This window comes from Pinus tabuliformis, chromosome 4_2 (genome assembly GCF_031772625.1).
Source record: "Pinus tabuliformis cultivar Carrire ecotype Pingquan chromosome 4_2, CPIR1, whole genome shotgun sequence".
Classification (NCBI taxonomy): domain Eukaryota; kingdom Viridiplantae; phylum Streptophyta; class Pinopsida; order Pinales; family Pinaceae; genus Pinus; species Pinus tabuliformis.
Window position 1 is genome coordinate 766,639,380 of NC_142304.1, and position 72,089 is coordinate 766,711,468.

The 72,089-nt window shown below is 35.3% G+C and overlaps 1 long non-coding RNA gene across 1 annotated transcript; it reads left to right on the top strand.

Annotated features, from left to right (window-relative positions):
- Positions 1 to 12,140: 12,140 nt before the first annotated feature.
- On the top strand, positions 12,141 to 23,759 carry LOC149171858 (uncharacterized). Its single transcript, XR_016259583.1, has 2 exons — positions 12,141 to 12,275; positions 22,813 to 23,759. It is a non-coding gene; the product is annotated as an uncharacterized LOC149171858 (long non-coding RNA).
- Positions 23,760 to 72,089: the final 48,330 nt, after the last annotated feature.

The following is a 72,089-nucleotide window of genomic DNA, read 5'->3' on the forward strand; positions in this document are numbered from 1 at the left end:
GTCTTCAAGGCAAGCGCAAAGCATTACGTATGGATGTGCTTTATGAATAGAAACCCTGAAAACATAAGCAGAATCATAATATGTATTGAATCTGTTAGATGCGAATGAGTTGTAGCAAAAGAAGCTTCATTTAATTGGAGCAGTGGTAACCATAATTCAATGCTTGTGTAAAATATTTGTATGGTTATTGTATTTTAGGTATATCGTTTTGTACATATTTCTAATGTCTCTCTTCAAAGATGTACTATTTTATCACTGATGTAACATATAAACTCGTTAATATGCTGCTATGGTATGTTGGATGCTATTTTTCTTGAAGTTTTTGGCAGAGGATGTTGTTTTTAATATATTGTCCTGTGCACACCACTTGTTGTGGGTTGCAGAGCACTTGTTTATTGGTGTGGCACTTGTTTATATATAATATGAGGATGGCAAAGAAAGTTATATACCAGTATTTTAACAGAGAACAGGGAATCGAAGAAACCACTAACAGAACCTAAAGAGGGAACTGAAAAACCAGTCTGCAAAATTAGCATAGTGGTTGGGTTTTAAAACCTTGTTTCAAAATGGAAAAGAGGGGCAAGGGTAATTGAGTTGAAGGGCCTGGAGATATATATTAAAATGGCACACGGATGGGGGCACTAAAATTTCAACCTGCGAACAATATCTTTTCATTCAGTTAACAAGTAAACAAATCATTAAAAAGTCATGTGCCCTGTGATGTTGTCGTAACTTGTAAAACTGTCCTTCAATATATGTGTTATATCAATATATGAGAACAGGGTATAGTCTTGGTTGATTTATATATATAATGTTCTGGCCAAACTGAAAAGGAAAAATATTCACACAAAAAAGATTGTAAGTGAAATAAGCCGTTAAGAAATCATATATGTAGCTGAATAAATTCGGTTGTAAGTAATATTGAATCAAATTTACAAGAGGGGTGAGTGTTAGCTCTGCAGCTAATGTCCAATTGCCCTTTTATCATACATTTGTCACAAAGTTGTGCAGTAAACATGCTACTACAATAGGGACAGCAAGCTGCTCCTGCCTTAGTAGAAGTCTACTTATCATCAAAAGATGTAAAATGTTTCTCAAGTACTGATCTATTAAAAAGTCATGTGCCCTGTGATGTTGTCGTAACTTGTAAAACTGTCCTTCAATATATGTGCTATATCAATATATGAGAACAGGGTATAGTCCTGGTTGATATATATATATAATGTTCTGGCCAAACTGAAAAGGAAAAATATTCACACAAACAAGATTGTAAATGAAATAAGCCGTTAAGAAATCATATATGTAGCTGAATAAATTCGGTTGTAAGTAATATTGAATCAAATTTACAAGAGGGGTGACTGTTAGCTCTGCAGCTAATGTCCAATTGCCCTTTTATCATACATTTGTCACAAAGTTGTGCAGTAAACATACTACTACAACAGGGACAGCAAGCTGCACCTGCCTTAGTAGAAGTCTACTTATCATCAAAGATGTAAAATGTTTCTCAAGTACTAATCTATTATGAATCCTGGATCACCACCAGCAATGTTCTGAAATGAATCTCTGTAGATGTATCAAGCTTCATCAATCAAATGGATGCTGCCACCATTGGAGCAAAGTGCTGGAAGATGATTGATTTTCAAGCTGAGCTGCAGAGGCTGCAGTGCCCAACCATTCATCTAGTTCACCTCTTGGCTGCACCTCTTCCCAACTGGCAGTTTGCAAGCTGGCAATGCATTTTTCTTCTCTGAATGGAATCTCCTTGATGGAGTCTAAGTTTGACAGAGGTTCCCCAGTAGATGAAACAGAGCCTTTCATGGATGCAGAAAGTACAAATGAGCCAGGCTGGTCCAAATAATTCTTTTCAGCTAAATTTGGAAAACAGCTATAGGGATCTGTTAACTTGACTTATTGAGACCTTATCATTCTTGTGGCATGCACCATTTCTGTGGGAGCCTTTTCAAAAGGTATTGCAGTAATTTCTCGTGGCTTATCAAAAATGGATTTATCCTTGTCGTCCACTCCCTTTTCCAAAGAAAGCTCAAATAAACTTTCAGCAACCATTGGTGTTTGTACAGAGTTGCATTGTTCAGACGCTGGAATTTCCATTTTATTTGTTTCCCCCCGGTGGCTCTTTGGTACACTGACATATCTCTTTGTCCATTGTATTTTTGTCATTTTGTTTGCATGTTTCTTCCATCTATCTTCAATTTGACCATTAGAAACCACTGCACTGCAAAGACATCAGATATATTCAACAATTATTTACCTGCTCCAAAAAATATAGAAATTTCTTTAGATAAATGAAAAACTCGACTGACTGAAGCCTCCATTTTTCTATAAATTACGCAGGCTAGTATAATGACGAATCAAAGCAGGAGTGTTAATAGTAATAAATGTTATGGGTGGTGTATTTGAGTGTATCTATGTATCATTTCAGTGCAGAAGAGAGCAGGTAAAAGATGGATATCAAACTTAAATGGCTGTTGGAATGAGTAGATTTTATGTTATGCTCAGTTTGGAACTTGAATGCCTCAGATTAGAAGATCCAGGACATCCTTTAGATTTTAGTTTCTAAGAGGGTCTATCACCATGCAAATAATAATAATATAAACTAGAAACTGTGTAATCAATGGTTTTCCATCCCATGCATTAACCTCTGAATGTGTCACTAGAAAAAAACATTGATTGCATCCAATGGACATTTTTGTCCTAATAGCTGAAGAGATGAAAACGACCTTGAATGAATAGCATAACCAGAGTTTTTTAGAACGTGGTTAGACCTTCAAAGGGCTAACCAGAAGAATATTTGCTGAGATTATGAAATTTGTAAATATAATGTTAACACTGAACAGTAGACCTAGCTTATGTGAACTAGAAATTGGTACATGTACAACTCTTTTACAGCATAATGGGTCCTTTCTTAGGAAACCCCATCTCTGTAGTCTGTTTAAACCTTGGAAATGTACAGAGATTGAAAATGGAGATACATGCTTATAACCAGAAAATCAATGAATCTTGTGATAAATGCTCAATAAATCAAAGCTGGAGGGCCAAATCAGGATGTGAATCAACCAGCATTCCAGAAGACTGCCTAACTAGAGACCTTGGAGACTGTTTTTCTACATTCAAATCTGGTGGAATCGAATTTGAAAATTCAGATGTCTGTTGAGAAGGCTGTTTTGAAGGTAAAGACTTCCATAGTTGTTTTTGAGATTGGGATGTATCAGCTCCCATTGGTATATGCCTGCAATTAAAAGGACTCTGTGTGGTTGAATTTGGCAATTCTAACATCGAGTTTACACCTCCCTGAGAAGTGGCATGAGATGACAGATTCTGAGGATGCTTCCAGCTCAGCTGTGAACGCATATACAGAGGCATGTCCATGGGTGCATGCTGTTGAATAAATTGAGGAACACTACTAGAAATGCCTGATAGTTTTGTATCACCATATGGTTCCCTGGCCACACAATTGGAATTACCATCCAACCTTCTATCAAAACCAGTGCTGCGAGAAGTTGTCGTCTGGACACTTGAAACAGGTTGCACATGTTCAGCTGGTTTGGCAGATGCCCATTGCATAAGTCGGTTACTTCTGGAGACAATCTCAAGCAATTTTGACTGGGATACATCTGAGGTAAATTTTGCACCTGCCAGATTGACTTCACTGGATTTAGCAATTGATGAAGCTGATTTCAACTCACTCTGTTTGACTCCTTGCAAAGGCGTTTGAAAATTTATATTGTTGGCTGACTGTGAACTCATAGATAGAGGAACAGGTAACCCAGTAGATTGAGACAGAGATACTAGTCCTGTAGATTGAGCAACTGTTGCCACACTCGACAGTGCAGAGGCTTGATCATTTGTTGCTTGATTAGCTGCACAAAGATTTAATTTAGCCTTGGTTGCAGTAAAGTCACTTGAAACTGTACTTGTCTGAGCCAAGGTCTGTTGATCCTTGATCTCCTCACGCAATAACAAAGCACCAGGAGGAGCTTCAGCTGTAACAAAAAAGAAAAAAACACGTTGTTATGCAATCGCATTGAAGGCAATGAAGATAATAATATTTTGAATTTCACATTAAATGGTAGATCAATTAATATTTCCATACCAGTATTTTGCAAAATAGAACCTTGTACCCTTCTAGATGTGTGGTCCAGATTGATTTCTTTTGTAGAAGAAATCTCCAATTGTTCATTCAGGCTTCTTTTCCTTCCACGACACCGTCCAACCTTTAGAAACTGTGGTCCACATTTTCTTGATTTCAACGCAGGAACACTTTGCCCCGCTTTTTTTGTTGGGCTCAAGAAACTATGTCGCCTCTTGGTAGTGACCTTGGATGGAGTTAGAACATCAAATTTATTATTATTGTACTCTTCGCTGACATTTTTTACCAATTCATTTAGTGCATATGCCTGCTCCAAAGATTTGGGTGTTATTTGTAATAAACCTCTCAATATCTTATGAGTTGATGACATCACAAGTTCAATTTCCTCATCGATTGTTAGGGCGCTATCTTGCCTTACCATGGTTGGATCAGTGGAAGGAGAAGCCGGAAGGCTCATTTCAATTTCTTGGCTCATTGCAAACGATTCATTTAAATCAAGTAAATATCCAGGTCTTTCTGTAATAGACCTATAGACATTAGGCAATTCATTGCCACTTGAAACCTTGCTAGTCACTACCATCTCAACTTTTAGAATATGCTTGCAAATATTGCCATTTAGGGCCCATTTGCAATTACAAAAGTGTAGTTTCTTCCCTTTATAGATCACATGATACCATGTATCACAAGTTGTCGTAGTTTGGCTACGAACCAAATACTCACTTTCCCTGTTTCCATCAGCCATACAATCTTCATCTGGGATATTCTTTGCTTTGCACTTACTTAAATTTATTTGTTGCTCAATTTTTGAAGCTCGGACAAAACCAACATTTTTTAGACGTTGCATGTGAATTTAATACAACTCAACCTTTTTTAATAAAAGGTGCAACAGCCAATCCACCCTTCTATGGGACGCATTATTCTTCTCACAGAGGTACCTTTGCTTTAGATACCGGTGATAAGATTCGATAGCATTATTAGTATCCTGGTTGGAATGTGGGAAGTCCCTATATGCTTTTACCCACATATCTGGAAAAAAAACATATATTAGATGCGAAAAAACAATAGAAAATGGTGAATTACAAAATAAATTGATAAAATGCAACCTTAGGAAACTTACATAGCTTGTTGTTGTTTAACCAGTTGGTTGCAAAATAATCCAAAAACACTGTTTCTTCTTTGAATTCATCAAAGAAACTTTGAATTTCATGTTGCACAGATGCATCATCTTCACACGAATGCATGATTAATCCCAGAGCACGGAAGATACAGACTTTATTTTCCTTTCCCCTGATTTTCGTTCCAACATTTTTCAACCAGGCTCTACGGACATGCCATACACACAACAATAGTGTACAGTTTGTGCAAGTCCTGAAATAATATAACATTATAAGAGAATATCCTTGAACATTATTGCTTTTTAACTATTCTAAAAAGAAAAAACTGGTTCACCTTAATGCCTCGATTTCCGCTGCTGCATCATCTGTGATGACAGCTCGGACATGCCAATCTGGGTTTTCCTTTTTCCCATTTGCAAATAATTGCGACATCCATTTACAAATATCAGGAGTACCATTCCGTGATGATATTACCCATGCCACTGGAATCCAATTGTGATGATCATCAAAAGCCATTTTGGTGTACAGTTGATACTGCATTACAATAAGAAAACAAGATTATAAGCATATAAGAGGACGACATTGAAATAAAGTAGAATAAATGAAGTTTTGGTAAATATGTTTACCCCATATTTGTTAGTGCTAAAAGTGGAGTCCATTGATAACATGTTGTTGTGTGAGTATCTCACCATCATTGAAAGCATCCACTTAGTTTGTATGCCTATAATGAAAGGAATGTTTTTAACAACATCTTGTTGTTGGTAGAAGAAAAAGCTCTCTGGGCACTCACTAACCCAACAATCCACACTCATTGGATCATTTTCATGCTTCACATACTCTAGCCTCTTGATATTATTGTACATGTTTGACACATCCTTTCTTGTCATGAAAGAATCTCGAGGTGCCCCTGTGAAAAGCTCACCAGATCCATACCTTAAATCAAAGATAAATTTTTCCCAGATCATCGTAGCATTAAAACCATCACGAACCAAATCTTCAACAATAGTTCGTATATGCTCTGTTAAATGCGGCGCAAAATTGAATTTCTTGGGCATGTCATTTGCCTCATTTCCATGACAAACCACATTTTTGTCATCAATATGTCTGCATGCTGTATATATTAGAACGGCATCATTTGGTCTAATAGCAAGTTGTCGCATAATAAAGTGACACTGACAACCAACTTTGATGCTGTGACGTGGAAGACGTTTCATAGTTGTGGATCCAGGTTTAGCCACATTGCTGGATTGTACACGATTTGGACCATAGGGACACCTATATCTGTGATCAGCAATTCACCAAAAATTAAATAAAATATTTATGCATGTTTGACATAGTGAACTTAAAATCAAAATGATATATATATATATATATATATATATAGCGAGAGAGAGAGAGAGAGAGAGAGAGAGAGACTCACACAACATATTCTAGATATGTTGAATAATTTGTTCTCTTGATATCCTTCACATCTTTAATTTTTCGAATTTTAGCAACAAATTGAGTAGGTGCGGGTTCCCTCATTTGCTCTCCCCTTATAAAATCCTCAAGTCGACAATATGGAATAATTGCGACTTGGTCTCTTGCTATTTCTGTCCATGTCAAATCTTCCACTGAAAACTCTATCATCCCTTCTGGGTCCTCAACCTCCAACTCATTGATCAATTCCCACTTCCTCATTCTTCAAATCCCTATACAAATGAGGGAACACGAATATTGACTAAAGATATGAGCAACATTTCATACTATGAATATTGAACACCACTTGAAATGCAATTTTTTGTAGTGTGTAGAATTTACACTGAAGACCCCACCAGATATAAACACAATTACAGCATAATTCCCTATCTCCCCTTCAATATTTCCTACCCATGCACAAAACAATATTATAGACTTTCAAATGCTTCATCTTGGTATAATCAATACATTGCTGAAAGAAACATAATAACATGCAAAATCTGTTGCAAAGAAAAAACTGTTATACAACTTTAATCAGTTTGTTCCACTTTGTTATGCTCAGATGAATTCCGGTGATGTGTTCAGTGCATGAAAACAGTTTGATCTTTAATTTAAAGACGACTGAAGAAGGCTCTTCCAGTAGTTCTGGTCTGTATGCCAAACCCACACAAACCCAAAATGCGAGTGATAAAGGCTAGAAAAATGAAAAAGGAAGGGTTTTATTTTATTATGAAAGTAAGATGCTTTGATTTTGTAAGATTCGAGTGCACCTTGACTACCTACAGAAATCTAGTTTTACTATATTGTAGATGCTGGCAAAAGAGTTCAGTGACTCAAAGATCTGGAAACCATTTTTTATGCAATTTTCTTATCCACTGTGCTACGGTATTTTATCATGCATCATACACATCTATAAAAATCTGATCTTTCTTTTCGAATGTAGATGCAAACAGACCAGCACCTGGTTGGGCTAAACTGCATAGAATTGCACTAGGTGCTGCAAGGGGTCTAGCGTACCTTCACACTTGCCTGGAAACGCCTATCATACATGGCAATCTCAAGTCCAAGAACATACTCATAGATGATAATTATGAGGCCCATCTTTCTGACTTTGGTCTTCACTTAGTTATGAATCCGGGTACAAAACTGGCAATGCTAGAAGCTTCTGCTTGTCAAGGTTATAAAGCACCTGAACTGCTCAAGATGAACAAGGCAAACACAAAAACAGATATTTATAGTTTTGGTATTATATTACTTGAAATTCTCACTGGCAGAAGACCAATTGAAAGGGACTCATCCAATCAAATTATTGATCTACCAACAGTTGTGAAGAATGCAGTGCTTGAAGAAAGGATTTCAGATCTCTTTGACCTTTCCATTCTGGGAGGAGGAATGAGAAGCCCGATGGAATAAGGGCTCTTGCATTAGCTGCCAACATGTCAATGAGCACCCAAACATTCCACCACAGACTGCAGCTTCTTGAAGCTCTCACACCATGTGGGAGGTGCAGGCTGCAATCTTCAGGCATAATTTTCAGCACTTGGCCTCTCAATGACCCTATTTAGGCACCCACTCAACCAAGCTAACCCCTAGCTTGCCAATAAAAATCGTAAACACCATTTATAATTTTAAAAGACAATGCAAGACAAGAAAATTAGGTGAGTTAAAAGTATCAAGGGAAAAGTATGGCTGACTGGCTCGTTTGGTAGCCTACTGCTATTATCTAATAACAAATAATGTACATTATAGAATATAGAGTGCAAAATCCAACATCATTGCTGCAAATGGCATGGATAATAAAGCAATTGGATTGGGCTACATAGATCCAACATCCACTTAGCTAGTCAAGAAGGGTCCTATTTTTACACCAAAGGACTTGGATTTCCTTGATGTTGAGACAGCCTAAGGCATATGCACATCAAAAGTTTTTCATTCTTCATGAACATGTCATGAATCATATTGTATATATGAATTTTCTTCAAGAACATGGCATGATTCATATTGTATATGTGAATTTTTGACTCTATAACACAGGATTGCTCCCAGGAATGGGAGCACCTGTTTCAAGGTCCCCCCATATACACGAGCTTTGAAGCTAGAACTAAACACTTTCAAGTGCTCAAAAGCATTCCAGGAGCCCCAATCCTGGATCTGGCCTCCTCTCTGGGACACTCCCAGGGCATTCCAAACAACCAGCAGCTTTAGCTGCCAACATGTCAACGAGCACCCAAACACTCCACCACAGACTGCAGCTTCTTGAAGCCCTCTCACCATGTGGGAGGTGCAGGCTGGGATCTTGAGGCATAATTTTCAGTACTTAGCCCCTCAATGACCCTATTTAAGCACCCACTCAACCAAGCTAACCCCTAGCTTGGCAATAAAAATCGTAAACACCATTTATAACTTTAGAAGACAATGCGAGACAAAAGAAAATCTCAAACCCTATCCTCTGCACACAATGTTGGTATGGCTGAAACTCAAGATAATATTTGATAACATATAACCAACTAAGAAGATAATTGGAAATTGAAATTATCCAATGCGATTGAAATAAAGTGAAAAATAAACTTTCAAGGGTAATTTTGTGGTCCCACCATTATCAAGTAAAATCATCATAACTTTCCACTGGCACAATATTCTTCATCTGTAGAGCTACTGTAAATTAATCGTGTTGAATGCATAAAATAGCTTGTGTAGAGTAATTGAAGAAAAGTTTGTCTAGATCTTGGTACTGAATGATTTATCATTTCACCTAACCATCCCTGCCAGAGAATACAAAAATCTGCCCATCACTCACCAGTCATCTACTTTATTCGTTCGTCCTTTCTCCAGTTTATAATAGTTGGTTTCAGGAGTTGGAACCATATTGAGCTTGTCACCTTTGAGAAGAAATAGACAAATGAAAAACCTATTTGATTTTCTAATCCATGGATGTCAAGATCTTTTGCATTGTGCTAGTCTGATAGTTGAACATGCTACAAGCACTAGACTGATCGAGTACACTTTCTGTTTGTTTATTCTAACTTCAAGAAAAGCTTTTGAATCCCTCCCATATTCTCTCTTCTAGCAATTACTTGAGTCCACCCAATGTAAAACTATATTCATCCAAAGTTTCACACCTACAATCCAAAGCCTTCAGATTTTATTCTGATAGCATTCTCACCATGGCAAAAGGCTTTTGATTTTTCCTTGACTTTTGTTTGTGCCATCTTCTTTCATCCTTCGTGTACTTTCAAATGAGCCCAATGTTCAAAACGAGTCTTCGCCTCTTTCCCTTTTTTGGAGGGGGCTAGAGGCAAGGTGCCTTGGTTATCCCTTATCCTGTGGCAATATTTTGTTTTCTATAGCATGATAGTTGTAAGAACATTTGATTTGTGGAGTTCCATGTTAATCTTAACAATGTGTCTGTGTGAGTGTGCACATGTTTCTTCTACTATGTAAATTTTACATTAGAAAAAAACCAACAGATAAAGATAACATAATGGATAGAATGATTTGTAACTTAAATGTTTCAAATTCAACGGTTTTGCTAATAAAATAGAAATTTCACGACTGCAAATCATTTAGTATTTCTCAAACAACACCTTCATCAGCTTGGGGAATAGTAAGCAGAACGAACAAGCTTTCAACTAACCATTCTGCACTGAACAGATACCTAACATGTCTATCATTGGACTTCATAACTAGTTATTTGTTTCCAGGTTAAGGAACGATATCTTTATTACAAATTGCAGAGACCTTGGTGGATCTTTATAATCCTCAAAATGTTAACTGTAAAGATTTAGTAAAAAAATTGCAAAATCTTTTAAATTTTACAGAAGTATTTGACCATTTCAACCTATATACAATAATTCCACATTACAGAAGCATAAATGTAGAAATTTAGCCCACAGGGTTAGCTCAACCGTTGTCAGTCCCCTTTACCCTCTTCCATTGAGAAGATTTACCCTCTTCCTCAGTCCCCTACATATTCTCTTTCTTCACATTACACTTCGGATGATAGAAGCAGCAGAGAATTTGTGTTGTAATGGAGAGAGGCAAAATGGCATTGGTTTAGATGTAGATTGTGATTTCTTAGAAATCCATACTGTTGAATATAGATGTAGATTGTGATTTCTTAGAAATCCATACTGTTGATTATGGGCAAATCCTTGAAATATTACATCTTGTTGATTGACAAGAAGATTACACCAAAATTCAAAGTTAGTATACAGAAAAATTAATCTTTAGAACTACTCCTCCATATGGAAGGATCATATGCCCTTCTGAAAGAGGCCTATATTCTTTTTTTCTGTTTCGTATAGAGTGGATAAACCCCATATGGTGATGGGATTCATTCATGTCATTCATAGAGTGGATATTCTTTTATCTGTTTCATATTCTTTTATAGACTTCAGAGAGTGGATAAACCCCATATTCGTTGACCATTCTTCTTATTCTTTATCTCCTTCAGCTACAAGTTTGGCTCTGCATGATTATAATCTATGGTTTTGTGCTCAATTTTAATGCGGATCATTCACATAAACTACTCGATAGCAGCGGAGCTTTCATTACCCTTTTGTTTCAACGATTTTCCATTCACGATGTGAAGATTTTCCTGTAGATTAATAGAGCAATAATTGTGTATGGGTTTCTACACAGTCGATCAATCCAGCCAAACCGTTGGTTAATATGAAATGCAAAACCCTATAAATGAGGCCTTTACGTTATTTAAAACGTTACCAAATAAAAAATGCAAACACTGGATACCAAATAAAGTACGGATCGGCATATCCTTTGGAACCCTAACAAATTACGGATGGGCACATCGTGATTATAAAAAATGCGAATCGAACTCCTTAAGCAAACAAAGAGATTTATAATTACAGAATGTTGAGAGAATGCGAGGGTTTTAGCAGTCTTTAAAACAGATTTAAAACTAAATGAATGTTTAAAACCACGATTTGTCATTTGCAGAGACGGTGCAGGAATATACCTCGCGGTAACAGAGCTCAGTCCGGCGGGCACTGGGTTGCAGAGCACAGTGGTTCTGGTTGCAGAGTTTCGGTGGCGCGCAGCGCTTCAGTCCTGCGGGCACTGGGTTGCAGAGCACAGTGGTTCTGGTTGCAGAGTTATGGTAGCGCGCGAAAATAGTTCTCGGAATTATGTTATTGAACGAGACGGGGTGGGTCCCGCGTGGGTCATCGGAAACGCGAGGTGGCCGCCGGAGTCCGATGCCTATGGATATGTATGCGCCCCATAACTTGATTGACATACATAGCTGGCAAGGGCATTTATGACTCAATATATGGCTGGTTAGCCCTTGCCAGCTATGTATGTCAATCAAGTTATGGGGCGCATACATATCCATAGGCATCGGATTCCGGCGGCCACCTCGCGTTTTCGATGACCCACGCGGGACCCACCCCGTCTCGTTCAATAACATAATTCCGAGAACTATTTTCGCACTCTACCATAACTCTGCAACCAGAACCACTGTGCTCTGCAACCCAGTGCCCGCAGGACTGAAGCGCTGCGCGCCACCGAAACTCTGCAACCAGAACCACTGTGCTCTGCAACCCAGTGCCCGCCGGACTGAGCTCTGTTACCGCGAGGTATATTCCTGCACCGTCTCTGCAAATGACAAATCTTGGTTTTAAACATTCATTTAGTTTTAAATCTGTTTTAAAGACTGCTAAAACCCTCGCATTCTCTCAACATTCTGTAATTATAAATCTCTTTGTTTGCTTAAGGAGTTCGATTCGCATTTTTTATAATCACTGTTTTAAAGACTGCTAAAACCCTCGCATTCTCTCAACATTCTGTAATTATAAATCTCTTTGTTTGCTTAAGGAGTTCGATTCGCATTTTTTATAATCACGATGTGCCCATCCGTAATTTGTTAGGGTTCCAAAGGATATGCCGATCCGTATTTTATTTGGTATCCAGTGTTTGCATTTTTTATTTGGTAACGTTTTAAATAACGTAAAGGCCTCATTTATAGGGTTTTGCATTTCATATTAACCAACGGTTTGGCTGGATTGATCGACTGTGTAGAAACCCATACACAATTATTGCTCTATTAATCTACAGGAAAATCTTCACATCGTGAATAGAAAATCGTTGAAACAAAAGGGTAATGAAAGCTCCGCTGCTATCGAGTAGTTTATGTGAATGATCCGCATTAAAATTGAGCACAAAACCATAGGTTATAATCATGCAGAGCCAAAATTGTAGCTGAAGGAGATAAAGAATAAGAAGAATGGCCAACGAATATGGGGTTTATCAACTCTCTGAAGTCTATAAAAGAATATGAAACAGATAAAAGAATATCCACTCTATGAATGAATCCCATCACCATATGGAGTTTATCCACTCTATACGAAACAGAAAAAAAGAATATAGGCCTCTTTCAGAAGGGCATATGATCCTTCCATATGGAGGAGTAGTTCTAAAGATTAATTTTTCTATATACTAACTTTGAATTTTGGTGTAATCTTCTTGTCAATCAACAAGATGTAATATTTCAAGGATTTGCCCATAATCAACAGTATGGATTTTTAAGAAATCATAATCTACATCTATATTCAACAGTATGGATTTCTAAGAAATCACAATCTACATCTAAACCAATGCCATTTTGCCTCTCTCCATTACAACACAAATTCTCTGCTGCTTCTATCATCCGAAGTGTAATGTGAAGAAAGAGAATATGTAGGGGACTGAGGAAGAGGGTAAATCTTCTCAATGGAAGAGGGTAAAGGTGACTGACAACGGTTGAGCTAACCCTGTGGGCTAAATTTCTACATTTATGCTTCTGTAATGTGGAATTATTGTATATAGGTTGAAATGGTCAAATACTTCTGTAAAATTTAAAAGATTTTGCAATTTTTTTACTAAATCTTTACAGTTAACATTTTGAGGATTATAAAGATCCACCAAGGTCTCTACAATTTGTAATAAAGATATCGTTCCTTAACCTGGAAACAAATAACTAGTTATGAAGTCCAATGATAGACATGTTAGGTATCTGTTCAGTGCAGAATGGTTAGTTGAAAGCTTGTTCGTTCTGCTTACTATTCCCCAAGCTGATGAAGGTGCTGTTTGAGAAATACTAAATGATTTGCAGTCATGCAATTTCTATTTTATTAGCAAAACCGTTGAATTTGAAACATTTAAGTTACAAATCATTCTATCCATTATGTTATCTTTATCTGTTGGTTTTTGTCTAATGTAAAATTTACATAGTAGAAGAAACATGTGCACACTCACACAGACACATTGTTAAGATTAACATGGAACTCCACAAATCAAATGTTCTTACAACTATCATGCTATAGAAAACAAAATATTGCCACAGGATAAGGGATAACCAAGGCACCTTGCCTCCAGCCCCCTCCAAAAAAGGGAAAGAGGCGAAGACTCGTTTTGAACATTGGGCTCATTTGAAAGTACACGAAGGATGAAAGAAGATGGCACAAACAAAAGTCAAGGAAAAATCAAAAGCCTTTTGCCATGGTGAGAATGCTATCAGAATAAAATCTGAAGGCTTTGGATTGTAGGTGTGAAACTTTGGATGAATATAGTTTTACATTGGGTGGACTCAAGTAATTTCTAGAAGAGAGAATATGGGAGGGATTCAAAAGCTTTTCTTGAAGTTAGAATAAACAAACAGAAAGTGTACTCAATTAGTCTAGTGCTTGTAGCATGTTCAACTATCAGACTAGCACAATGCAAAAGATCTTGACATCCATGGATTAGAAAATCAAATAGGTTTTTCATTTGTCTATTTCTTCTCAAAGGTGACAAGCTCAATATGGTTCCAACTCCTGAAACCAACTATTATAAAATGGAGAAATGACGAACGAATAAAGTAGATGACTGGTGAGTGATGGGCAGATTTTTGTATTCTCTGGCAGGGATGGTTAGGTGAAATGATAAATCATTAGGTACCAAGATCTAGACAAACTTTTCTTCAATTACTCTACACAAGCTATTTTATGCATTCAACACGATTAAGTTACAATAGCTCTACAGATGAAGAATATTGTGCCAGTGGAAAGTTATGATGATTTTACTTGATAATGGTGGGACCACAAAATTACCCTTGAAAGTTTATTTTTCACTTTATTTCAATCGCATTGGATAATTTCAATTTCCAATTATCTTCTTAGTTGGTTATATGTTATCAAATATTATCTTGAGTTTCAGCCATACCAACATTGTGTGTAGAGGATAGGGTTTGAGATTTTCTTTTGTCTCACATTGTCTTCTAAAGTTATAAATGGTGTTTACGATTTTTATTGCCAAGCTAGGGGTTAGCTTGTGGTTGAGTGGGTGCTTAAATAGGGTCATTGAGGGGCTAAGTACTGAAAATTATGCCTCAAGATCCCAGCCTGCACCTCCCACATGGTGAGAGGGCTTCAAGAAGCTGCAGTCTGTGGTGGAGTGTTTGGGTGCTCGTTGACATGTTGGCATCTAAAGCTACTGGTTGTTTGGAATGCCCTGGGAGTGTCCCAGAGAGGAGGCTAGATCCAGGATTGGGGCTCCTGGAATGCTTTTGAGCATTGAAAGTGTTTAGTTCTAGCTTCAAAGCTCGTGTATATGGGGGGACCTTGAAACAGGTGCTCCCATTCCTGGGAGCAATCCTGTGTTATAGAGTCAAAAATTCACATATACGATATGAATCATGCCATGTTCTTGAAGAAAATTCATATATACAATATGATTCATGACATGTTCATGAAGAATGAAAAACTTTTGATGTGCATATGCCTTAGGCTGTCTCAACATCAAGGAAATCCAAGTCCTTTGGTGTAAAAATAGAACCCTTCTTGACTAGCTAAGTGGATGTTGGATCTATGTAGCCCAATCCAATTGCTTTATTATCCATGCCATTTGCAGCAATGATGTTGGATTTTGTACTCTATATTCTATAATGTACATTATTTGTTATTAGATAATAGCAGTAGGCTACCAAACGAGCCAGTCAGCCATACTTTTCCCTTGATACTTTTAACTCACCTAATTTTCTTGTCTTGCATTGTCTTTTAAAATTATAAATGGTGTTTACGATTTTTATTGGCAAGCTAGGGGTTAGCTTGGTTGAGTGAGTGCCTAAATAGGGTCATTGAGAGGCCAAGTGCTGAAAATTATGCCTGAAGATTGCAGCCTGCACCTCCCACATGGTGTGAGAGCTTCAAGAAGCTGCAGTCTGTGGTGGAATGTTTGGGTGCTCATTGACATGTTGGCAGCTAATGCAGGAGCCCTTATTCCATCGGGCTTCTCATTCCTCCTCCCAGAATGGAAAGGTCAAAGAGATCTGAAATCCTTTCTTCAAGTACTGCATTCTTCACAACTGTTGGTAGATCAATAATTTGATTGGATGAGTCCCTTTCAATTGGTCTTCTGCCAGTGAGAATTTTAAAGTAATATAATACCAAAACTATAAATATCTGTTTTTGTGTTTGCCTTGTTCATCTTGAGCAGTTCAGGTGCTTTATAACCTTGAGAAGCAGAAGCTTCTAGCATTGCCAGTTTTGTACCCAGATTCATAAGTAAGTGCATTGTCTTTTAAAATTATAAATGGTGTTTACGATTTTTTTTGGCAAGCTAGGGGTTAGCTTGGTTGAGTGGGTGCCTAAATAGGGTCATTGAGAGGCCAAGTGCTGAAAATTATGCCTGAAGATTGCAGCCTACACCTCCCACGTGGTGTGAGAGCTTCAAGAAGCTGCAGTATGTGGTGGAATGTTTGGGTGCTCATTGACATGTTGGCAGCTAATGCAGGAGCCCTTATTCCATCGGGCTTCTCATTCCTCCTCCCAGAATGGAAAGGTCAAAGAGATCTGAAATGCTTTCTTCAAGCACTGCATTCTTCACAACTGTTGGTAGATCAATAATTTGATTGGATGAGTCCCTTTCAATTGGTCTTCTGCCAATGAGAATTTCAAGTAATATAATACCAAAACTATAAATATCTGTTTTTGTGTTTGCCTTGTTCATCTTGAGCAGTTCAGGTGCTTTATAACCTTGAGAAGCAGAAGCTTCTAGCATTGCCAGTTTTGTACCCGGATTCATAAGTAAGTGCATTGTCTTTTAAAATTATAAATGGTGTTTACGATTTTTATTGGCAAGCTAGGGGTTAGCTTGGTTGAGTGGGTGCCTAAATAGGGTCATTGAGAGGCCAAGTGCTGAAAATTATGCCTGAAGATTGCAGCCTGCACCTCCCACATGGTGTGAGAGCTTCAAGAAGCTGCAGTCTGTGGTGGAATGTTTGGGTGCTCATTGACATGTTGGCAGCTAATGCAGGAGCCCTTATTCCATCGGGCTTCTCATTCCTCCTCCCAGAATGGAAAGGTCAAAGAGATCTGAAATCCTTTCTTCAAGCACTGCATTCTTCACAACTGTTGGTAGATCAATAATTTGATTGGATGAGTCCCTTTCAATTGGTCTTCTGCCAGTGAGAATTTCAAGTAATATAATACCAAAACTATAAATATCTGTTTTTGTGTTTACCTTGTTCATCTTGAGCAGTTCAGGTGCTTTATAACCTTGAGAAGCAGAAGCTTCTAGCATTGCCAGTTTTGTACCCGGATTCATAAGTAAGTGAAGACCAAAGTCAGAAAGATGGGCCTCATAATTATCATCTATGAGTATGTTCTTGGACTTGAGATTGCCATGTATGATAGGCATTTCCAGGCAAGTGTGAAGGTACACTAGAACCCTTGCAACACCTAGTGCAATTCTATGCAGTTTAGCCCAACCAGGTGCTGGTCTGTTTGCATCTACATTCGAAAAGAAAGATCATATTTTTATAGATGTGTATGCTGCATGATAAAATACCGTAGCACAGTGGATAAGAAAATTGCATAAAAAATGGTTTCCAGATCTTTGAGTCACTGAACTCTTTTGCCAGCATCTACAATATAGTAAAACTAGATTTCTGTAGGTAGTCAAGGTGCACTCGAATCTTACAAAATCAAAGCATCTTACTTTCATAATAAAATAAAACCCTTCCTTTTTCATTTTTCTAGCCTTTATCACTCGCATTTTGGGTTTGTGTGGGTTTGGCATACAGACCAGAACTACTGGAAGAGCCTTCTTCAGTAGTCTTTGAATTAAAGATCAAACTGTTTTCATGCACTGAACACATCACCGGAATTCATCTGAGCATAACAAAGTGGAACAAACTGATTAAAGTTGTATAACAGTTTTTTCTTTGCAACAGATTTTGCATGTTATTATGTTTCTTTCAGCAATGTATTGATTATACCAAGATGAAGCATTTGCATGGGTAGGAAATATTGAAGGGGAGATAGGGAATTATGCTGTAATTGTGTTTATATCTGGTGGGGTCTTCAGTGTAAATTCTACACACTACAAAAAATTGCATTTCAAGTGGTGTTCAATATTCATAGTATGAACTGTTGCTCATATGTTTAGTCAATATTCGTGTTCCCTCATTTGTATAGGGATTTGAAGAATGAGGAAGTGGGAATTGATCAATGAGTTGGAGGTTGAGGACCCAGAAGGGATGATAGAGTTTTCAGCGGAAGATTTGACATGGACAGAAGTAGCAGGAGACCAAGTCGCAATTATTCCATATTGTCGACTTGAGGATTTTATAAGGGGAGAGCAAATGAGGGAACCCGCACCTACTCAATTTGTTGCTAAAATTCGAAAAATTAAAGATGTGAAGGATATCAAGAGGACAAATTATTCAACATATCTAGAATATGTTGTGTGAGTCTCTCTCTCTCTCTCTCTCTCTCTCTCTCTCTCTATATATATATATATATATATATAAAATTTTGATTTTAAGTTCACTATGTCAAACATGCATAAATATTTTATTTAATTTTTGGTGAATTGCTGATCACAGATATAGGTGTGCCTATGGTCCAAATCGTGTACAATCCAGCAATGTGGCTGAACCTGGATCCACAACTAAGAAACGTCTTCCACGTCACAGCATCAAAGTTGGTCGTCAGTGTCACTTTATTATGCGACGACTTGCTATTAGACCAAATGATGCCGTTCTAATATATACAACATGCAGACATATTGATGACAAAAATGTGGTTTGTCATGGAAATGAGGCAAATGACATGCCCAAGAAATTCAATTTTGCGCCGCATTTAACACAGCATATACGAACTATTGTTGAATATTTGGTTCGTGATGGTTTTAATGCTACGATGATCTGGGAAAAATTTATCTTTGATTTAAGGTATGGATCTGGTGAGCTTTTCACAGGGGCACCTCGAGATTCTTTCATGAAAAGAAAGGATGTGTCAAACATGTACAATAATATCAAGAGGCTAGAGTATGTGAAGCATGAAAATGATCCAATGAGTGTGGATTGTTGGGTTAGTGAGTGCCCAGAGAGCGTTTTCTTCTACCAACAACAAGATGTTGTTAAAAACATTCCTTTCATTATAGGCATACAAACTAAGTGGATGCTTTCAATGATGGTGAGATACTCACACAACAACATGTTATCAATGGAATCCACTTTTAGCACTAACAAATATGGGGTAAACATATTTGCCAAAACTTCATTTATTCTACTTTATTTCAATGTCGTCCTCTTATATGCTTATAATCTTGTTTTCTTATTGTAATGCAGTATCAATTGTACACCATAATGGCTTTTGATGATCATCACAATGGGATTCCAGTGGCATGGGTAATATCATCACGGAATGGTACTCCTGATATTTGTAAATGGATGTCGCAATTATTTGCAAATGGGAAAAAGGAAAACCCAGATTGGCATGTCCGAGCTGTCATCACAGATGATGCAGCAGCGGAAATCGAGGCATTAAGGTGAACCAGTTTTTTCTTTTTAGAATAGTTAAAAAGCAATAATGTTCAAGGATATTCTCTTATAATGTTATATTATTTCAGGACTTGCACAAACTGTACACTATTGTTGTGTGTATGGCATGTCCGTAGAGCCTGGTTGAAAAATGTTGGAACGAAAGTCAGGGGAAAGGAAAATAAAGTCCGTATCTTCCGTGCTCTGGGATTAATCATGCATTCGTGTGAAGATGATGCATCTGTGCAACATGAAATTCAAAGTTTCTTTGATGAATTCAAAGAAGAAACAATGTTTTTGGATTATTTTGCAACCAACTGGTTAAACAACAACAAGCTATGTAAGTTTCCTAAGGTTGCATTTTATCAATTTATTTTGTAATTCACCATTTTCTATTGTTTTTTCGCATCTAATATATGTTTTTTTTCCAGATATGTGGGCAAAAGCATATAGGGACTTCCCACATTCCAACCAGGATACTAATAATGCTATCGAATCTTATCACCGGTATCTAAAGCAAAGGTACCTCTGTGAGAAGAATAATGCGTCCCATAGAAGGGTGGATTGGCTGTTGCACCTTTTATTAAAAAAGGTTGAGTTGTATTACATTCACATGCAACGTCTAAAAAATGCTGGTTTTGTCCGAGCTTCAAAAATTGAGCAACAAATAAATTTAAGTAAGTGCAAAGCAAAGAATATCCCAGATGAAGATTGTATGGCTGATGGAAATAGGGAAAGTGAGTATTTGGTTCGTAGTCAAACTACGGCAACTCGTGATACATGGTATCATGTCATCTATGAAGGGCAGAACCTACACTTTTGTAATTGCAAATGGGCCCTAAATGGCAATATTTGCAAGCATATTCTAAAAGTTGAGATGGTAGTGACTAGCAAGGTTTCAAGTGGCAATGAATTGCCTAATGTCTATAGGTCTATTACAGAAATACCTGGATATTTACTTGATTTAAATGAATCGTTTGCAATGAGCCCAGAAATTGAAATGAGCCTTCCGGCTTCTCCTTCCACTGATCCAACCATGGTAAGGCAAGATAGCGCCCTAACAATCGATGAGGAAATTGAACTTGTGATGTCATCAACTCCTAAGATATTGAGGGGTTTATTACAAATAACACCCAAATCTTTGGAGCAGGCATATGCACTAAATGAATTGGTAAAAAATTTCAGCGAAGAGTACAATAATAACAAATTTGATGTTCTAACTCCATCCAAGGTCACTAACAAGAGGCGACATAGTTTCTTGAGCCCAACAAAAAAAGGGGGGCAAAGTGTTCCTGCGTTGAAATCAAGAAAATGTGGACCACAGTTTCTAAAGGTTGGACGGTGTCGTGGAAGGAAAAGAAGCCTGAATGAACAATTGGAGATTTCTTCTACAAAAGAAATAAATCTGGACCACACATCTAGAAGGGTACAAGGTTCTATTTTGCAAAATACTGGTATGGAAATATTAATTGATCTACCATTTAATGTGAAATTCAAAATATTATTATCTTCATTGCCTTCAATGCGATTGCATAACAACGTGTTTTTTTCTTTTTTGTTACATCCGAAGCTCCTCCTAGTGCTTTGTTATTGCGTGAGGAGATCAAGGATCAACATACCTTGGCTCAGACAAGTACAGTTTCAAGTGACTTTACTGCAACCAAGGCTAAATTAAATCTTTGTGCAGCTAATTAAGCAACAAATGATCAAGCCTCTGCACTGTCGAGTGTGGCAACAGTTAATCAATCTACAGGACTAGTATCTCTGTCTCAATCTACTGGGTTACCTGTTCCTCTATCTATGAGTTCACAGTCAGCCAACAATATAAATTTTCAAACGCCTTTGCAAGGAGTCAAACAGAGTGAGTTGAAATCAGCTTCATCAATTGCTAAATCCAGTGAAGTCAATCTGGCAGGTGCAAAATTTACCTCAGATGTATCCCAGTCAAAATTGCTTGAGATTGTCTCCAGAAGTAACCGACTTATGCAATGGGCATCTGCCAAACCAGCTGAACATGTGCAACCTGTTTCAAGTGTCCAGACAACAACTTCTGGCAGCACTGGTTTTGATAGAAGGTTGGATGGTAATTCCAATTGTGTGGCCAGGGAACCATATGGTGATACAAAACTATCAGGCATTTCTAGTAGTGTTCCTCAATTTATTCAACAGCATGCACCCATGGACATGCCTCTGTATATGCGTTCACAGCTGAGCTGGAAGCATCCTCAGAATCTGTCATCTCATGCCACTTCTTAGGGAGGTGTAAACTCGATGTTAGAATTGCCAAATTCAACCACACAGAGTCCTTTTAATTGCAGGCAGATACCAATGGGAGCTGATACATCCCAATCTCAAAAAAAACTATGGAAGTCTTTACCTTCAAAACAGCCTTCTCAACAGACATCTGAATTTTCAAATTCGATTCCACCAGATTTGAATGTAGAAAAACAGTCTCCAAGGTCTCCAGTTAGGCAGTCTTCTGGAATGTTGGTTGATTCACAGCCTGATTTGGCCCTCCAGCTTTGATTTATTGAGCATTTATCACCAGATTCATTGATTTTCTGGTTATAAGCATGTATCTCCATTTTCAATCTCTGTACATTTCCAAGGTTTAAACAGACTACAGAGATGGGGTTTCCTAAGAAAGGACCCATTATGTTGTAAAAGAGCTGTACATGTACCAATTTCTAGTTCACATAAGCTAGGTCTACTGTTCAGTGTTAACATTATATTTACAAATTTCATAATCTCAGCAAATATTCTTCTGGTTAGCCCTTTGAAGGTCTAACCATGTTCTAAAAAACTCTGGTTATGCTATTCATTCAAGGTCGTTTTCATCTCTTCAGCTATTATGACAAAAATGTCCATTGGATGCAATCAATGTTTTTTGCTAGTGACACATTCAGAGGTTAATGCATGGGATGGAAAACCATTGATTACACAGTTTCTAGTTTATATTATTATTATTTGCATGGTGATAGACCCTCTTAGAAACTAAAATCTAAAGGATGTCCTGGATCTTCTAATCTGAGGCATTCAAGTTCCAAACTGAGCATAACATAAAATCTACTCATTCCAACAGCCATTTAAGTTTGATATCCATCTTTTACCTGCTCTCTTCTGCACTGAAATGATACATAGATACACTCAAATACACCACCCATAACATTTATTACTATTAACACTCCTGCTTTGATTCGTCATTATACTAGCCTGCGTAATTTATAGAAAAATGGAGGCTTCAGTCAGTCGAGTTTTTCATTTATCTAAAGAAATTTCTATATTTTTTGGAGCAGGTAAATAATTGTTGAATATATCTGATGTCTTTGCAGTGCAGTGGTTTCTAATGGTCAAATTGAAGATAGATGGAAGAAACATGCAAACAAAATGACAAAAATACAATGGACAAAGAGATCTGTCAGTGTACCAAAGAGCCACCGGGGGGAAACAAATAAAATGGAAATTCCAACGTCTGAACAATGCAACTCTGTACAAACACCAATGGTTGCTGAAAGTTTATTTGAGCTTTCTTTGGAAAAGGGAGTGGGCGACAAGGATAAATCCATTTTTGATAAGCCACGAGAAATTACTGAAATACCTTTTGAAAAGGCTCCCACAGAAATGGTGCATGCCACAAGAATGATAAGGTCTCAATCAGTCAAGTTAACAGATCCCTACAACTGTTTTCCAAATTTAGCTGAAAAGAATTATTTGGACCAGCCTGGCTCATTTGTACTTTCTGCATCCATGAAAGGCTCTGTTTCATCTACTGGGGAACCTCTGTCAAACTTAGACTCCATCAAGGAGATTCCATTCATAGAAGAAAAATGCATTGCCAGCTTGCAAACTGCCAGTTGGGAAGAGCTGCAGCCAAGAGGTGAACTAGATGAATGGTTGGGCACTGCAGCCTCTGCAGCTCAGCTTGAAAATCAATCATCTTCCAGCACTTTGCTCCAATGGTGGCAGCATCCATTTGATTGATGAAGCTTGATACATCTACAGAGATTCATTTCAGAACATTGCTGGTGGTGATCCGGGATTCATAATAGATCAGTACTTGAGAAACATTTTACATCTTTGATGATAAGTAGACTTCTACTAAGGCAGGAGCAGCTTGCTGTCCCTGTTGTAGTAGTATGTTTACTGCACAACTTTGTGACAAATGTATGATAAAAGGGCAATTGGACATTAGCTGCAGAGCTAACAGTCACCCCTCTTGTAAATTTGATTCAATATTACTTACAACCGAATTTATTCAGCTACATATATGATTTCTTAATGGCTTATTTCATTTACAATCTTGTTTGTGTGAATATTTTTCCTTTTCAGTTTGGCCAGAACATTATATATATATATATATATATATATATATATATATATCAACCAGGACTATACCCTGTTCTCATATATTGATATAGCACATATATTGAAGGACATTTTTACAAGTTACGACAACATCACAGGGCACATGACTTTTTAATAGATCAATACTTGAGAAACATTTTACATCTTTTGATGATAAGTAGACTTCTACTAAGGCAGGAGCAACTTGCTGTCCCTGTTTTAGTAGTATGTTTACTGCACAACTTTGCGACAAATGTATGATAAAAGGGCAATTGGACATTAGCTGCAGAGCCAACACTCACCCCTCTTGTAAATTTGATTCAATATTACTTACAACCGAATTTATTCAGCTACATATATGATTTCTTAACGACTTATTTCACTTACAATCTTTTTTGTGTGAATATTTTTCCTTTTCAGTTTGGCCAGAACATTATATATATAAATCAACCAAGACTATACCCTGTTCTCATATATTGATATAACACATATATTGAAGGACAGTTTTACAAGTTACGACAACATCACAGGGCACATGACTTTTTAATGATTTGTTTACTTGTTAACTGAATGAAAAGATATTGTTCGCAGGTTGAAATTTTAGTGCCCCCATCCGTGTGCCTTTTTATTATATATCTCCAGGCCCTTCAACTCAATTACCCTTGCCCCTCTTTTCCATTTTGAAACAAGGTTTTAAAACCCAACCACTATGCTAATTTTGCAGACTGGTTTTTCAGTTCCCTCTTTAGGTTCTGTTAGTGGTTTCTTCGATTCCCTGTTCTCTGTTAAAATACTGGTATATAACTTTCTTTGCCATCCTCATATTATATATAAACAAGTGCCACACCAATAAACAAGTGCTTTGCAACCCGCAACAAGTGGTGTGCACAGGACAATATATTAAAAACAATATCCTCTGCCAAAAACTTCAAGAAAAATAACATCCAACATACCATAGCAGCATATTAACGAGTTTATATGTTACATCAGTGATAAAATAGTACATCTTTGAAGAGAGACATTAGAAATATGTACAAAACGATATACCTAAAATACAATAACCATACAAATATTTTACACAAGCATTGAATTATGGTTACCACTGCTCCAATTAAATGAAGCTTCTTTTGCTACAACTCATTCGCATCTAACAGATTCAATACATATTATGATTATGCTTATGTTTTCAGGGTTTCTATTCATAAAGCACATCCATACGTAATGCTTTGCGCTTGCCTTGAAGACTGCTCATCTTTATAACTCAAAAAATTTCCTATCTTATTTCACAAAATAACAGATAGGTGAATATAACTTTTATTTTGGCAGAGCAGTTGAACATTCAAATTTATTTAATTTAGTGGGTAATGATAGTGTAAAATTAGGTCAGAAATAGGTAATGACATGAAGGAACTATGTAACTGCAATAAAGGTTTTGAACATTTTTCAACTATCTATAGGCTCTATTATTTGAAGACATAAATGCAATGCCCCTCTTTTCATTTTTGGTGCTTACGATGTTTTTCAACGTGGTACTAGAGTAGATTGTGGGGCCTCTGCACAAGACATGAATCTGTGTTTGGACAGAGAAGGAAGCCTTTTATGTTCTTTCTTACCTAGATTAGAATTCTGATTTAAGAGTTGACAATTTGTATGTTTTGGCCTCATCAATAGCTAATCCGATCCATTGTTTATCTCACTTGAGCATGAGCCTTTTCACCGGTTATCATGTATTTTCTTATTATATGACACATACAAATTTATGATGCATTTTCATGCTTCTTTTGAGTGTGTAGTCTTACCCCTTTGGAAAACATTTCATGAAGAACCAGCAAGATCAGGGAAGATTGCCATTGAAGGTAAACAAACTATTACCATTTGGTTGTTGTTTCCCCGCTTCTAGGAAAAACAAGTAAATTGACATGTTGAAAGGAAATAAGTGGAATCTTTGAGCTGAGTGAGTAGTCTCTATGTATGAAATGTATTCTTGCAGAAATTTATTCTAACAAAGTTGTGGATCATTAATGCTATTCCATGATAATGTGAGCATCCATGCACTGCGAGTGTAGCGTAATTATGCATGGAGGTTGATTAACCTACAAGAAATAAGAGGTCTAACATGAATGTTACTAAAGTTCAGTTGTGACGGTTGTCTCACCCAAATGTCGAAGAATGGTTATCATCAGACGACCAGAGGTTTGCAAACATGCTTGAACCTGGCTATAAAACAGTTGTCCTTAAAGAAACAAAAAGAGAATGAATACTTACATGTTCCAAGTGATCAACATTCTAAGTTTATATGTAGGTGTTAAGGATTCCAACTTCGTGTCAAGCAACAAGTTTAAGGAAATAAATATGTGGTGAGTGCATATAGTATGGAAAGCAAGGAAAAGAAAGGATACATTACCTAGAATTGCTTGTGTGTTGCAAACCCTACTCAACAAAAATGCTTCAAATGAAGGAAATCAGATTACTTGTGCAGATAGTTGTGTTGTTTTATGGAGCAGCTGCAAGTATGTGGATGGAATTAACAGGTGTAGATAACAAGGTAACTATGAGCCTTTGGTACCCTCCAAGTATTAATAGGCAATCATGAATGATGCTTGAAGAAGATTGTGCATACATATTATTAAGCTGAGGAGTTATAATTCCATGTCCAAACTTGATCATATATTGATTGCATAGAGCAAGATAACATTTAATGAAATAATTTAGCACAACAACCAAAAAAGTTGTAAGAATATTGTGTTCAAGATCAAACAAGATATTATGGTAGTCAAATTTTGGTTGGAATTAACAGATTCTAATTTCATCATGCAAACATAAACTCGAAAGTGATAGAGGAAGAAATTATCAATGCAATCAATGACTACATTTTAAACAGGAAATCTAGTATATTCAGTTTTCCAAAATGGCTGCAAGTTGCTTGAAAAGTTCGTTATTCAGGAAAAATTGAGTACTTGTGGCTACCTTGGTAGTTAGGGTCATAATATCTACATGCATTTTGAAGTTGACAACAGAGCTTACCATGGATGCCATTTATTCCATGTCTTCTCCCATACACTCTACAATCTCAACACATGGTTTTGCTACAAGTGCAGTTGTTGATGCAACTGCCATACTTGTCTTTGATTGACTACTCTAACCAATATTAGAAGATGTAGTAGTTGCAGTTGCAACTACAACAATGACAAAATCTACACCAACAACTGAACTAGTTGCTTGCACTTGTGCATTATGAACACGAGTCTCTTCTTTTTTTCTTCTATTTTATATCTTTCAACCATTTTCCTACTGTTTTTCCCCCAAATTATGTTTTTGTTGAGTTGATAGTCTTACAAAACTGCCAATAAATTAAAATTTGCAGGGTTAGAGTCTCCAAGCAAACACTAGGTATCTTAGTACCATAACACAATCTAGATGAGATACCAAACACATGTGGCATGACTTGGCATAATAATCCCTTCACCACTCGAGATAAAAAATATTGACATTAGTTGCTTTAATGAAATTTTCTATAAATTTTTAACTCCCAGAATGAAGTTCGAAGGTGACCCTTTTAATGAAAGAACTATAAAAACAAGTATTAATAGGCAATCATGAATGATGCTTGAAGAAGATTGTGCATACATATTATTAAGCTGAGGAGTTATAATTCCATGTCCAATAGTAGTCTAGTCAAGTTTGAAAAATATTAAATGGACATAATTAAAACCAATCAAACATTCACATATTCATATGCACTGAAAGCAATGATCCACACATTTGCCAACTTGTGGATGGATTTCAGAATCACCAGTAGGTTAAGAATACTTAGTTCACATCAAATATAATATACATAATTGGACACATGAATTCAGTTATAACATGATTGGACATCCAAGGTGAATGATATTACAAAACCAAAAAAAAGTACATTAACGAGTACTTTACTGAAAGAACCACGGTATGAGAATCCCAATAAAAATGACAACCATGGTGTATACACATAGTCGAGACCTATATTGATGCTGATCAATGTTTGCCAGTGGAATGAACGATGATCCTGAATCATCTCTGGCACCTGCATCTACACTTGAGATTGCTCCAACCATTAGATCAGTAGAGATTTTATGGATCTCCGCAACGTGCTTTATCGAAAAAGAATTAAATCGAGCACTCCAGATTTTTGCCTCTCTGTAGAGGGGCTTCAAATTGTCTGCGCGAACATTGTAGATGCCTTCCATGTGATTACAGATTAATTCTGAGTTTGTCAGCACTGTTATGTTATTCACCCCATTGTGTTTTGCCTCTTTTAAACCTGCAACAAGTGTAATGTAGTATGCTTCGTTATTGGTTGTCTTTCCCTGCACTTCCCATATTCTATAAATCACATGATTTTTTGCCCCATTGTGAAGGACAAATTTTAAAGATGCTGGACCCGGATTGGGGCGGCATGATACTTCAATGCACAATGTCCACTTTTCCACCATTCCGTGGGCTTAGAAGCACTGCATAGTGACAACAACAAAATAGATTCATGTTAGAATACTTTAACATGACAAAATATCCTGATTGAAATTGATTATTTTTATGCTACCTCAAGTCTGAATGCACATCCTTGAAAAATAACAGAAAATCAAATATCAGTGATAATCAACATCAGCAAGTGTCAGAGGATGAGTCATCAGATATGGCCTCTGAGGCAACATCTTGTCAAATCAAATTCCATGCTCTGCAAAATAATTGAGCATGTTCTTGTAAAGGTACAATTTATGTATGATATAGTAATGCTATCTTGTATGAGGCATTGTGTTTATGAATATAGGATAAGATAATGTTTGATTTGTGCCCTTGCCTGCAGCAGGACCTACAAATCTGAAGTTTTCTTTGAAGATCAAGAACCACATATATATTGAGAATATTACCATGTCCTATATAGAGAAGATTGCTAAATGATGCAACAGTAATTCAGATAGTCTAATATACTTAAAACTCTCCCCTTTTTCCTGTTACAGAATACAACATTGATTAACAGAATTGATGCACTGTTACAATTATCTTCAGAACCACTACTCAATTCATCAGACACCTCTTTTGTGACTGGCCAGGATTTCCAATTGCTTAATGGTATGCCTCATATGAAAGTTTCAACTTCATTAACATCTTGTGGAGCATTATATGAGGAGCAGCCAATGCCAAAAATGCATGTAAGCAACAATCACAGTGACCACTCCTTTTTAGCAGAAAATGATACCAAAACATCAATATCGAGTGTAAAGATAGATATCGAAGTTTCAGATTTCAGTTCAACTGAAAATTTTGGTGCAAAGGATGTTGGAAACCCAAAGCTTACTGTAAGTGATCATTATCTGTTATTATTTAGTTTGAAATTTCTCTGTCCTGCAAGTTACTGAATAGGACTTCATAACCATGGATTATAACAAACTAAAATTTTCACCTGCTTAACATTGCAGAAAGTTCTGTCTCGAAAAATTTCTAGAGGTGACAAGAGAACTAATGATTGTCCTGTTGAAGAAGAAACTGGCAGAGGGTCAAAATATACACCAAAATGTGAGTATTAAATGTTCAACCTCTTTGAGGAGTCCATACCAAGCCGCTTCAAGTATTTATTTTAGTTGTGACAAAAAACTCTTTGATATCCTGAATAAATCTCCCCTGTGCTTCTGTGAGTGATGATTGCCGAAGTTTCTGGGCTGTAAAGGGCAATCAAAAATATGACAATTGCAAAACAAAATTTGAGAAATCATTATTAATGATTCAGGAAATCATTATTATAGTCAATGTATTTATGATTTAAATTTTTTAGTCATGTTCTTTACTAGTGCTTAAGGCTTTTACATAACTTCAGCCTAATTAACAACCTAAAAGGTTGTATCATTCTTCATATGCTTAGATATGGCTGAGCAGATAATGATTTTGAATGCATAAATGCTTCATGTTGTTGATGTTGTAAGGGATTATAATCATGGCAAGGCAGATGAGTCTATTCTATGGACCTTCCATGTTGATACCGAAGGCTGAAGTCTATGACCAACATCCATTTGAATATGGATGTGGAAGCTGCAGATGGCTATGTTGGAGGATTCCATGATGGCAGTGTGCTTATTCTCTTTGAGTGAAAGAGACAGGGAAACTAGAAATAGAAGCTCTTGCCTGTCCATTGTAACTAGATATAAAATGAATTCAAGCAATCTACAAGTATATTATTAAAATGTGTCAGAATTTTAGTATGAGTACCATTGGAGGGCTGGACGGTTGTGTTTTGTATAAACAAGGTTGTTGTTTTTGTAGCTACTAACATAAATCCATCCTAAATCCCATCTTGACATGGGATATATAAAGCACCAGGGGTATAGCATGAATCCATCTTTAATCCCTTTTTGACCTGGGATCTATATAGCGCCAGGGGAATTACAAAAGCTTTAGGTGCAAACTTCTGGGGGAACAGTATGGATTTACCATAGCTATTTTCTTTCCATTTTGGTTTACTTGTATAATACATGTCATACATCTCTTTTAATTTGTGTTGCGCACGGTACATCACAATATTCAAAATCAAATTCTGAATATATGGTACAACACTGTTTAAAAACAAAATTTGAATGTATGAATTTTAATACTGCATTTCAAAATGGGTGCTGGTTAGGATTCAGGAACAGCATAATGTGCTCAGAATAGTAAATAGAAAATAGAATTAGAACCTTTTCTAAAATCGCTTTGATACTTGCAACTCCTTGCCTGTATCCAGGTCTCTGCAAAATCAGTTTTGGGAATGAAACAGAGCTCATGCGCTTGCCGATTTAGAACAGTTGTGAATGGCGTTTTGGCGCGCGGGCTATTTTCGCCATTGTCGAAGAACGAGACGGAAATCAGTCCTCAATCGTTTGAATGTAACAGGAATGTTTTGGGAATGAAACAGAGCTCATGTTTCGAACAGTTGTGAATGGCATTTTGGCGCGCGGGCTATTTTCGCCGTTGTTATTGAACGAGATGGGGTGGGTCCCGCGAGGGTCATCGGAAACGTGAGGTGGCCGCCGGAGTCCGATGCCTATGGATATGTATGCGCCCCATAACATGATTGACATACATAGCTGGCAAGGGCATTTATGACTCAATATATGGCTGGTTAGCCCTTGCCTACATAGCTGGCAAGGGCATTTATGACTCAATATATGGCTGGTTAGCCCTTGCCATAAACAAAGAGCAGCGTCGACATATGCATTTAATGGACAGGTAAATATATGCATTTAATGTACAGTTGGTAGCATAATATTTGTATATAATTAATATAGATTTATTTTAAATATGGATTTAACTTGAGTTCAAAGGATCAAATTTTTTAGTCAACATATATATTTAATGGACAGTTGGTAGCATAATATTTGTATATAATTAATATAGATTTATTTTAAGTATGGATTTAACTTGAATTCAGAGGGATCAAATTTTTTCGTTTACATTTTTATAAAGTGTAAAATAAAATGTAGATATCATAAATTAGTTAGTATAGATCTTCAAATAATTTATTTAAATCTCGTTATAATATTTTTGAAAAATATAAAATTTAAACATATGATTAACACATTTTTTTTACTTCTAATTACTTTACAACATATCTATTATTTTTTTTATTTAAAATATAATTAATTTGTTTATAAAAAAATACAAATTGAATGTTACACATCCCCTCAGTGATAAACTGTAAAATAAACCTCTCCGCTTAATAATTTAAGTTATACAATTGAATTTGACTAAACTATTCTCATTTATTCTCCTCTAATAATTAAGTTTGTATATCGAATCAGCATGAAACCGAGCAGCGTCAACTGAATAGTTGATTTCGTTTTATGTTAGTTTTAAATCATTAATAAATATTTTTATCCAAATGATTTATTTATTAATATATTGTTTATTTATTTATTAATTAAAATATTATTAACTTACTTTTAATTTAATTTAGGGTCTTTTTCATGAGTAGCTCAATTAATTATTAATTACGAGATTGTTGGATCTATAGGTAATATCTTTTCGCGTGATTGATTCCAGGAATAAACTCTGACTAGTAGTTTAATAAAAAAAAAATTAAATGAATTTGTAATAATTAGATGGTTGGAAGGATACTGGAATAAAAGTATTGTCTCTCTTTAGATTTTAGGAATAAGTTTATTTAAAATTATTAAATTAATTGGCTTGTAGTTTAATATGGTTTTTTTTTTCTAGTTAAGACTAACCTAAGTACCCACGGGGGATTTGAACCGGTGACCTATCGCAAGGAGTACCTTAATAGCACACCCATTCACCGTCAATCCAAAACCCTGTGGGCTTGTAGTTTAATATGGTTATTATTCAAATGAATTTGTAATTGGAATAAGGTCATTTAAAATTTTAAATTGTTTAATTGATAATTTAATAAATTTATTGTTCATTACAGATTTATTACATTGCAACATTGAAGATTGGTAGTTTAATAAATTTATTATTCATTATTGATTTATTATATTGTAGAATTGAAGATTGATAGTTTAATAAATTTACTGTTTATTATAGATTTATTAGATAGAAGGATTGAAATAAAAAATAATATTGATATTGTAGATTTTTTTTATTATTAGAAAAAATTGTAATAAATTTAAGTAAAAATATTAAATTAGTTTAGCTATATAAATTAAATTATTGATGAATGTAGATAGGCTCAGGATGAAAAGACAAATTATGGACACAAGGTTGGCAAGAATTCAAAATTTAGACTTGGAAATCAACGATATAGCTTACAACATTTACTAATTACAAATAATTAAAATATCTATTTATAAAATGAAATTGACTTAATAAATTTAATATTTTTAAATGCCAAAAATATTTGTAATTAAAAAACTTTGAAATGTAACGCCCTCTTTTATGATAGAGTTATCCAATTTATAATGAAAAAAGTTGAAATAAAATTACTAAACCATTTTAACTTTCAATATGGTTTTCTCTCGTTTGATATGTTTGATTGGTTTAATAATTGCCAAAAAGGATATCATATTGACTATAAGATTAAATTTTCTATTAAAAGAGAGATTAAATCACAAACTTTCATTCAATATCAGGGATGCCTACTAATGTTACTTGAATATTCTTTTAAAGCTAGATAAAAACACTCATGAATTTATATAAGAAAATGAAGTATGATCTTTCTAATCCCATCATCAAACCTTGGGAAGAAATATGTCACAAAAAAATAGAAAACCTGAATATGATAAGGAAGTTACCTTTAATATTTCCTATTGTTCCAAACCAATCCACTTCCATAATGTAGGATTTTCTTAAGGAGATTCCACTTCACTCATTTCAATTCACGATCACTATCTACCAACATTATCATCAAGTTGGTTACATGAAGAATTAGGTTTTTGATCTCCATCATTCACATAAATGTCAAAAGGAGAAGGTTGCTAAAATGCAAAATAATTCATTATAGTTGGATAAGTTCTTAGAAATGGAATTGACAAATCAATATTTTGCATAAGTCTTACTATGTAGTTTAGACATATGTAAAATCGTATTTTTATATATAAACTACAAATGTACATAGAATTCACTAAATGTTATAAATTGTACTTGAAAATTGACTCCAAATGGTCCTCCCTTATAGCTTAAGAAAGGAAGGTACAAAAATCAAATGAGAATAGTACTTTCTTTTCACTTGAAAAGGGCGAGAGTACATTGGAAAAAAAATGGATCTATCCAACACCTTCCTTGAAGATGACATGTTGTCAAAATGTTTGGTGGTCAACCAAAACCACCAAATACATGGTATTAAATGGAATTATCAATGTACTATCAAATAAGAATTAGAAGTTTAAGAATGGATCCCTTCAGTAGAAATTCTCACTGCAGATTAAACTGATTATGCAATGTACTAAAGCAAAATACTTAATCTACTTCTATAATCAAACTTGCGGAAGCTTAATTGATTTTGAGCAAGATCAAATAGAATGTACATGTAACAGAGAAGAAGATTCAATCACACATGAAACACAGAGGAATACTTTGGGGAAAGCCTTAGCTAAAAACCTCGCTATCTGTATTATCATACAAGTGGAAATATCTTAGGATTACACAAAGCTTTATCTCTCAGTACAATCCCTCGCTGTTGCTCATAGACAGAATAGACAACACATATATCTTCCTTTAGTCCTCCAAGCCTCATATTTCCTTGCGTAGTTTCTCCTGGATCCTCCAGTTGCCACCTGTGTGATTCTCACCTCACACACTGCTCTAACCTCTGTAGTAACTGCGCAATCCTTAAGGAATGAATTCCTTCTGCATGAAAGATATATTCACATGGGAATATTCTAGCAACTGATAGTACATTGTCCCTGCTTTTAATCTCAACTGAGCCTTTGTCTGAACTGACATGCATGAGTTATTTATGAAAGAATATTCAGTTATCTAGAGAACACTTGTTGCATGCATGCATGCATTAACTAACTGAACTCACAATTAGTTCCACAAACTGTTTGGAACTAATTTAACTGGACTTAACTCAGTTAACTAAGCTAACTAATTACAACTCAAACACAACTCATCCTTATCTCCTTAATTAAGGGATAACTTCCTCAATCAAAGGGATAACTGTTGCATGTCTTCACAAAGACTTCATGCTTGATTTTCACCAACTAATTAACTCAGGGTGAATTAATTAATTAGTTTTCAAATAGTTGGTGAGACTAAATTCGAATTATAATTCTCAATTTTAATTCAAGGACAAATTAAAATTGGAATATATCCTGAAATGATATCTATAGCAATGCTATTTTTAGCATTTCTTGTTGCTATTTTCAACACTCCCTCTCAATAAGAAAGGGATTACCTGTCACCCCGATCTTGTCTCTGTGAAACTTGAATTTACACTTTGACAATGCCTTAGTCAAAATGTCAACATCTTGGTCCTTGGTCGAAATATACTGCAACAACATGATCCTCCTCGCCACACAGTCTTTGAGATGATGATACCGAATGTCGATATGCTTGGACCTGTCATGAAATACTAGATTCTCAAAGAGTTTGATACAACTCTTATTATCGCAATAGATCACAGTTGGATCCATCCTCTAATCAAATAAACCAACTAGAATTTTCCACTCCAAATGGCCTCACATGTTTCCTGACTTGCAGCCATGTATTCAGCCTCTGCTGAGCTAAGTGCAACTGACCTCTATTTCCTGTTGTACCAATAAACTACAACTGAACCAAGGTTGAAAATTCCTCCTGATGTGTTCTTCCGATCTGATGGACTCCCTGCCCAATCTGCATCTGTGAAGGCCTGAAGCTTCACTCCCTCTATTCGTCTATACCATAATCCATACTGAGATGTGCCTCTGAGGTATCTCAAAACATGCTTCACTACCTTCCAAAACAGCTTGGTAGGCTGAACCATAGCTTGACTCAATTGGTTCACCGCAAAGCACAAATTTGGTTGTGTGTTTGCTAAATACATCAATGAACCCACAAGCTGCCGATACACAGTAGCTTCTACTACTTCTCCTGAAGTAGCATCCTCCTTCCTCTAGTTACCTGCTAGAGGAGTCTGCATGGGTTTGCACTTCTCCATGTGGAATCTCTTTAGTATCTCATTGGCATACTTGCCTTGAGACACAAACACTTCCCCATCCTTCTACCACACTTCCATGCCTAGAAAGTAGTGCATGAGACCCATGTCTTTCATCTCGAACTCTCTTGAAAGGTCCTCCTTACAAGACATGATCAACTGATCATCACCTGTCAATATCAGATCATCGACATAAAGAACAATGTTCAATTGCTTACCTTCCACCATGATGTGGTACAAGTTCACATCCACTTCTCTTTGTGAAGCCCAACCCAGTGAAGTAGTTGGCAATCCTGGTGTACCAAGCACGAGGTGCTTGCTTCAGCCCGTACAAAGATCTCTCGAGTTTTCACACATGTGACTCAGGATCGAAGGTCTCAAATCCTTCCGGCTGCTCTATGCACACCTCTTCCTCAATCTTTCCATTTAGGAATGCAGTCTTCACATCCATCTGATGGATCTCCCAACCCATCTGTGCTGATAGTGCTAACATCAATCTGATAGATGAGTGCCTTGCTACAGGAGCAAAAGTCTCATCATATTCGATCCCCTCGACCTGTGAGAAACCACGGGCAACAAACCTTGCCTTATGTTTCTCCACACTACCATCAGCAACATGCTTTACCTTATAAAGCCAACGGGAACTCACAACTGACTTGTTCTCCGATCTTGGAACAACATCCCAAACATTGTTCCGAACTATGGAGTCATACTCCTCCACCATAGCATCAACCAAAACTGGCTACTGCACTGCTTCCTCAAAGGAAGATGGTTCAGTCTCTACACATTCCCCAACAAGGCACATGTAACCAGTGTACTGCTCAGGTGACCTCTTTCTGTGCTAAGAATATGGCTCTCCCACATTCTCTCTCGCATCCATCAACAATCTTTCAGCCTCCCTTGTGCATTTCCACCCCTCTCTGGAAGACTCTACATGAGTGGATGTCTCCACTCCTGGAACCTTTGCATGTCACTGCTCTGCATCAGTCTGAGGCTCCTCCTCCTTAGGATCCAAAAGTTCCTTCTCTTCCTGCAACTTGAGCTCCCTCTCAAGGGAAACTCGCATGGCCTTCAGCTCATCGAACTTAAGATCTATGTGAACCAATGTCCTCTCAGTGGTAGGAAAATACACCTGATAATTGTGGGGAGTATCAGAGTACCCCACAAGTATCCCTAACTCTACTATCGACTCTAGCTTCTTCCAGGCATCCTTGGTCACATGGCAATAAACCGATGAGCCAAAGATCCAGAAGTGGCCCACATCTGGTCTCTTCCCAGAGAAATCTTCCTCTGGTATCTTCATCCCAAGTATGCGATGTGGGCTTCTATTCTACAAGTAAACCGCTGTGTTTCATGCCTCAGTCCACAAATGAAGTGGTAGGCCTTGGTCATGCAGCATCACCCAAGATGCTCCCATAATCGTTCTGTTCTTCCTCTCGGCCACCCCATTTTGTTGTGGGTTATGAGGTGTCGTCAACTCCCGTTTAATTCCTTCTGTAGCACAAAAGTCCTTAAACTCTTTAGAGACATAATCTCCACCATTGTCACTTCAGAAAGCCCTGATCTTCTTTCCTAATTCTTTCTCAACCAAGGCTTTGAACTCACAAAAACTTGAGAAGGTTTGATCCTTATTCTGCATGAAATAGATCCAGCATCTATGATAAAAATCATCAATTAAAATCACAAAATACCTTTGTTTAGTGGTGGAGGTTGTCAAGAATGGTCCACACACATCTGTATGAACTCACTCCAACATTGCTTCAACTCGATTGTCTCGATCCTGAAAGGAAGATTTTTCATACTTACCCAAGGTACAACCTTTCATGTGTCCAATTGCTCAAGTTTACCTTTGGATAGCCCAGTAGAAATCTACTGCATTATCTTCAAGGCCCCATGATGCAAGTGGTCCAACCTTCAATGCCATAACTCGCCAATATCTTGGCTTTGAACCAATTCTGCTTTGGAACTCAATGCAGCATAGTCATCTACCTCCAGCTTGTAGAGATTCATCACTCGAATCCCAATCCTCTTGGTTTGACCCGTGGCTATGTGTCTCAAGAACGCCTTTCCTTTACTAAAGGCTACATCATGGCCTTTGTCTTCCAACATCAGACCGATACCAATTTTTTCTTCAGCCCAGGCACATACTTTACATCAGTTAGGGTGAGAGGAGCTCCATGCTCCCTCTGAAACACAACTGTACCCTCACCTAAAACACGATACTTTCCATCATCGCCTATCTCTATGCACATCTAGAGGTATTTCTCCTCCAACGTACTGAATAAACTCTTATCGCCAGTCATGTGGAATGAAGGTCCACTGTCTAGGTACCAAAAACAACCCACCATCAATGAAACCATGCATGTGATGAGGGTAAAATCCAGTTCGAACTGTGACGCCAGTGCCTCACCATCTGATCCTTTCGAGGATCCATTCTTGGATATCTTCAATGGAAAATTAGTTACATAATGGCCCACCTGATGACAATTAAAGAATCTCACTTTAGATTTGTCAATCTTCTTCCCTCCATGGGAAGAACTTGATTTCGAATGGGAAGCCTTCCCTTTCCCTTTCTGCGCCTTACTTTCTAAGGCTAGATTTTCTTCATCATCATGCTTTGATGAAAACCATCTCTGGTGCTTCTCCTGATCTCCTCCTACATCCGATCTGACCATAATCATTCCCAATCTAGAAGTTTCTCTCTTCCATTCACTGAGTCCTGGTAGCTATGCCAACTCTTAGGAAGACTGAGGAGAGCAATACTCACCATGTCATCATCGGCTTTCGTGATTCCTACACTTCCAAGCTCATCTCTGCAGGTGGTGAGCTTGTTCAAATATGTAGAGATCGTGTCGCCCTTTTCACACTTGATTTTTTGAAGCTTGTCCTTCAGCACCAACTTCCTTTGGTCACTGTTGTTTTGATATAGATCCTTCAATGTCTTCCACATTGAAAACAGAGTCTCCTTCCCATGGAGACTCGAGACAATATGGTCTCGAACTCCCTCCAGAAGAATCCTCCTCGCTCTCGCCACACATTTCTTCCATTCCGCCAATTCTTGGGCATTAGCTGCTGCTGGCTTGGGGACTTCTTGATTAATGAAGTCCTTCAAACCGTTGTCTAGAGCACTTACATTACCTTATCTATGATCCCAATTATATCGATCTTACCCCATTTTAATAAGAAAGGAAGGTAGGTCGTTTCATTTCAGGAAGGTTAATACTTCGAAGTTCTAATACTGCTTCCATGCGATCCTTCCATGCTATGTAATTCAAGTTTCCATCCAGGGCATACTTGAGTCTCAAGCCATTGAACGCCATTGGTGAACTTTGAGATGTGATAAGAAATTGATTTTGTACCTACAATCAAGAACTTCAAACTTCAAACTTCTCCCTTCTTTGTATACTGTTCTCCGCTTTGATAACCTCGCTCTGATACCATGTAGAAATTCCCACTATAGATTAGACTGATTATGCAATGTACTAAAGCAAAAAACTTAATCTACTTCTACAATCAAACTTGCGGAAGCTTAATCAATTTTGAGCAAGATCAAATAGAACACATATAACAGAGAAGAAGATTCAATCACACATGAAACACAGAAGAATACTCTGGGGAAAGCCTCAACTAAAACCCCGCTATCTGTATTATCATACAAGTGGAAATATCTCAAGATTACACAAAGCTTTAGCTCTCAGTACAATCCCTCACTGCTGCTCATAGATGGAATAGACAACACATATGCCTTCCTTTAGTCCTCCAAGCCTCATATTTCCTTACACAGTTTCTCTTGGGTCCTCCAGCTGCCACCTGTGTGATTCTCACCTCACACACTGCTCTAACCTCTGTAGTAACTGCGCAATCCTCAAGGAATGAATTCCTTCTACATGCAAGAGATATTCACATGGGAATATTATAGCAACTGATAGTACATTGTCCCTGCCTTTAATATCAACTGGATCTTTGTGTGAACTGACATGCATGAGTTATTAATGAGAGAATATTCAGTTATCTGGAGAACACTAGTTGCATACATGCATGAATGCATTAACTGACTGAACTCTCAATTAGTTCCACACACTGTTTGGAACTAATTTAACTGGACTTAACTGAGCTAACTAATTACAACTCATCCTTATCTCCTTAATTAAGGGATAACTTCCTCAATCAAAGGGATAACCATTGCATGTCTTCACAAAGACTTCATGTTTGATTTTCACCAACTAATTAACTCAAGATGAATTAATTAATTATTTTTCAAATAGCTAGTGAGACTAAATTCAAATTATAATTCTCAATTTTAATTCAAGGACAAATTAAAATTGGAATATATCTTGAAATGCTATCTACAGTAATGCCATTTTTAGCATTTCTATTTTTAGCATTTCTTGTTGCTATTTTCAACACCTTCCCCATAATTCTCACTTTGAACCTAATACGGGGGAATATACCTGAGGCTAGTTAGGCTTCAAAAAGTTTTGAAATACTATCACTCAAAATTTAATCAATTTTTGGGAATGGAAGCACAGCAATAACCAGTCTACTCAATAAAATATTTAAAATTTAAGCAACTACAATCAATCTCCTCAAATTATTTTCAATTGTTGTTAGTTTGTTTTCTAACATCTATTTTTTTTCTAAATTTACAGATTTGCTTAATGACTCTATTTATTTAGTATAATGGTGATCCTACTATTTCATAAATTAAAAAACAAAAATATTCAAAAACGATAATTATTTACTTACAAAAATTCTCTTATCTTTCCAAATTCATTTCAAATGAGCCATTCAACATCCATATTGATAATTTTCTAGGATCATCTTCATCAATGGTTAATTCAAAAGTTTTATACTAAAGATTAATGATGATCCTAGTTTAAGAACTAGTTCATATTGCCTTATTATTATAATTATTGAGACATGTGATTGAGGAGGGAAATGTTAAGACTATGGTTCCCTAGAAAAAAATAGTCAAATACATATGTTATATACTAATACTTCTGCCTACAAACACACTAAAAATGCCTATGCCGAAAGTAAAAAGCTAGAGTTTCTTTTCCTAGACACCTAAAATATATTGTTACAACCAATAGAAACAACAAAAAAGGCAATGAAAACTAAATTAACAAAGGCCTAATGAACCAAACACAGAGTGAAGGAAGGCGATGATTCAAATTCCCTAAAGAAGTCTCCAACTATATTGTATGTTTTGTTACTATAGTGTATCAAACAACCTTACATAGGAGTTATGCAACCTAAACAACAACAACAATAAAAAAAGTAAAGAAAAAGGCAACACACTAGCTTTCTCATTCCATATTTTATCAAAAAATATAAGTAAAATGTTATGCATATAAGATCTAAAGAATAAGATAAAGTAAAGAATGAAGAATATTTTTTATGCAATTGAAACCATGACTTACAAATAGTGTTTATGTTGTTGGAGAAAAATGGGCTCCAAATTTATTTGGAGGGAGGGTCTTTCAAAATCATTATTTAAATTGCATTTTTAAGAGTAAGAATAGATTTAGTGCCTAAAATATTAAAATGTTTATATTATATAAACCGAAAAACTTACCTTAAAATTAAAATAACAATCTACTAAGTTTAATAAATAATAATATGTGCTTCTAAAATCTCATAAAGAATATGACTAGCACAACCACATCGATAAATGTGATTTATATATGCCGATAAACATCAATGGATATGGATTTAATATTAATATTAATATTGATATTAATAAATATTATAAATATGATAATAATTATAACAATTATAATGAGAATTCATAATAATTATTATAATATTATAATAATATGATAATATTATTGATATTTTCAATAATACAATAAATATTGATATTATTAACCAAAGAGATTATTAATATTATAAACCCAAAACATTATAAATCCCATTAAATAATATTAAACACCAAGTATTAATATTATAAAGCCAAGAGATTATTATTATAAACCCAATGGATTAATAAACCTAAGGGATTAATATTGAGGACCCAATATATTAATATTATAAACCCAAAAGATTTATATAAAGCCCTAGAAATAATAATATAAATACTATGAATAATATTATAACCTAGGAATATGAACCCTTAGATTAACAATAATATAAAAAATCTTGGTGTTATTAACAAAATGAGTTATTAATACTATAAACCCAAGACATTATAAATCTCACGAAATAATATTAAACACAAAGGATTAATATGATAAACCCAAGGAATTATTATTATAAACCCATGGGTTAATATTAAAAACCCAATAGATTAATATTATAAACCCTCGGGATTAATATTATAAACATAAGAGAACATTAATATAATGATCCCAAGGAATTTATATTATAAAACCAAGGGATTTATATTAAACCCTAAGATTAATATTATAAACCCTATCAATATTATTATACCCTAGGAATATGAACCTTTAGATTGATAAACCCAAGGGATTGATATTATAACCCAAGGCATTGATAAAACCAACAGATTAATACTAGAAGCTCAAGGGAATCATATTATACACAAGGGATTAATATTGTAAGCCTAAGGTATATAAACCCTAATATAAATATTAAAAGCTATAAAAATAACAATTTTGACCATGCTTGACCATGGTTGGTTTTCATATTGAGACAATCTTTGCCACAATGAGACATTGGAATATGGTTGACCATGGTTTACCAAGATTGATTTTGATATTGAGAAAATATTTGTCATAATCTGATGTTGGACCGTGGTTGAACATGGTGAGATAATATTTGTCATAATGCGATGTTGGACCACGGTTGAAAATGGTTGACCATCATTGACAATGAGTGACCATGGTGAGACAATCTTTGTCACAATGCGACATCAGACCATCATTGACCATGGTTGTCACAATGTGACGTTGGACCATGAGACAATCTTTGTCACAATGTGACCATGGTCATTGCCCATGAGATAATCTTTGACACAATGTGACCATGGTTATTGACCGTGGTTGATTTCAATATCGAGACAATATTGTTACAATGCAACGATGGACCATGGTAGGAGATGGTTGACCATGGTTGATTTTCATATTGAGACAACATTGTCACAATGTGATGTTGGACCATAGTAGACCATGCTTGTCTATGATTTACCATCATTTTTTTTCATAATTACCATGTTTGACCATGGCTGACCATGGTTGATTTTCATGTTGAGACAATCTTTGTCACAATGCGACGTTGGACAATGATTGACCATGGTTGACAATGATTGAACATGGTTGACCATGGTTGATCCTGGTTTATTTTCATATTGTGACAATCCTTGTCACAATGTGACATTGCACCATGGCTAACCATAATTTTCCATGGTTGACGATGGTTGAAAGTGGTTTATTTTCATATTGAGATAATCTTTGTCACAATGTGACATTGGACCATAATTGACCATGGTTTACCATGAATATAAACCCAAGGGAATTATATATAAACCGCGATGAATATTATAAACCTTATGAATAATATTATAACCTAGGAATATGAACCCTGAGATTAATAAACCCAAGGGATTGATATATAAAACCAAGGAACTAATAAACCGAAGGGATCAACACTAGAACCCCAAGGCACTATAAACATAATGGAATAATATTAAACCCGAGAGATTAATATTATAAACCCAACATATATAAACCCTAAGATAAATATTATAAACCCTAAAATAAGCATGGTTGACCATGTTTGACCATGGTAGACGATGGTTGACCACAATTTATTTTCATATTCGGACAATATTTGTCACAATATGATGTTGGAATATGGTTGACCATGATTGACCATCGTTGATTTTCATATTGACCATGATTGATTTTCATATTGAGACAATCTTTGTCACAATGTGACATTGGACCATGGTTGACCATGATTGAACATGGTTAACCATGGTTGATTTTCATATTGAGATAATCTTTGTCACAATGTGATGTTGCACCATGGTTGACCATGATTGACAATCGTTGATGATGGTTGAACATGGTTTATTTTCATATTGAGACAATCTTTGTCACAATGTGACGTTAGACCATGATTGACCATGATTATAAACCCAAGGGATTTATATATAACCTTAGGATTAATATTATAAACCCTATGAATAATATTATACACTCGGAATATGAACCCTTAGATTAATAAACCCAAGGGATTGAAATTATAAAGACAAGTTACTAATAAACCCAAGGGATTAATACTAATAACCCAAGGCATTATAAACCCAAGGGAATAATATTAAACCAAGGGTTTAATATTATAAACCCTAAGATACATATTCTAAACCCTAAAATAAGTATGGTTGACCATGTTTGACCATTGTTCACCAGGGTAGATGATGGTTGACCATGGTTAATATTCATATTGAAACAAACTTTGTCACAATGTGACATTGGACCATGGTTTATCATGGTTGACCATGATTGACCATTGTTGATCAACATATTGACCATGATTTATTTTCATATTAAGACAATATTTGCCACAATGTGATGTTGCACCATGGTTGACGATGATTGAATATTGTTTATTTTCATATTGAAACAATTTTTGTCACAATCAAACATTAGACCATGATTGACCATGGTTGACCATGATTATAAAACCAAGATATTTATATATAACCTTGGATTAATATTATAAGGTCTATGAATAATATTATACCCTAGGAATATGAACCCTTAGATTAATAAACCCAAGGGATTGATATTATAAACCCAATGTATAAACCCTAAAAGAAGCATGGTTGACCAAGGTTGATTGTGGTTGATTTTCATATTGACACAATCTTTGTCACAATGCGACATTTGACCATGGTTGAGCATGTTTTATTTTCATGTTGTGACAATCTTTGTCACAATGCAATGTTGGAAAATGATCGATCATGGTTGATTTTGATATTGAGACAATCTTTGTCACAATGTGCCTATGATTATTGACCATGGTTGATTTTCATATTGAGACAATATTTGTCACAATGTGACATTGGACCATGGTTGATTTTCATATTGAGACAATCTTTTTCACAATGTGATGTTAAACAATTGTTAACTATACCTGACCATAAATGACCATGGTTGATCATGTTAGACCAATTTTGACCTTGAATGACCATGGTTGACTATGATTGATTTTCATATTGAGAAAATCCTATAATAAACCCTAAGATAAACATCATAAACCAAGGTATATAAACCCTTTGATAACTATTATAAATTCTAAAATAAACATGGTTGACCATTGTTGATCATTGTTGATTTCCATATTGAGACAATATTTATCACAATGCAAACTTGGATTATGGTTGACCATAATTGAATTTCATATTGAAACAATCTTTGTCACAGTGCAATGTTGGACCATGCTTGACAATGGTTGATTTTCATATTTAGATAATATTTATAACAATGTGACATTAGACCATGATTGACAATGGATGACAATGATTTACTCTTACCAATCCAAATGTAAGCTAAAATTATTCTCCCTTCCTTATTATGATTTTAAAACAGAAATTATATTTAAACATTAACTACTAAGAGTGACATTGTTTGACTAACGTGGTGGGTGATTAAAGAATACTAATCTTAAATAGTGAACATTTATTAATATTATTAATAAAATTATTAAACTTTAATATTAATTAATATTAAAATTAAAATTAAAAAACTTATTAATATTAATGTTAATTTTAATATTAAAAATATTAAATTGAAATATTAAAATAACCTTATTAAAATTATTAAATTAAAATTAAATTAAAATTAAAATTAGTACACTTAATAATATTAATGTTAATTTTAATATTAAAAATATTAAATTGAAATATTAAAATAACTTATTAAAATTATTAAGTTAAATTAAATTAATATTAAAATTAGTAGACTTATTAATATTAATGTTAATTTTAATATTAAAAATATTAAATTTAAACATTGAAATAACCTTATTAAGCTTTAATAACAATACTAACTTTATTATTAACCTTTTAAAATCAACTTCAACATTAACATTAATATTTACTTATTATTAAACTTATTAATACTTTTGGTATAATAATAGATTGACCTTTATTAATAATGTAGTATATTAACTTAATATATTATAATTTATATTAACATATTCATAATAAAGGTTGGCATCTAAACATGGCCTACTATAATAACTTGATATTGGAATTTTTTCCGCTCCCCACACACATATATAAAACAAAAAACACTATTCAAAAATATGAAAATACATGCAAAGAGTGTTTTGTTGACTTTTTATTTTTCTTAAATTTTATTTTGATTTGGAAAGCACTATCTATGTTACCATTCCATTCACATGGAGTTTCATATGTATATTAGAAATAGAATGCTAGATGTGTGAAAGCATTGGAGAAAAAAGGAACACATTTTAGATTACCAACCAGAGATTCAACTCCATAGTAAACTACTGAATAAATAATCTTATTCTTTTAATTATATGGACAATATTTATTTCCATAAATGACTTGATTAATATATTATGGCATATTCTCTTGTCATAACTGCCCTTTTGTTTTTAATCCTTAGCTTTACACATGAAATATTGTACACCACAATAAGCTATGAGTCATATGAATCGAGCACTTCCCTCTGAGCTTGTATGATACAAGGAAAGGTCATTACTTGGAGAATAAGGTTCTTAAAGCAAATTATTTTCTCTGGTATTGATTATGTTTTCAACCCTCAACCTTATTATCATATAATTAAAAATATAAATATGCGTAAGCAAGATCTCATTATTATTTTATTTTTAATAAATTTAATAAATCATAAATTACCCATTAATTTCCAATTATAAAATATTAAACTCTTACACATTTCCAAACCTAACTATATAACATTGATTCAATTTGATACCAATTCATAAAATCGTTTGTAAGTTTACACCTCATTCACATTATTTCATTTTCTCCATATTATCGTTTAAATTCGCCCGCTCTTAAAATATTAAATTTTCAAGGTTAAGGATTAAAAATCAATTGGAGTTGAGATGGATGCCATCAACTAATAAAGTGATGGTTCACTATTAATCTAATATACCGGTGAGAATAATGTGATGGTTCACTATTTATGTTTCTTCTTTGTTAACCCTGAAAAAAAAATCACCTACTAAAATCCCTAATAACTTGCTGAAATCACTCATGAGGGGTTGCTTCTTAGTGCTCCGAACCATCCAATGTCAGGAAGAGCCACAACTCACCTTAGCTAATCTTGCACAGATGAAATTTATTTTGATTGTTTAACATGTTTGCATTATCTTGTCAAAACCAAAAAACTATCTAAATAACTAATCTGCCACTGATAGTAATACCAACTTAGATCCATCAAACACTGGACCTATCATGCGTCGAGAGGGATCAAATCCCTCAAGGTGCAAACCTTCTTTTTGGAATGTAGAATTTGAGGAAAAGTTTACACCTTGAGGGATTTGATCCCTCTCAGCGCATGATAGATCCAGTGTTAGATGGATCTAAGTTGATTCCAATTGAGGAAAACAATGTCACATTTTTAGATTATCATTATTATGTATATGTTTGAGATTAACTTCAAAATTCACATTATGTTTTATTTTCCTAACATGACCATATCACTCTCTTCTTTAATTTAGTCTATGTTGCATGCCTTGAATGGTTTATACATCTTTGTTTGGATGCTTTGAGTGGTTTGTGTGTTTATGTGTTTGGATTTGGATGATAATGTTTTTGAATGTTATAGTTGTTGTATTATATTTTTATGTGTATGTAATTGTCTATTAGTAATTAGTTGGTGATGAAGAAGGGAGACAATCTTGTCAATAGTTTGCAGAAGGATTGATATTGCACATCTATTTCATTTAATTTTAGGTATCACAACTTATGACAACTAATTAATTCTCAATAGTGTCCCTCCATGTATTACTAAATATATTTGGAAGAGTAATTTTAATAATTTATTGGGTCAAGATTACTCTAAATAATTTCTTTTTTTGCTACTGTTTGAAATAATTTATTTCCTTCAAGAATATTTTGATTATTCTTTTATCTATAGTCTATTTAACAAAGTCAAGAAATAAGGTATTTTTGAGTTTTTTTAAATGAGTGGCGATAATTATAAAATATTTACATTATTTGTTTCTCCAAACAATTATCACATCTCCTTCAAGAATATTTTGATTTGTTTCAAATGTTTATAAATAGATATTTTCCTCCTATAAATATTATGAATACATTATTATATCCAATTATCTTTTAGTAATTTTGAATATATGTAATTTCCTATTAGTAATTAGTTGGTGATGTAGAAGGGGGACGATGTAGAAGGGAGACGACCTTATCAAGAATTGATTCTGCACATCTATTTCATTTTAATTCTAGGTATCACAACTTTTGTCAGCTAATTAGTTCTTAATAGTGTCCTTTTAGGTATTACTATATATCTTAAAAATATTTTTTCTTAATAGTCTATGACATCAAAATTAACAACATCCAATGCAATTAATCAAATAATATTAGAAAACAACATCTACATTGAAACCAATACATTTAATGCAAGTAATCAAATGAGATTAGAAATCAACATCTACAGTAAAATCAATGCATCGAGTGAAAGAAATCAAATAGGATTAGAAATCCAAATCTACGCTGAAATAAATGCATCTAGTGCAAGCGATAAAAAAGGTTTAGAAATCAACATCTACATTGAAATCAATGCATCTAGAAAAAAACAAAAAAATAGGATTAGAAATCAACATATACATTGAAATCAATGCATCTTGTGCAAGCAATTGAATAAAATTATAAGAAAAAATCATCTACACTAAAATCAATGCATCTAGTGAAATAAATATTCTTCTCTCTCTCCCCTCCATCTAATCTTGAAAAGTATTTTTAATAATTTACAGTCTCAAGATTAACAACATCCAATCCATCTAATGCGATCAATCAAATAGGATTAGAAAATAACTCTACACTGGAATTAATGTGTCTAATGCAAGAAATCCAATAAGATTAGAAATCAACATCTACACTGAAATCAATGCATCTAGTGCAAGTAATCAAATATAATTAGAAATCAAAATCTACACTAAAATCAATGCATCTAGCGCAAGCAATCAAATAGGATTAGAGATCACCATCTACACTGGAATCAATGCATCTAGAGCAAGCAATCAAATAGGATTAAAAATAAACATCTACGTTGAGATCAATACATCTAGTGCAAACAATCAAATATAGTTAGAAATCAACATCTACACTTAAATCAATGCATCTAGTGCAAATAATCAAATAGGATTATAAATCATCATCTACACTGAAATCAATGCATCATGTGCAATAAATCTTCTTCCCTCTCTCCCCCCTCCATCTATATCTATATCTTCCTTCATCTCTCCTTTGTCTCTGTATCTAACCCCCTCATGCCCCCAAACACACATGCTCTCTCTCTCTCTCTCTCTCTCTCTCTCTCTCTCTCCATATATATCTATCTCTCCCTCCCTCTCTCTATCTGTCTCTTCTTCCGTCTCTTCACCTCCCATCTATATCTCTATCTCTCTCTGTCTCACCTTTGTTTCTCTGTATCATCCCCAAAGCATACACACACTTTCTCTATATCTATCTATCTCTCCCTCCCTCTTACTCTCCCTCTTCCTCTCTCCCCCTTGTATTTCTCTTCCTTCATGCTATCCGCTCTCCCTCTCTCTCTTTTCCTTATCACTCCCTCTCTCCCTTTGTCTCTCTCTCTCCCTCTCCACCTCCACCTTTCTCTCTTTATGTATTTATTCTTACCTACGTCTCTCTCCCCCTCCAACTCGCTCTCTCTCTCTTTCCCTCTCTCCTCTCTGTCATGTCCTCTCTCTCTTCCTTCCTCTCTATCCCTTTCTCTCCCGCGTCACTCTATCTACGCCCCCCTCCCTCAACTCTCTTAGCCCTCCAACTCTATCACTATCTCCCTCATCCTCTCCTCTCTCCTTCTCTCCCCCGTTGCTTCCATCTCTCATTATTTGTCTCTCTATCCCAACCCAAAACATACACACATTCTCTCCATCTATCTGTTGCTCCCTCCCTCCTCCTCTCTCTCAAGTCCTCTCTCTAGTCCCTCTCTCTCCCTTTCTCTCCTACCTCCCTCTCTCTCCCCACATCTCTCTCTCTCTCTCTTCCCTCTAACTTTGTCACTACCTCTCGCTCTCTCTCTCTGTCACTATCTCTCTCCCCCCTCCATATTTGTGTCTCCCTCTCTCTCTCTTACCCTTCTCTCCCTCTCTCACTCCTCTCTTTATCTCTCTCTCTCTTCATTGCTCCTCTTCCCCTTCTTCATTTTATCTCCTCCTCTCCCTATCTCTCCACTTGTGTCACTCTATGTCTTTGTTCTTCCCTCCATATATATCTAAAATTAATATATATCATAATATATAAATATATATTATAATATATTAATATATACTATAATATAACAAATTTATAATATAATAATATACTATATCTTATAATATAACAAATTTAATATTATATTAAATTTAGTAATATTAATATTATAATATCAATATTAGATTCAATCATATTTTCACCTAATATGATAATAAAATTTATAATATCTGCAAATATTTAAAAATATTACAACTTTGGTTAGTTACTCCTATGACTCCTTGATTAATGGAGCCAACGACACCCGTTGCACCTTTTTCGAACTCGCGTCGCTTTGCATTTTCGAAGATCGGAACATAAGATGTAAATTCAGAGGGACCTCCATTCTCGAGAATTCTCAATCAAAATGCAATGATCAGCAGAGCAGGATTCTAACAGAGTTGCAAGCGCCTATTGATCATGATTAGAAGTCGTCACCAAGCTTTTTGACTGCAATGTAAGATGAATTGCACGTGCCAGCCTTTTATTTCTCGGCTTCACTCGACAGACCCTCGGAGAGTACAGCACCGTTAGCTGCAGATATCCTTCGATACAAACAGGGGAAATAAAAACCCAAAAAAGTTGCGGACTGGCCACCACTGCGAGGGGCGGGCGGCAACAAACCAGAGCAACCAAACACACCATCGTTTTAAGGTTGCTCTCCCTTCTGACGCTGCTTCCGCAAGTTTCTCTGCAGCGTTACAGAAATCAAACAAACTACAAATGCGAGTTGTTGTTTGTTCACTGTACCCGTCGACTTTACCAGGCCATCTTCACTGTATGTATATATATATATATATATTCAGATAAAGAATATTTTTGAAAAAATAAATTTGGTTCATTACTCTAAAATTCAACAAACGGCCTTCCACCGAAAGTTCATATATATAAACCTATTGGCTAAATATGAAAATAGAGTAAAGTTGTGAAAAAAAATAAAATAACGTGTACATGCATCCTCGTGATGCGTGTACCTTCACACAGCCAATATGGGAATCACCGCAGTCTGATTAGAAAAGGAATAAGACGAAATAGGGTTCAAAGGGACGATGTAGATAAATTGTGAAGTTTGGCGAAGAAAATTCAAGTCAGGATATGACATGACTGCCGCTGTGAGGCCACCGATGAATATCGAGGAGCCCATATATGTGAACATATGCATTTAATTATATACTGTTGGAAGCATTATATAGTTGACTCTAGCTTTGGATGGTTCCCGCCTTCTCCAATGCCTTGCGTTATATAGTTCACTTTAACTGTAGAGGATTAGGTTTGTGTAATTACATTCTGTGTATCCAATCGGTATGAACCGAAACAAAATTAAGTCAATGGTTTGTTTTTCGTTTTTTGTTAAATTTTTTTTTTATTTAATTAAAATGATTTATTAATTAATATAGTTTTAGTTTAGGTAGATATTTAATAAACATTTAACTTATTGGCTGCATTAAATATTAATTTGTTTGATTAGATAGGTTAATCAATTATTAATTACTAAATTGTTGGAGGGATAACAGAATAAAATTACCCATATTTTTCCTAGAGTGTAGGAATAAGCTCATATAAGTGAAACGAAATGATCTGCTTCCCAAACGGTTTATGGTCTGGTCCAGTGCACCAGAGATCTCTCTACTCCTGATTGCAGAAGGTGCCTCTCATACTCAATCAGTAAAATGTTCACTTCTGACGCGGCCGCAGGAATTCAGTATTGGAGTCAAAGCTGCATACTCCGTTATGTAAGATTAGTAGCCTCAAAACGAATATATTGAAAGAAGGAAATTAAGTTTAAATACTTTACAAAAAGTTTCATAAGAATTTTTTTGTTTCAAATTAGAAATAAAATAGCTTTGAAAATACTGTCCTTCAAGAAAGTTAAACTTGTATTCAAAATTCAACATAGAAATTATGTGAAAGGGATCAGAAAGGTTGCTCGTTCATGAAAGGCTTATAAAATCCTATTCTGCAACTGAATTCCATTAATGTTTCAACAAAACTTATAATTATTGTTATGCACAGATACAGACACAAACAAACTTACACCATCATAGTGGGAGTAGGTCGTGGGTTTCTTCAAACGTGCGATGAAAAACAAGGGTTGAGATGCATAGATTGGCCTTTTGTGTACGCAGTCCATGACTTACAGATCCTTTGTGAGTTCTTATGTTTTCCAAACCACCCAGTCCACCAGTTCCGGGTTTTCACATGCGTTTGCAACATCAACTTCTCCTGTGTCATGCTCTCACACCACTGCTTCCATCGGTGATTTGGTATCCGGGTAATGCTAAATCTGCGGTACAAATAAGCTAAAGATTTCAGTTAATGTTTTAATATCTATTATAGCAATGAAACAAAAGAGCTTAACATATCTAAATGTAAGGTCCGTAAGTCTGTTTGTAAAATATAAGGACATCGACGTTTGATTTAATATATAAGAATTAGGAATTGAAGTTTTTATGTTTTCAGGGATATTGTGCCTACTATAAAGGTCTTTTTTTTTAAGATTATTTTATGTAAAATCGTAGATTTTGAAAATATTTTGGAATATGATATTTAAGAGTAAGATGAAATAATTAATTTGATTTATGTTAGTTGTATTTTGGAATATTTTTAGAATCTTAATCTGGTTCAGTGGATATTGAGAACTTGTAGATTAAAGACCTCTTTTGTTAAGTCTATGAGCTTGGAGATGTCTTTTCTAGAATAGTGGTTTTAAAATTATAATTTAATTATCCATAATTGTTAGGTGGGTTGTATAGATGTAATTTCATGAAATATTTTAGCATATTATTAGGTGGGTTGTTGAGATTTATCTCAAACGTAGTTATGTGTTTTTTGTTTTTTTAGTTAAATTGATTAATTTAAAAAATGTCATGTGAACATCTGTCATAAGAACACGCGTTATAGTTTTTTGGGTATGTGTTATTAGGAGGTGTCTCTTTTAGAATAGTGCTTCTAAAATTATAATTCAATTATTAATAATTATTAGGTGGGTTGTAGAGATGTAATTTCATGAAAGATTCTAGCATATTATTAGGTGAGTTGTTGAGATTTATCTCAAATGTAGTTCTGGGTTTTTTGCCTTTTTTAGTTAAATTGATTAATTAAAAAAAAAATGTCATGTGAACATTTGCCATAAGAACTTGAGTTATAGTTTTTTTGGGCATGTGTTATTAGTAAGCCATAGTAGTGTAACAAGGCCTTAATAATTTCTAAATAAGGTGAATCTCTATGGTTAAGAATCTTATTACATGTTTTTTAAAAAGTATATAGGTTTAATTCATATGTTAATTCTTTTTATTATTTTATAATTAATAATAAAGATAATTTAAAATAAAGTTATAATGAAGTTAATTTTTATGATTTCTTTGGGTTTGAAAATGCAAGATATGTGATGTGTGATGAAGTAAGTGTTTTGATAACTCTGGCCGGCTCTATGGTTAAGAATCTTGTTACATGTTTTTTAAAAGTTTATATGTTTAATTCATATGTTAATTCTTTTTATTACTTTATAATTAATAATAATGATAATTTAAAATAAAGTTATAATGAAGTTACCTTTTATGATTTCTTTGGGTTTCACAATGTGAGATGTGAGATGTGTGATGTGTGATAAAGTAAGTGTTTTGATAGTTCTAGCCGACTCTATGGTTAAGAATCTTGTTACATGTTTTTTAAAAGTATATATGTTTAATTCATATGTTAATTTTTTATTATTATTTTATAATTAATAATAATGATAATTTAAAATAAAGTTATAATGAAGTTAATTTTTATGATTTCTTTAGGTTTGACAATGTGAGATGTGTGATGAAGTAAGTGTTTTGATAGCTCTGGGCATTTATCAACCATTTAATTTATATGACTACACTATAATAAAGTTAGGCATAGTCTAACTAATAGATTTTGGAGCAATACAATTTCTAGCAAGATTGTGATTTCTTATTGTTTAAAATATACTTTTGAATGTATAAATGGATTCAACATCCTAAAAACCCTTGAAGAACTAGATGCTTGCAAATTAAACAACTTAAACATATGATTTTTAAAAATCTCTACTATATTTTAAACAAAATTAACAAGAGAAATTTTAAGAAAAAAGACGTTTTGTCTATTAATTAGACTACATGATAAAGTTAAGTTAATTTGAGAATTCCAAGGGATTTGAATTAAATATATTTGGGGATATTAGGTTTATATTTAAATATCATAAATGATTTTAGTGATAAAAATATTATATAATTAAGTTAGCAAAACTGATAAAATTATATGATTAAGGGTGTAGTGCATTTAAAGAAAATGATGCTTATTTTAATTTTTTTTTTGGGAAAAGTTTGTAAATTTATTTATCATAATTACTTGTTGGGCTACTTTAAGAATTAATTTTATGCTAGTGCATTGGCTTTAATGTTGAACATATTCATTTTATTCATTGTATTTTTAGCGTTGTATAAAAATTAGGATATATAAAAATTTTGTTTTATTTTAACTTAATAATAATTTCCCTATGGCCATAAAGTTTATATTTTATTTTACAAAGAAGACTCAAAATTTCACAAAGATACATAATTATGGTAATATTTTTAATTTTGCAAAGAAAATAATTTCGTAGGGATATTTAATTGTGAACAACAAGAATTATAAGTGAGATTTTCATTGAGTAACATTTAGCAAAGGGTGCAAGTACAAAGTAAAAGGAATGTTGTTAAATTAATTGATTAAAGACATTTTGTGAATGATACTAAACATGAAATCTAAACAATCAACAAAGAAATAAAAATAAATGAATTTATTTGTTTGATCTATGGTCTTAAGATCTTATTTCTTTAATGTCACCATGTTATAGAGTAAATATCTAAGTCTTGTAGCCATATACAAGGAATATTACCTTAAGTTTCACATCTAGAAGTTAAGTCTATTTTGAAAAAGGAAAATTTTGAACAACAAAAATCCCCTCAAAGAGATATAACACATAAGGGTCGATGAAGGATCATCAAATTTGAGAGGAAGACATAAAGCATCTCACTTAACCTATGTGAATGGTGTGCTTCTTGAGGTTCCTAGGGGATTTTAAAAATCCCTTCAAGAGATTCATAGGGTTCATCCTTCAAATAGGAATATTTTGAATGGGATAGTTATTTATACCAATGGTTGTTAGCTTTTGGGGTTAGTCCAAAAGTGTTTTCACCTTGATAGGAGAGCACTAGTTCTCCTAACCCCTTAATGATGATTAAATTTATATGGATGCCTAAGTTTGGGTGGATGTTTGACCTTGGCTAGATTACTTTCAAAACACCCTTTCGTAGGAGGTTGCACCCTAATTAACATGAAATATTTCACCCATTTAGGACACATAGTGGGGAAGTCGATTGCTTGATTAGGAGAGGTACCTACCCTTGAAGAGGAATATTGGGCACTTAGTCCTTAGATCTTAGGATTGTGTCATATACACCTTTAGGATTCGACACTTCAATTGTGGATGCTACCATTGAGGAGCCTATGGAGGCTTGTGACAAGTTGGAACACATATGCTGAGGAGAAGAACTGGATTTTGGCGACCACATTGGCATAGATATTGAGAAGAATTAGGCATAAGAGGACATGTGGCACATAGTTATAGAAGGAGGACCTTACATGAAGAGACTCAAATAATACCACTATGGAAGAAACAATTTTGGATTAGCAATATGTTAGAGAGTGCACCATTGTGGCGGAGGGACTTTAATACAAAGGAGGTCACAAGAATTTCATGTTGGTGCATTGGTTTTAATTTTGAATATATTCATTTTGTTTTTTGTATTCTTAGTGTTGAAAAAATAGTTTTTCTTAGACAAATTAGGATATATAAAATCTTTATAGTATTTTGACATCCTCTTATTAATGATTTCATTATCATCATGGATTTTATGTTTAATTTCACAAATAAAGGACACAAATTTCATATGGATAGGTAATTGTGATAATATCTTTAATTTTACAAAAGAAAGAAGTTCATAGGGATATATAATTGTAAATAACAAGAATTATGAGTGAGATTTTCATTGAGTAATATTTAGAAGAGGGTGCAAGTAGAATGTAAAAGGAATGTTGTTTTTTTCTTGTTAGGTAATGTGAGTCCTGAAATGACTGACACACCGAGAATATGGCTTGAGTAGTCATGACCTAGGGGCATCTAAGCCGTCAAAATCACCCAGGTATCACACCTAGCCTGGGCCACACTAGCCCTTAGCATGGTTGGATTTTTTCCCACGAAGTTTCAAACTATTGGTAATGTTGGCATTGATGTCAAATGTTCATAGTCATATTCATGAATTTGTAATGTTGATGAGGTTTCCTGATGTTAATAAAGTTGCATGTTGATGAGGTTTCTTGATGTGCAAAGGCTAATCAAAGTGATGTGAAGTGCAAAGACTGATTAAGTGATGTGATGTACAAATACTTTGATGTTTTTCCATTGATGATTACTTTGATAATAGGCTTTGATGCTTGACAATTGATGATTTATTTGATGTTTATCCTTCAAACAAAATGAAGACATGACACATAAGAACCATAGAAAAAAGTCTGAAGAACCAAAGAACTAGAGAACAAAGCCTGAAGAACTAGAGAACCAGAGAACAAAGGTTGAAGAACATATTGTTGTGATTGAACATAATCGATTGTACAAAATAGTTTATATTTTTGGCCTCTTTATAGCAGTAATTCTCCTTTTTCTCTCAGGACCAACATTATAACACAGGTCATCTAGTTTCTAAACTATGTTACCCTAGATAGTAACACACCCCATCTTCAACCAACCTATGTTACATCATATTTGTCCATCTGAGCCTTGTCTTATGCAATAATTAATGCTTGACCATGATTTTACGGATGACAAAACAATGCAAAGAAAATTTGTCCTAATTTGAGACTCATCTAAAAATGAAAAGGTAAGATGCAAATAGTCCTGGAATACCAAGAGACAACTCCTCATTTTGAATTCCTGCATAGAATGCAAACAATTAGAGAGCCATGTTTATAAAAGATGCATTGTTGAATGAGAATTAAGTTTTATGAATTGAACATTTTTATGAGAGATTCTTGAATAACCTGGTAAGGAGAAAATAGAAAGAGAAAGAGAAGCAGAAGTGGATCAAACTTGAAGAAAAGAAGCAAAGAGGATAAGCATAAGAAAATATGACATAAACTAATTTCAGAACAGAGACAAAGACCAAGTAACCAGGAAATCTGATTCGTAATTTGATTGGGGGATTGTAGTCTACTTTCAAGTTGTAGCTTGATAAAAAATAGGTTGTAGTGTGTTGAGTTAGGAGACCCCTGTTGATTGTAGCCTACAAAAAATTTGTGGGAGTTGGAGCTTCCTTGCAAGTTGAAGCTTGTAGAAGAATTGAGGTAGCAACCTCATGTAGGTTGGATCCTACAAAAAATTTGATGTAATAAGGGAGTAGGAGTTTTCCTTCACATCACTTCAGCCAAAAATTCGTGGTTTTCTCCCTTTATGGGTTTCCACTTATATCTGGTGTCTTCATGTGTTGAATGTTGGATGTATCACTTGTGTGAATGCTTTTAAATTCTGTTTATATATGCAAATATCTCTCTGGTAACTGCAAAAGAAATAATTAAAACTTAAACACATACATAATCCATTCGTTTCAAAAGAAAATACTTGAGAAAGGAAATTAAGATTAATTGAATAATTAAAAAGACACAATTACTTATTCAACCCCCCATAGTAATTGCCAAGTATTTATCAATTAGTATCAAAGCTAGGTTCCTTTTGTGTCAGCCTAACAACTGGAAGGTAGACCTGGTTGAGTCATGGACTATCAAAATGTACATGTTCTCATTACTGCAAACTTTCAAGAATGGAAAGAGAAAGTAAAAACTAAACTAATAGCCTATAGACCTAATGTCTGGAAGCTAATGTGTGATGGATACAACAAAGATCCCCCTCTAAGAAAGAACAACAATGGAATGCTTAGGAAAAATGTGTAATGTATAACAACCTTCACAATGTGGATCTTGAGACTGTGATAGATTAAAATTCTGCAAATTTGGGAAATGTTGCAACTCATGCATGAAGGGGATACTTGTAGCAGCAATGTAGAAAAGGAGAAGAAAAAGAGGAAGAATAAAAATTCCCTTCAAAGGGAAAGTGTTCAATCAAATGAGACATGTTCTACTAGTGTGAGTGTACCTAATTTTGATGAAAAAAAGACAATTGTGAAAATGTGAAGATGGGTTACACTTTTGGCCCTTTTTTGAGAAAAAAATTAAATTTTTAAATGTTTTTCAATTATCGGTAAGCGAAAGTAATTTTTCTGTTTAGAATTTTATTTTACAGTAAAAAAAAGCTTGTCAGAAATTTTATTAGATTTCTATTGCTTATGTTTTAGAATTTTTTTATTCACATTTGATATGTCAACTTAGCAACTATTTGTCTATGTGTTCTTTAAAGATCAAGGGATCAATAAAAAGTCATGTTTTTTTGCCCTAATGTATTCCTTGTTAACCTTGTTTTTTTGAAAAAAAAATATGTGCGACAATCCAGACATACTCTACTTCAACATGGCTATATTTACGAAGCCAATAGATGCATATCATAATTACTATTTTTTTTTAATTGAACCAATATGAAAATTGCAGATTTTGAAAATGTTTAACAAAACACCATATTTGTCATCAGACTAGTTAAAAACTAAAAAATCTAAAATCTACCCATTAAAGAGGATGTACCAACATAATGCACCATAAATTTTCCATATCTTTTCACAGCGTATTTTGGAAGATACAAAATTTTGATTTCGATGAATCATAATGACCTTCATAAAAAAACTGCATACATTTTTACTAGAAAATTAGTTAAAACTAGTAAATACCTATGAAATTCCATAACATTTATAGCTAGTGAAAGTAGATTCAATTATGCAAATGTTAGTGTTGGTTCAGAAAGTAAATTCACTATATTTGATGGAGTTTAATCGTTCAAAAATTAGAGAAGGGTGAATAGATCTGAGCCAACTCTGGTTGTCTGCAGGGTTGTAGGGTTGTAGGTTTTCACCCGAACAACTTTTCAGCTAAAAGTAATAATTTTTTTGGCTGAAAGACAAATTTAATGGAAAAAATGTTTTCGACCCAAAAAAAATCATTTTTTCCATCAGCCACAAGAATAACATTGCGTGACCATGTCAAATGAAAGGATGTTACCATTTCAGTCAAAACATATAAATAAACTCGTTCGAAACATTTGTTAGAAAATTATAAATTACAGAGCAATGGAACACATAGAATATTGCATAAATATAAACACAGAAAATCCATAAAACCAGAGAGACACAGATATACGTGGTTCACCCAGTTTGGGCTACGTCCACCCCAAATAGCCAGTCCTTCCTTTCTATTATCCAGCAAAATGAAGAGACACAACCTACAACAAATCCGTTGTAATATCCTCTGTTTTTTCTCTCACAATCTCACTTCTTTGTTTCTCGCTCAGAGAATACACATCTATTACACACCTTCAATACAATGCCCTCATACAAAGAGAGGGGGTTGCCTTCTAGGAAAAAAAACCCTAAACTAAACATAAGTTCTACCTCAGATCATTTGCTTAATGAACTGTCTAGATTGACTAGAAATTACTATACTTTTACAAGGTAATTTTACATCTGTTTTTAGCTTCAGTGGTGCTGCCCCCGAAACCCCCACCGAGGGACCGCTAGCCCTCGGACCCCCCAGTCGGGGGGATTATCCCCCCCCCCCTCTCCCCCCGGACCACTGTGGGGGGGACAAGTCCCCACCGCACCCCCCCCCCGCATGGAGGGGTGTACAAACTTCCTGGGGTTTACATCCGACTGAAATAAGGACCTCTAAATAATCATGCTCCACACCCAACAATCTCCCACTTGGAGAATGATTGTAGCAACTCCACCGCTACTTCATTTGCTGGACAATGACTCCTCTTTGGACCTGGTTGTTTCTCATCTTCATCGTCATCCTTGAAGACCAATTGAAACTGAGCATATTCTTAGTTTCTCCCTAGTTACAATTTTTGTTAGCATATTTGCAGGATTCTGGCTAGTGTGTATCTTTTGCAGCTTCAACTCTCCATCTTCCAACACTGATCGTATGAAATGGTACTTGAGTTGTATGTGTTTAGTCATGGAGTGAAATGTTGAGTTCTTTGCAAGATGAATGGCACTTTGGCCATCACTATATAATGTGCCCATATCATGCTTCTTACCCAATTCACCCATAAAACTTTGTAACCAAATCATTTCTTTACTAGCCTCTGTAGCAACAACATCCTATGCTTCTATTGTTGAAAGTGCTACAACACTTTGGATTTTTGAAACCAAACTGACAGCAGTTCCACCTACAGTAAATACATATCCTGTAGTGCTCCTCCTGTTATCTCTGTCACCTGCCATATCTACATCAACATATCCTTGTAGAGAAATGTTTCAACCAGCAAAGCATAATGCTTGATTTGTAGTACCTTTCAAATATCTGAGAATCCATTTCACTGCCATCTAATGTTCCTTTCCTAGATTGTTCATGTACCTTCTTACAACTCCCACTGCATGTGCAATATCAGGCCTTGTGCAGACCATTACATACATTAAGTTTCCAACTGCTGATGCATATGGAACATTAGACATAAAATCCATGTCTTCTTGGGTCTTTGGGCACATTTCCTTACTAAGTTTGAAATGGCTAGCAAAAGGTGTACAAACTGGTTTTGCATTGTGCATATTAAATCTTTTCAACACCTTTTGTATGTACTCATTCTGAGACAATGTTAATTTTCAATTTTTCCTGTCTCTAGTTATTCTCATACCAAGGATTTCTTTTGTAGCTCCCAAATCCTTCATTGCAAATGAATTTGCCAATTTTCTTTTGAGCACATTTATTTCCTGCATGTTAGACCCTGCAGCAAGCATGTTATCCACATATAATAGCAATATAATGTAGCTGACATCATTTTTCTTTTTCAGATAAACACAATGATCAAAGTGAAATCTAGTATAACCTTGTTCAGACATAAACTTGTCAAATTTTAGATACCGCTGCCTTGGAGCCTGTTTTAAGCCATATAAGCTCTTCTTCAACCTGCAGACTAGTTTCTTCTTCCCTTTCACCTCATATCCTTGTGGCTACTGCATATATATCTCTTCCTCCAAATCCCCATGGAGAAAGGCTGTCTTTATATCTAACTTCTCAAGATGCAAATCTTCAACTACTACTAGACCTAAAATAGTTCTAATTGAAGTCATTTTAACAACAGGAGAAAATAATTCATCAAAATCAATACCTTTCTTCTGTGCAAACCCCTTGACCACAAGTCTAGCTTTGTACCTCTATTTTCCTCCATATTCTTCCTTCAGCCTGTAAACCCATTTATTTTGCAATGTAGTTTTACCTGCAGGCAACCTAACTATGTCCCAAGTTTGGTTATGCATTAAGGAGTCCATCTCTTCTTCCATGGCTTGCTCCCACTTCTTCCTACTTTCAACCTGCATTGCTTCTTCATAACATTCGGGTTCACCAGAATCAGTCAACAATAAATAATATAATGAAGGAGAGTATCGTTCAGGGGGTCTACTTATCCTGGTAGATCTTCTAACACTACTTTCAGGTGTTTGGGGTGCCTATTGCTGTTGTGGTGGTTGCTGTTGTTGTGGTTGTTGATTATTATTATTTTTAGGCACCATTCCTTTTTCAGTGATCTCATCAAGAACTATGTATTCCTTGTTTTCTTTTTCCTGTTTCTTTTCCTGCAACTAATTCTTATACAAGACCTTTTCATTGAATATTACATCTCTGCTCCTAATGATTTTGTGATTTTCATAATCATATAGGCGATAACCAAAATCATTAACACCATATCCAATAAAGGTACATTTCTTTGATTTCGCCTCAAGATTTGTTCTATTTTCTTTATTAATATGGACAAAGGCCTCATAACTAAAAGGCTTTAAAAAAGAGAAGTTTACCTTCTTTCCTGTCCATGCTTCCTCTGGAACACCACCATCCAAGGAACTTGAAGGCCCTCTATTTATTAGATAAACAGCAGTATCTACAACATCTGTCCAAAATTGTAAAGGCAATCCTGTATGCAATCTCATGCACCTTGCACGCTCCATGATTGTTCTGGTCATCCTTTCTGGCACACCATTTTCTTGTGGTGTTCTTGGAACTATCTTCTCTCTGTGCATTCCATGCTCTAAACAGTACCTATCAAACTCTTTTCTGCAATATTCACCTCCATTGTCTGATCTGAGACACTTCAATTTCTTTCCTGTCTCAATCTCAACCAAAGCTTTCCATTTCTTGAAAGTATCAAATACATCAGATTTGTTCTTAATACAATAAATCCAAGTTTTTCTAGTTGCATCATTAATAAAAGTAACATAATAATGAGATCCACCGAGAGATGATACCTGAGCAGGTCCCCATACATCTGTATTCAGAAGCTCTAATTTTTCACTCTTATTTTCTTTCCCAACTCTAAGAAATCTGACTCTCTTCTGTTTTCCATAAATGAAATTCTCACAGAAGTCCAAATCAACATTCTTCAAACCTAGCAACAAATTCCTTGAGTGAAGAATCTTCATCCCCTTCTCACTTATTTGTCTAAGCCTATGATGCCATAATGATGCATCTACTCCTTTGGAAGTTAAAGCATTAATAGAGTTAGAAATACCATTGCATAAATACAATGTACCAACCTTTTCGCCTTTTGCTATTACTAGGTCTCCTTTGGTGACCTTCCAAGCTTAATCTGTGAAAGTTGTCACACAACCTTCACCTCCTAACTGCCTTGTTGAAATTGGATTTTTCTTAAGATCTGGAACATGCCTTACCTCCTTTAGTAGCCATTGGTTTCCATTCTGTTGTTTTACAAGAACCTTACCCATTCCAACAATTTTATAGGGTTTATCATCACCCAAACGGACTTGTCCAAAATCTCCTTGAACATAGTCATGAAAGTATTTCTTATCAGGTATGGCATGGAATGAGGCCCCTGAATCTACCACTCAGGAATCAGTAATATTTTCAAAACAAAGAATCAAAGCATCTTATAACACCTCACCTGTCACATTTGCTTCATGATTGTTTTCTTGTTGTGCATCTCCTTCTTTTCCCTTTCGATATCTATAGTCTTTCTTTAGGTGTCCTTTCTTTCCGCATTTCCGGCACACTATCCCCGATCTGGACTTGGATCTACCTTTTCTTGATTTACTGAGATATCCTGAGCTCTTTCCTCTTCCCATTTTTCTTCCCCTAGACTCTGCACTCAAAGCATTACCTGATGTCTCACCGGAGATTTTCTGTCGCATTTCGTCGCTAAGGATAGCACCGAAAACATCATCAAACTTTAAAGTTCTAGATCCAGAAATAGAGTTACTAATGGCCATTACTAAACCATTCCAACTTTCTAGCAATGAGCACAAGAATAACAGAGCTCTAACTTCATCATCAAAGTTTACCCCTATAGAACTTAACTGACTTGTAACAGTATTAAAATCATTTAAATGGTCTGCAACAGATTCACCTTCCGACATCTTCATATTAAATAACCGTTTCATAAGAAATACCTTGTTTGAGACCGAGGGTTTTTCATATAGTTTCGCCAATGCATTAATCAAACCCTCTGTCATTGTTTCCTTCGAAATGGTGAAGGCGACCGACACTGCAAGGCACAACCGTACTGTTCCGAGTGCCTTTCTATCGATAAGGTTTCATTCTTCATCTATCATACCCGTCGGCATCTTTGTTTTTCTGCCCAATGGTAGGTACAGATCTTTCTGATATAGATAATCTTCCATCTGCATCTTCCAGAGCGAGAAGTTTTGGCCGCTAAATTTTTCGACCCTAAATTTACCATCTTTCGCCATTTCTCCCACTCGAACGAGGAACCCTTCTTTCCTGTGAGTTTATCAGCCAAATAGACCTTCGACTCTCATACCAGTTGTTAGAAAATTATAAATTACAGGGCAATGGAACACATAGAATATTGCATAAATATAAACACAGAAAACACATAAAACCAGAGAGACACAGATATACGTGGTTCACCTAGTTTGGGCTACATCCACCCCGAATAGCCAGTCCTTCCTTTCTATTATCCAGCAAAATGAAGAGACACAACCTACAACAAATCCGCTATAATATCCTCTGTTTTTTCTCTCACAGTCTCACCTCTCTGTTTCTCGCTCAGAGAATACACATCTATTACACAACTTCAATACAATGCCCTCATACAAAGAGAGTGGGTTTCCTTCTAGGGCAAAGAACCCTAAACTAAACATAAGTTCTACCATCAGATCATTCGCCAAATGAACGGCCCAGATTGACTAGAAATTACTATACTTTTACAAGGAATTGTTACATCTGTTTTTAGCTTTGGGGGCACTGCCCCCGAAACCCCCGCCAGGGGACCACTAGCCCCCGGACCCCCTAGCCGGGGGGGGGGATTAGCCCCTGGGTATACATCCGGCTGAAACAAGGACCTCTAAATAATCATGCTCCACACCCAAAAACATTATTTTTTCACTCTCATCCCAAATTTTCCATTTGGAACTTTTCGATAGCGTACTTTTTTAAATCTACCTTTTAGATAGTAAATTTTTTGGGCTAGATTTTGAATAGTGATCTTTTTTCAGTAGCAAATTTCTTGAATAGGTAGATAAGATTGTGGATAGCGTATTTCCATATGCAACTTGGAAGAAAAAGGCAAGCTTGACTCAACCTTGGCTGAAATAGAAAGAATGAGGAATGAAATTAGAGATCAAAAGAATTACATATATGTGATGAAAGAAAGCATGAGTGCAAGGAGAAATTATTAGCCCAAGGACACAACTGGAAGAAGCCAAAAGAACTAAAGAAATCATGAGAAATCGACTAAAGGAGAGAGAGCTACAGTGTGAAGGATTAGAGGCTGAGATTGTTTCAGCCAGAAGTGAAATAGATGAAAAGAATAGACTGTGTAAAAATCTAGAAGACAATATTGTTTCCATGAAGAACTAAGATAAGGAAGCCATTAAAAAGAATGCAACATCAAAAATACCTATAGGATAAGGGACAAGTAGCATGATTAGTAAGGAAACAAACAAAGGCAAGCAACAAAACCAAAATAGAAAGAATGAGGTGAAGAAAGGGTCCTTTGCAAGAAGGTCATTTGCTCTTGATGATGAGTTGAGCAAATTTGGAAGATTCCAAAGGAGATTCTTTTCTCCCTTGAAAGATATCAAGTGTTTTTCTTGCCATGAAACTGGACATGTAGCAGCAGAATGTAAGAGAAAGAAAATCAAGACTAATCAACAGAAGGTGCAGTAAACAAGAAGGTTCCCTCAAACAAGCAAACGGAGAAGAGAATTATCCACCAGGTACACAAATAATTTCTATGGTTATTGTTATTTGTGTAATGGATTTGGACATAAATCTATTGATTGCAAATTATATTCAAAGAAGAAGATGAGCACAAGAAGACACACACCATTTCCAAAATTTCTTGGTCATATAAGGTGTTATTTATGTAGAAACCTTGGCCACAAAGCCAAAGAATGCAAGTTGGTATGTACCCTAAAGAAGTCTATATGGAAGATGGAAGCTACTGCAAGTAGACCAAACAATGAGCCAAAAATAAATGCAAATAGTAGAAGGAAACCCACTAAAGTATGTAAGAGAAAGAAAAAGGCACAACATGTGAATTAAATGAAATTTGAAGTAAGCATGGCCTCAGGGGGAGTTGCTCATGAAAGCGATGAATAATCTTGTTAATGAAAGTATTAGAGGAGAAATAGTCATGAAACATGAAACATCTCAAGGGGAGAGTATCCCCAATAGTTGAAAATATTATGGGAATGAAAGAAGAGCATCCTTATGAGAAATGAAAATTTGAGATGATTTGTTTCAATGAGAACAATGTTTGCAACAATGAGAAATATTATTAGTAGAGCCATCTACCAGGACTCCTCCAACAATCAAAGCATGTGCAGGGTGTGTTGCTAAGAGTTCTAGAAATGGTGTTACAATGACAACAAATACAACTTTTCCAAAAGTTTGGTAGATGTTTAACCTTTCTTTCCAAGGCTCAGAGTGATAGTGATAGCTAATATCATATGATATAAGAAATGTTGCTTACAATAAATAAACATTTAAATGATGCCTTTTGAGGCTTTGAGTATGTGAATAAAGAAAATGAAGTAGTAAGAAAACAAGTGTTCAAGATCAACCTGTCAAAATGACAGAGATTATATATTTTCATAAAGCCAAATGAAATCTCAACTATAGCAATAAATGATCAATCTACAACAAAGATACATCAAACACAAAGATTGGGAAATTTAATCATACATAGAACTATTAATTTAGTTATATCCCCAGAAATCCAATTCTTGAAATCAAGCAAAGGTATATGAAAGAAAGAAATAAGTTTTGTTCCTACATATTGGTGTATCCTTGCAACTCTACCTTTAAAATAACAGAGATGATTTTTCTCACAACTTCAACAAATCTGCACACAAACAAGTTAGATGATCATCAAAACATGATTGTAGAAGTTATTCGTAAAACTAAAAGGAAAAGGTGCTTGAACATAATGAAAGGTAAACCTGCAATATCTCCTCCTCCTGTCAGAGCAAGGTCATTGGTGGTTAATGGAACAAGATACTTGAAGCTCCTAAACTTGCAACCATAAGATCTAATGGATAAAGCCTGAATCTGGTAATAAGGGAAAGAAATTATCTCCTCCTATTGTATACGTAGTAATAAGAGTTTAAAGGTAGTAAAATCATATTATGACGACATTGAGGATTGCCATGTAGAGGATGAATAAGATGAATATGACCATGATGATACTAATTTCAATCCTATATATGTGGGTTATGGCACATGTAGACATCAAAATCAGAAGGTTGAGCATTCTGAAAGTGAAGATTACGTAGAAGAAAAATATTGGGCATAGCTATTGAACAATCCAGTGATAGGATTCAAAGTGTCATTTAAAGATAATCCATTCATCCAGGTTTATAAATTTAGTGTAAAGAAAATCCATCTCCTCATTAATGCTCTTGTTTGCAGAAATCGAAGGGTTTTCATTCATTTTTAGAAGTGAATACACTGTTAAAGTCCCATATTGAAGGGAGGATGCACCTCAGTAACTAATTCAAAATGTAAGACTGAATATTCCCCAACCTGCATAGGAGAGGTAGTGAATATTTGAGACGACCTCAAATGGATGAAGGGAGTCTTAGAGGGAGTGAGAGATCGTGTCATTTTGAAATTGGATGGAAAGGAGATTGCCTTTGCAATGTGGAAAATTCTCACAGAACTATTCCAAAGCAATAGTGATGTTAGGAAGCTGGCATGGAGAGATAATCTCAGGAAAATTCGAATGGGAAAAAATAAAATTGTTGTTCAATACCTATCTAGATTCACTTAGGTCGGAGATGAACTTGGAGGAGTTGGAGAGAATGTGTCATCATATGAACTTGTGAGCTTAGCACTCCTTGATCCTTCAAAATCCAAGCACAACTATCAAGATTCAATTAATGGAAGAGACAAGCTCCCAGTTTGCAAGATACTTTGGTCTGACTTAGTGCAAGATGAGATTAGAACAAAAAATAGAGATGGTGTCACATCCAGAACTAATGAGGAAGAAAAAATTTATTTAGAAGGAAAAGGAAACAAATACAAAGGAAAGAAGGCCTAAGGGAAGACGGAATACAACCAGAACCATGGCAAGAAGAAATAACTTAGTAAAATTAAATGTTTTCAATGCCATGAGTATGGAAATTATGCAACCAAGTGTCCACATAATAAATCCAGTAAGAAGCCTGCAACATGAGCAATAGAAGATTCTCTCACATTACAATTCGAGTTGGATTTCATGCTCATTTCCTGCATGGTAAGTATTGTACAAAATATTGTGTGGTACTTAGACTCTGGTGCTTCATTTCATATGATAGGAAATAAGGATTTCTTCAAGTAATAGAGGAGAAGGACCTACAATTACACATAGAGCTTGGATATTATGGAAGGTATAGTACCAAAGGGATTGTCACTATCACCTTTAAGATGAGTTAGGCTCCTATATTCACCTAAAGAATGTAATGTATGTGCTGGGTCTGAAGAAAAATCTAGTTTCTACAATTGTACTTAAATACATAGGATATGATGTGGTGTTTAGTAGAGGTAAGGCATATTTGAAGCATGTTTCTACAAGAAAACTAAAACAAATTGGTGTTCAGGTTAAAAATATCTACAAGCTAAAGGTGGATGCATGCGTTACATTAAGTAGCAAGGCAAAACATGTTTTGGGTCGAGATGTTGGAGAACTCTAACATAGGCACATGGGACACCTACACCATGGAGCTTTGAAAATAATGCAACAGATCACCACTAGACTTCCAAAATGCACCCTTAATCAACATGATGTTTGCAAGGGATGCACCCTTGGAAAATATGTTAAATCCTCCTTCCAGGTTTGAGATAGTAGAGATGGAGACATCTTGGAGTGAGTTCACTCAGATGTGTGTGGAAAATATTCTACAGTCTCAACTACAAAGCATAGGTATTATGTGATCTTCATAGATGATTTTTCCCGCAAATGTCGCATCTATTTCATGAAGAAGAAAGATGATGTATATTAAAAGTTTGTTGAATTCAAAGCCTTTGTTGAAGATGACATTGGGAAGAAAATTAAATCCCTAAGAAGTGATAATGGAGGAGATTATGTGTCTAATACCTTCAAATAATATATTTCATGAAGAAGAAAGATGATGTACATTCAAAGTTGGTTGAATTCAATGCCTTAGCTGAAAATGACATTGGGAAGAAAATTAAATCCCTAAGAAGTGATAATGGAGGAGATTATGTGTCTAATACCTTCAAAGAACTATGTCCTAAGGAGGGTATTTGAAGAGAGTTTATTGCACCCCACAACACACAATTAAATGGGGTCGTAGAGAGGAAAAATGGAAGTATTGTAGGAGTTTCTAGAGCAATGTTGCATGGCCACGGGTTGTTACTATCCATGTGGGTAGAATATTGTAATACAACTATTTATTTGTAGAACAAGAGCCCTCATAAAATTCTTGGAATGATTACACTTGAAGAGGCTTTCACAGGGAGGAACCCAGATGTATCCCACTTTCAAATTTTTGGATCCATATGCTATTGTCATGTCTCCAAAGATATAAAAAAGAAATGGAGCCCACTGCAGAGGGGGGGATCTTTGCAGGCTATTCTGAGACACCTCATATTTACCAAGTGTACATGACCTCACTCAAGATGACTGCTATGAGGAGGGATGTAAGATTTGATGAGGATAAATCCATGAGGAGTTTTATAGAGCGAGAGCTAAGTATACTACTGATCTATTTTTGTATGATTAGTTTTGTTGTGCTAATAACAATTATAGATTTCTAAACATATATTTGCTTATTGCTTCTTGTGCTGAGGTTTCCTTAGTTGTTTGTGCATATAATCAGGTAAATTTCCTTAAGTTTTAAAATGACATTCATGATAAAAATAACTTCAAAACAAATATTGAATAGAAAACATTCAAATGACAAAAAACCATCAAAGAGGCACTTTAACACAATGTTTTGATGAAGGAGTTCACCCCTCCTCGGCTACATCTCCTTGGTCCAGCTTCCATGGCTTGGGCCTCTATATTAGCTCAATGTGGAAAAATTCTATTTTAAAAGCTCTATAGCTTTGATACCTACCCAAATGTGTTCAGAATGTCCACATTAACCAAGAACACCTCTTTCTAAGCTCAATTTGGTCGAAAATTGACTTCTCTATGGCCCTTCCCTAACCGCCCAGCTCCACAGCAGTTAACGTTAAATATAATCCGCAAACCATTGTGGTAAGAAACATGGTGTAGAGGAGTTGGTAATGTCATGGGGACGGTGTTGGGTGTGGAGCATGATTATTTAGAGGTCTTTGTTTCAGCTGGATATATACCCCAGGAAATTTGTACACCCCTCCATGCGAGGGGGTGCGGGGGGGACTTGTCCCCCCCGCGGGGGTTCGGGGGGCTGATCCCCCCCTGCTGGGGGGTCCGAGGGCCAGTGGTCCCCTGACGGGGGTTTCGGGGGCAGTGCCCCCGAAGCTAAAATCAGATGTAAAATTGCCTTGTAAAAGTATAGTAATTTCTAGCCAATCTGGGCCGCTCATTAGGCAGATGATCTAACAGTAGAACTTATGTTTAGTTTAGGGTTTTTTGCCCTAGAAGGAAACCCCTCTCTTTGTATGAGGGCATTGTATTGAGTCTGTGTAATAGATGTGTATTCTCCAATCGAGAAACAGAGAGGCGAGACTGTGAGAGAAAATAGAGGATATTACAGTGGATCTGCCGTAGGTTGTGTCTCTTCATTTTACTGGATAATAAAAGGAAGGACTGGCTGTTCGGAGTGGACATAGCCCAAACTGGGTGACCCACGTATATTTGTGTCTCTCTGGTTTTATGTGCTTTCTGTTTTTATATTTATGCAATATTCTATGTGTTTCATTGCTCTGTAATATATAATTTTCTAACAATTGGTATCAAAGCCGAAGGTCTATTTGGCTGACAAACTTGCAGGAAAGAAGGGTTCCTGGTTCGAGTGGGAGCAATGGCAGAAGATGGTAAGTTTAGGGTCGAGAAATTTAATGGCCAAAACTTATCGCTATGGAAGATGCAGATGGACGATTATCTGTATCAGAAAGATATGTGCCTACCATTGGGCGGAAAAACAAAGATGCCGATGGGTAAGACAGATGAAGAATGGAACCTTCTTGATAGAAAGGCACTCAGAACAGTATGGTTGTGCCTTGTAGCATCGGTTGCCTTGAACATTTCGAAGGAAACAATGACAGATTGTTTGATTAAGGTGTTGGCGAAACTATATAAAAAACCCTTGGCCTCAAACAAGGTATTTCTTATGAAATAGTTATTTAGTATGAAGATGTCGAAAGGTGGATCTGTTGCAGACCATTTAAATGATTTTAATACTGTTACAAGTCAGTTAAGTTCTATAGGGGTGAACTTTGATGATGAAGTTAGAGCTCTGTTATTCTTGTGCTCATTGCCAGAAAGTTGGAATGGTTTAGTAATGGCCATTAGTAACTCTGTTTCTGGATCTAGTACTTTAAAGTTTGATGATGTTGTTGCTGCTATCCTTAGGGAGGAAATGCAATGGAAAAGCTCCGGTGAGACATCGGGTAATGCTTTGAGTGCAAAGTCTAGGGGAAGAAAAATGGAAATAGGAAAGAGCTTAGGATATTGCAGTAGATCAAGGAAAGGCAGATCCAAGTCTAGATCGGGGATAGTGTGCTGGAAATGCAGAAAGAAAGGACACCTAAAGAAACACTGTAGATCTTGGAAGGGAAAAGAAGGAGATGCACAGCAAGAAAACAATCATGAAGCAAATGTGATAGGTGAGGTGTTACAAGATGCTTTGATTCTTTCTTTCGAAAATATTACTGATTCCTGGGTGGTAGATTCAGGGGCCTCATTCCATGCCACACCTGATAAGAAATACTTTCATGACTATGTTCAATGAGATTTTGGACAAGTCCGTTTGGGTGATGATAAACCCTGTAAAATTGTTGGAATGGGTAAGGTTATTGTAAAATAGTAGAATGGAAACCAATGGCTACTAAAGGAGGTGAGGCATGTTCCAGATCTAAAGAAAAATCTGATTTCAATAGGGTAGTTAGGCAATGAAGATTGTGTGACAACTTTCACAGATAAAGCTTGGAAGGTCACCAAAGGAGCCCTGGTAATAGCAAAAGGCGAAAAGGTTGGTACATTGTATTTATGCAATGGTATTTCTAACTTTGTTAATTCTTTAACTTCCAAAGGAGGGGATGCAGCATTATGGCATCATAGGCTCGGACACATCAGTGAGAAGGGGATGAAGATTCTTCACTCAAGGAATTTGTTTTCGGGTTTGAAGAATGTTGATTTGGACTTCTGTGAGAATTGCATTTATGGAAAACAGAAGAGAGTCAGATTTCTTAGAGTTGGGAAAGAAAAGAAGAGTGAAAAATTAGAGCTTGTTCATACAGATGTATGGGGACCTGCTCAAGTATCATCTCTCGGTGGCTCTCATTATTATGTTACTTTTATTGATGATGCAACTAGAAAAACTTGGATTTATTGTATTAAGAATAAATATGATGTATTTGATACTTTCAAGAAATGGAAAGCTTCGGTTGAG